Source organism: Zonotrichia leucophrys, unplaced genomic scaffold (genome assembly GCF_028769735.1).
Source record: "Zonotrichia leucophrys gambelii isolate GWCS_2022_RI unplaced genomic scaffold, RI_Zleu_2.0 Scaffold_250_76700, whole genome shotgun sequence".
Taxonomy (NCBI): Eukaryota; Metazoa; Chordata; class Aves; order Passeriformes; family Passerellidae; genus Zonotrichia; species Zonotrichia leucophrys.
Window position 1 is genome coordinate 4,165 of NW_026992455.1, and position 71,356 is coordinate 75,520.

Genomic DNA, 71,356 nt, shown 5'->3' on the forward strand with positions numbered 1-71,356 from the left:
GGGAACTGGTGAGAACTGGGAGGACTGGGATGAGGGGAGGCAATTGACTGGGTGAACTGGTTCGTACTGGGAGGGACTGGGAGGACTGGAGCACTGGGAGTGAACTGGGAATGAACTGGTTTGAACTGGGAAGGAACTGGAAGTGAACTGGGAGCACTGGGAGTGAACTGGAGTGAACTGGAATGAACTGGGAGCACTGGGAGGGAACTGGGATTGAACTGGATGAACTGGAGAACTGGGAGGGACTGGGATGAGTGGGAGGCAATTGACTGGTGAACTGGAGCACTGGATAAATGGGAGTGAACTGGTTGAACTGGGAGGAACTGGGAGCAAACTGGAGCGCTGGGAGGAACTGGGAATGAACTGGTTGAACTGGGAAGGAACTGGAAGTGAACTGGAGCACTGAGACATGGGCATATGGGATGGAGCCGGGGTGAACTGGAGCACTGGAGGGAACTGGGATTGAACTGGGATGAACTGGGATGGACTGGGATGAACTGGGATGAACTGGGAGACCACCAGTCCAAACTGGTCCGTACTGGTTTCTATTGATTCTAACTGGTCCAAACTGGTTTCTACTGGTCCATACCGGTCCATACTGGTCCGTACTGGTCCATACTGGTCCATACTGGTCCATACCGTTCCATACTGGTCCATACTGGTCCATACTGGTCCATACTGGTCCATACTGGTCCATACTGGTCCATACTGGTCCATACTGGTTTATACTGGTCCATATGGTCCATACCATTCCATACTGGTCCATAGGTCCATACTGGTTTATACTGGTCCATACTGGTCCGTACTGGTCCATACCGTTCCATACTGGTCCATACCGGTCCATACTGGTCCATACTGGTTTATACTGGTCCATACTGGTCCATACTGGTCCATACCCGTCCATACTGGTCCATACTGGTCCATACCGGTCCATACTGGCCCATACTAGTTTATACTGGTCCATACCGGTCCATATTGGTTTATACTGTCATACTGGCCCATACTAGTTTATATGTCCATACTGGTCCATAATGGTCCATACTGGTTTTACTGTCATACTGGTTTATACGGTCCTACGTCCATACTGGTCCATACTGGTCCATACTGGTCCATACTGGTCCTACTGGTTTACGGTCCATACTGGTCCGTACTGGTCCATATTGGTTTATACTGGTCTGTACTTGTCTATACTGGTCCATACTGGTCCATACTGGTCCCTACCGGCCCTAACGGGTTCCCATTGGTCGGCAGCGGCCGCGGGGGCGGACGAGAACCGCATTGTGGGCGGGGCCAGGTGCGAGAGGCGGCGCCACCCGTACCAGGCCCTGCTGCTGCAGCCGGGGGGCGCCATCCACTGCGGGGGCGTCCTGATTGGGCGGCACTGGGTGCTGACCGCCGCCCACTGCCACAGCGACAGGTGAGGCACACCTGGGCACACCTGGGCACACACCTGGGCACACCTGGGCACACCTGGGCACACCTATGGCACACCTGGGTATGGTAGAGACACACCTGGGCACACCTGGGCACACCTGGGTATGGTACACACACACCTGGGGGGCGCCATCCACTGCGGGGGCGTCCTGATTGGCCGGCACTGGGTGCTGACCGCCGCCCACTGCCACAGCGACAGGTGAGGCACACCTGGGCACACCTGGGCACACCTGGGCACAGCTGGGTATGAGTAACAGACACACCTGGGCACACCTGGGCACACCTGGGTACACCTGGGTATGGTACAGGCACACCTGGGATACACCTGGGTATGGTACAGACACACCTGGGCACACCTGGGTATAGCTGGGCACATCTGGGATACACCTGGGCACACCTATGGTACACCTGGGCACACCTGGGCACACCTGGGTATGGGTACAGACACACCTGGGCACACCTGGGCACACCTGGGATACACCTGGGCACCGTACAGACACACCTGGGCACACCTGGGCACACCTGGGATACACCTGGGCACACCTGGGTATGGTACAGACACACCTGGGGGGCGCCATCCACTGCGGGGGAGTCCTGATTGGCCGGCACTGGGTGCTGACCGCCGCCCACTGCCACAGCGACAGGTGAGGCACACCTGGGATACACCTGGGCACACCTGGGTATGGTACAGACACACCTGGGCACACACCTGGGCACACCTGGGCACACCTGGGTATGGTACAGACACACCTGGGTATGGTACAGACACACCTGGGCACACCTGGGGTACACCTGGGCACACCTGGGTATGGTACAGACACACCTGGGGGGCGCCATCCACTGCGGGGGCGTCCTGATTGGCCGAAACTGGGTGCTGACCGCCGCCCACTGCCACAGCGACAGGTGAGGCACACCTGGGATACACCTGGGCACACCTGGGTACACACCTGGGCACACCTGGGCACACCTGGGCACACCTGGGTATGGTACAGACACACCTGGGCACACCTGGGTATGGTACAGACACACCTGGGGGGCGCCATCCACTGCGGGGGCGTCCTGATTGGCCGGCACTGGGTGCTGACCGCCGCCCACTGCCACAGCGACAGGTGAGGCACACCTGGGATACACCTGGGCACACCTGGGTACACCTGGGCACACCTGGGCACACCTGGGTATGGTACAGACACACCTGGGCACACCTGGGCACACCTGGGCACACCTGGGTACAGCTGGGTATGGGTACAGACACACCTGGGCACACCTGGGTATGGTACAGACACACCTGGGCACACCTGGGCACACCTGGGCACACACCTGGGCACACCTGGGCACACCTGGGCACACCTGGGCACACCTGGGTATAGCTGGGTATGGGTACAGACACACCTGGGCACACCTGGGTATGGTACAGACACACCTGGGGGGCGCCATCCACTGCGGGGGCGTCCTGATTGGGCGAAACTGGGTGCTGACCGCCGCCCACTGCCACAGCGACAGGTGAGGCACACCTGGGTACACCTGGGCACACATGGGCACACACCTGGGTACACCTGGGCACACCTGGGTACAGCCCTGGCACACCTGGGCACACCTGGGCACACCTGGGCACACCTGGGTACAGCTGGGTATGGGTACAGACACACCTGGGCACACCTGGGTATGGTACAGACACACCTGGGCACACCTGGGCACACCTGGGCACACACCTGGGCACACCTGGGTACACCTGGGATACACCTGGGTATGGTACAGACACACCTGGGCACACCTGGGTATGGTACACACACACCTGGGGGGCGCCATCCACTGCGGGGGCGTCCTGATTGGCCGGCACTGGGTGCTGACCGCCGCCCACTGCCACAGCGACAGGTGAGGCACACCTGGGCACACCTGGGCACACACCTGGGCACACCTGGGATACACCTGGGTATGGTACAGACACACCTGGGCACACCTGGGTATGGTACAGACACACCTGGGGGGCGCCATCCACTGCGGGGGCGTCCTGATTGGCCGGCACTGGGTGCTGACCGCCGCCCACTGCCACAGCGACAGGTGAGGCACACCTGGGCACACACCTGGGCACACCTATGGTACACCTGGGCACACCTGGGATACACCTGGGTATGGTACAGACACACCTGGGCACACCTGGGCACACCTGGGTATGGTACAGACACACCTGGGCACAGCTGGGCACACCTGGGCACACCTGGGTACGGGTACAGACACACCTGGAGACAGGTACACACACACCTGGGCATGGGGAACACACCTGGGCACACTTGTGCCATTGTAAACCCCATTTACCTGTCCCAGGTGAGCTCACCTGGGCACACCTGTGCTCACCTGAGCTCACCTGTCCATTATAAACTCCATTTACCTGTCCCAGGTGAGCTCACCTGTCCCTCACCTGTCCCAGGTGTATTTACCTGTCCCAGGTGTATTTACCTGTCCCAGGTGCGCTCACCTGTGCTCACCTGTGCTCACCTGTCCCATTATAAACCCCATTTACCTGTCCCATTATAAACCCATTTACCTGTCCCAGGTGATCTCACCTGTGCTCACCTGTCCCAATACAAAATTCCCATTTACCTGTCCCTCACCTGTCCCAGGTGTATTTACCTGTGCTCACCTGTCCCAATACAAAATTCCCATTTACCTGTCCCTCACCTGTCCCTCACCTGTCCCAGGTGCATTTACCTGTCCCAGGTGTATTTACCTGTGCTCACCTGTCCCATTACAAACTCCCATTTACCTGTCCCTCACCTGTCCCAGGTGTATTTACCTGTCCCAGGTGAGCTCACCTGGGCACACCTGAGCTCACCTGTCCATTATAAGCCCCATTTACCTGTCCCAGGTGAGCTCACCTGTGCTCACCTGTCCCAATAGAAACTCCCATTTACCTGTCCCTCACCTGTCCCTCACCTGTCCCATTATAAACCCCATTTACCTGTCCCAGGTGTGCCCTTCTGTGCTCACCTGTGCTCACCTGAGCTCACCTGTCCCATTACAAACTCCCATTTACCTCTCCCAATAGAAACTCCCATTTACCTGTCCCTCACCTGTCCCTCACCTGTCCCAGGTGCGCTCACCTGTGCTCACCTGTGCTCACCTGTCCATTATAAACCCCATTTACCTGTCCCTCACCTGTCCCAGGTGTATTTACCTGTCCTCATCTGTCCCAATACAAAATTCCCATTTACCTGTCCCTCACCTGTCCCATTATAAACCCCATTTACCTGTCCCAGGTGTGCCCACCTGTGCTCACCTGTGCTCACCTGTCCCATTACAAACTCCCATTTACCTGTCCCTCACCTGTCCCAGGTGTATTTACCTGTCCCAGGTGTGCTCACCTGTGCTCACCTGTCCCTCACCTGTCCCATTACAAATTCCCATTTACCTGTCCCTCACCTGTCCCTCACCTGTCCCAGGTGTATTTACCTGTCCCAGGTGTATTTACCTGTCCCAGGTGCGCTCACCTGTGCTCACCTGTCCCAATACAAACTCCCATTTACCTGTCCCTCACCTGTCCCTCACCTGTCCCAATACAAAATTCCCATTTACCTGTCCCTCACCTGTCCCAGGTGCATTTACCTGTCCCAGGTGCGCTCACCTGTGCTCACCTGTGCTCACCTGTCCCATTACAAAATTCCCATTTACCTGTCCCTCACCTGTCCCAGGTGCATTTACCTGTCCCAGGTGCATTTACCTGTCCCAGGTGCGCTCACCTGTGCTCACCTGTCCCTCCCCAGCCCCCTGCGCGTGCTGCTGGGCGAGCACAGCCTGAAGGAGCGCGACGGGGCGGAGCAATGCCTCACCTGGGCGCGCGCCTTCGTGCACCCGCGCTACCTGCCCGGCCGCCATGACAGTGACGTCATGCTGCTGCGCCTCAGCGGCCCCGCCCAGCTGAGCCCGCGCGTGCGCCCGGTGCCGCTGCCGCGCAGGTGCCCCCAGGTAGGGGACAGGTGCGTGGTGAGCGGCTGGGGCAGCACCCGCAGCCCGCAAGGTGAGACACACCTGGGGGGGACACACCTGGGGGGACACACCTGGGGGGGGACACACCTGGGGGACACACCTGGGGGGACACACCTGGGGGGACACAGGTGGACACACCTGGGACACACCTGGGGACAGGTGAGGGGGGGACACACCTGGGGGGACACACCTGGGGACAGGTGAGGGGGGACACACCTGGGGGGGACACACCTGGGGACGGGGGGGAACACCTGGGGGGGACACACCTGGGGGGGGGGACACACCTGGGGGAACACACCTGGGGGCAGGTGAGGGGGGGACACAGCTGGGGGGGACACACCTGGGGGTGGGGGGGACACACCTGGGGTGGGACACACCTGGGGAACGGGGGGACACACCTGGGGGGACACACCTGGGGACAGGTGAGGGGATTGGGGACATACCTGGGGGACAGGTGAGGGTGTGGGGGGGACAGGTGCGTGGTGAGCGCTGGGGCGCACACCCGCAGCCCGCAAGGTGAGACACACCTGGGGACAGGTGAGGGGGGGACACACCTGGGGGGACACACCTGGGGGGGGCACACCTGGGGACAGGTGAGGGGGGACACAGCTGGGGGATAGGTGAGGGTAGGGGGAACAGGTGAGGGTGGGGACACACCTGGGGGACAGGTGGGACACACCTGGGGGGAACACACCTGGGGGGAACACACCTGGGGGAACACACCTGGGGGGACACACCTGGGGGACACACCTGGGGACACACCTGGGGGGGACACACCTGGGGGGGACAGGTGAGGGGGAGACACACCTGGGGGAGAGGTGGGACACACTGGGGGGACACACCTGGGGGGGCACACTGGGGGACGGGGGGACACACCTGGGGGGACACACCTGGTGGGACACACCTGGGGACAGGTGAGGGGGGACACACCTGGGGGAGAGGTGGGACACACCTGGGGGGGACACACCTGGGGGACACACCTGGGGACAGGTGAGGGGGGACACACCTGGGGGACACACCTGGGGGCAGGTGAGACACACCTGGGGGGGACACACCTGGGGGGGACACACCTGGGACAGGTGAGGGGAGACACACCTGGGGGAGAGGTGGGACACACCTGGGGGCAGGTGGGGGGGGACACACCTGGGGGGACACACCTGGGGGAGACAGGTGAGACACACCTGGGGGCAGGTGGGACACACCTGGAGGGATGGGTGGGACACACCTGGGGGGACACACCTGGGGACAGGTGAGGGGGGGACACACCTGGGGGAGAGGTGGGACACACCTGGGGGGACACACCTGGGGGGGACACACCTGGGGGAGAGGGGAGGGGGTGGGGGGACAGGTGAGGGGTGGGGACACACCTGGTGGGGACACACCTGGGGGGGACACACCTGGGGACAGGTGAGGGTAGGGGGAACAGGTGAGGGGTGGGGACACACCTGGGGGGGGACAGGTGAGGGCTGGGTGGGGACACACCGGGGGGGGGGGGGGATGCTCACCTTTCCCATCCATTCCTCACCTGTCCTTCACACCTGTCCCACCTGTTCTACCTTCCCTCATCCATCTCTCACCTGTCCCTTACCTGTCTCCCATCCCTCACCTGTCCCATCCAACCCTCACCTGTCTCACACCTGTGTCTCACCTGTCCCTCACCTGTCTCACACCTGTGTCTCACCTGTCCCTCACCTGTCTCTCACCTGTCCCTCACCTGTGCCAGGTGCGTTCCCGGACGTGCTGCAGTGCGGGGAGGTGTTCACCTGGTCCAACGCCGCCTGCGCTCACCTGTACCCAGGTGCCATCACTCCCAACATGCTTTGCGCCGGCGGCCGCGCCGGGGACAGCACCGACTCCTGCCAGGTGAGGGGGCAGGTGTGGGCGGGGCACAGCTGGGGGGGGGAGGGGTCACGTGTGGGGGGAGGCACACCTGAGCTACACCTGGGCACACCTGGGATACACCTGGGCACACCTGGGCACACCTGGGATACACCTGGGCACTCCTGGGCACACCTGGGATACACCTGGGCACACCTGAGATACACCTGGGCACACCTGGGATACACCTGGGCACACCTGGGATACACCTGGGAACACCTGGGTACACCTGGGCACACCTGGGGTACACCTGGGATACACCTGGGCACACCTGGGCACACCTGGGATACACCTGGGCACACCTGGGCACACCTGGGCACACCTGGGGTACACCTGGGGTACACCTGGGCACACCTGGGACACACCTGGGATACACCTGGGCACACCTGGGATACACCTGGGATACACCTGGGCACACCTGGGCACACCTGGGATACACCTGGGTACACCTGGGCACACCTGGGCACACCTGGGATACACCTGGGCACACCTGGGCACACCTGGCCACACCTGGGCACACCTGGGCACACCTGAATGCATCTGGACACACCTGGGATACACCTGGGATACATTTGGGCACACCTGGAATATACCTGGGATACACCTGGGCGCACCTGGGCACACCTGGGGTACACCTGGGATACACCTGAGCCACACCTGAGCCACACCTGGGCACACCTGGGCACACCTGAGTACACCTGAGGGGGTGGGGGAGGGGTCAGGTGTGTGGGGAGGGACTCACCTGTGTGGGGGGGAAAGGGTGGGAACACCTGGAGGGACTCACCTGTATGGCGGAATGGAGGTGGGAACACCTGGGGGACTCACCTGTAGTGGGGGGACTCACCTGTCTGGGGGGAAAGGGAATGGGACACACCTGGGAACACCTGGGGGGACTCACCTGTATGGCGGAATGGAGGTGGAACACCTGGGGGACTCACCTGTAGTGGGGGACTCACCTGTGTGGGGGAATGGAAGTGGGACACACCTGGGGAACACCTGGAGGGACTCACCTGTATGGGGAGGGAGGGGTTGGACTCACCTGAATGGGAGGGAATGGGAGTGGGAAATACCTGGGGGGACTCAACTGTGCCACCAATCTCACCTGTCCCACCCATCTCACCTGTCCCACCCATCTCTCACCTGTGTCCCACCTGTCCCACCTGTCCCACCCGTGTCCCACCTGTCCCATCTCTCTCACCTGTCCCACCCGTGTCCCACCTGTCCCACCAATCTCACCTGTCTCACCTGTCCCATCTGTCTCACTTATCTCTCACCTGTCCCACCTGTCCCACCTGTCCCTCCCTGTCCCACCTGTCCCACCTGTCCCACCTGTCCCCCACTTGTCCCACCCGTGTCCCACCCATGTCCCACCTGTGTCCACCTGTCCCACCTGTCCCACCTGTCCCACCCATCTCACCTGTCCCACCTGTCCCACCTGTCCCATCTCTCTCACCTATCTCCCACCTGTCCCACCTGTCCCACCTGTCCCACCTGTCCCACCTGTCCCACCCATCTCACCTGTCCCACCTGTCCCCCCGCCCCTCCCTGTCCTCACCTGTCCCACCTATCTCACCTGTCCCACTGTGCTCACCTGTGTCCCACTCTCTCACCCATCTCTCACCTGTCCACCTGTCCCACCTGTCCCACCCATGTCCCACCTGTCCTGCCTGTCCCACCGTGTCTCACCTGTCCCACCCTCTCCACCTATGTCCCACCTGTCCCACCTCTGTCCCGCCCATGTCCCACCTGTCCCACCTGTCTCACCTGTCCCACCTGTCCCACCTGTCCCACCCATCTCACCTGTCCAACCTGTCCCACCTGTCCTCCCTGTCCCACCTGTCCCACCTGTCCCCCACTTGTCCCACCCGTGTCCCACCCGTGTCCCACCATGTCCCACCTGTGTCCCACCTGTCTCCACCTGTCCCACCTGTCCCACCTGTCTCACCTGTCCTGCCTGTCCCACCCATCTCACCTGTCCCACCTGTCCCACCTGTCCCACCTCTCTCACCTATCTCTCACCTGTCCCACCTGTCCCACCAATCTCACCTGTCCCACCATGTCCCACCTGTCCCGCCATCCACCTGTCTCTCACCCATCTCGCCTGTCCCACCTGTCCCACCTGTCCCACCTGTCCACCCATCTCACCTGTCCCACCCATTCACCTGTCCCACCCATCTCACCTGTCCCACCTGTCTCTCACCTGTCTCACCTGTCCCACCTGTCCTACCTGTCTCACCTGTCCCTCCTGTCCCACCTGTCCCACCCATCTCACCTGTCCCCCATCTCACCTGTCCCACCTGTCCCACCTGTGCTCACCTGTCCCACCATCTCCCTGTCCCACCTGTCCACTCATCTACCTGTCTCACCAATCTCACCTGTCCCACCATGTCCCACCTGTCCACCTGTCTCACCTGTCCCACCAATCTCACTGTCCCACCCATCTCTCACCGTGTCCCACCATGTCCCACTTTCCCACCATGTCCCACCTGTCCTGCCTGTCCACCTGTCCCACTGTCTCCCCATCTCTCACCTGTCTCACCAATCTCACCTGTCCCCCATGTCCCACCTGTCCTGCCTGTCCCACCGTGTCTCACCTGTCCCACCTCTCTCACCTATGTCCCACCTGTCCCACCTGTCTCACCTGTCCCACCTGTCCTGCCTGTCCCACCCATCTCACCTGTCCCACCTGTCCCATCTATCTCACCTGTCCCACCCATCTCTCACCTGTCCCACCTGTCCCACCTCTCTCACCTGTCCCACCTGTGTCCCACCTGTCCCACCTCTCTCACCCATCTCTCACCTGTCCCACCTGTCCCACCTGTCTCACCTGTCCCACCTGTCCCACCTTGTCCCACCTGTGTCCCACTGTGTCCCACCCATGTCCCTGTCCCACCTGTGTCTCACCTGTCCCACCCATGTCCCACCTGTCCCACCTGTCCCATCTCCCACCTGTCCCACCTGTGTCCCCCCGTGTCCCACCTATGTCCCACCTCTGTCCCACCCATGTCCCACCTGTCCTACCTGTCCCAACCATCTCACCTGTCCCACCAATCTCACCTGTCCAACCTGTCCCACCCCTGTCCCACCTGTGTCCCACCTGTGTCCCACCTGTCCCACCCGTGTCCCACCTGTCTCTCACCCATGTCCCACCTGTCCCATCTCTCACCTGTCCCCGTGTCCCCCCACCGCAGGGTGACTCCGGGGGCCCGCTGGTGTGTGACGGGTACCTGCAGGGCGTGGTCTCCTGGGGGCTGCAGGTGTGCGGCCAGCAGGGCAAGCCAGGTGTGTACAGCCGGGTGTGCGCCTTCACCGCCTGGATCCGCCGCACCATCCGCGCCAACGGCGGCGACTGACGCACCTGGGCACACCTGGGGGGCACCTGGGGGGCACCTGGGCACACCTGGGGGGCACCTGGGGGCACCTGGGGGGCACCTGGGGGCACCTGGGCGCACCTGGGGGCACCTGGGCGCACCTGGGGGCACCTGGGGGCACCTGGGGGCACCTGGGCACACCTGGGGGCACCTGGGCACACCTGGGGGCACCTGGGGGCACCTGGGGGCACCTGGGGGACACCTGAGGGCACCTGGGCACACCTGGGGGCACCTGGGGACACCTGAGGGCGCCTGGGGGCATCTGGGGGGACCTGGGGGCACCTGGGCACACCTGGAGCTCACCTGTAACACCTGAGTGCCTCCTTTTAACACCCGTGTGGTTTTTTGAGTTCACCTGTAACACCTGGGGGGTACCTGGGTGGCACCTGGGGGACACCTGGATGCACCTGGGAGTACCTGGGGCACCTGGGGGCACCTGGGGACACTGAGGCACCTGGGGGACCTGGGCGCACCTGGGGCTCACCTGTAACACCTGAGTGCCTCCTTTTAACACCCGTGTGGTTTTTGAGTTCACCTGTAACACCTGAGGGGCACCTGGGTACACCTGGGGGCACCTGGGCACACCTGGGGGGCACCTGGGTACACCTGGGGGCACCTGGGCACACACCTGGGCACACCTGGGTGCATCTGGGGGACACCTGAGGGGACCTGGGCGCACCTGGGCACGCCTGGGGCTCACCTGTAACACCTGAGTGCCTCCTTTTGACACCTGTGTGGTTTCTTGAGTTCACCTGTAACACCTGGGGGGTCACCTGAAGCACCCTGGGCACACTGGGGCACCTGGGGCACCTGAGGGCACCCGGGGCACCTGGGGGGCACCTGGCACACCTGGGCGCACCTGGGCACACCTGGGCGCACCTGGGCACACCTGGGGGACCTGGCACACCTGGGCACGCCTGGGCTCACCTGTAACACCTGAGTGCCTCCTTTTGACACCTGTGTGGTTTTTTGAGTTCACCTGTAACACCTGGGGGGCACCTGGAGCACCTGGGCACACCTGGGGGCACCTGGGGGGACCTGGGCACACTGGGGGCACCTGGGGGACCTGGGCACACCTGGGCACACCTGGGGGCACCTGTAACACCTGAGTGCCTCCTTTTAACACCTGTGTGGTTTTTTGAGTTCACCTGTAACACCTGAGGGGTCACCTGGAGCACCTGGGGGGCACCTGAGGGCACCTGGGCACACCTGGGGGCACCTGGGGGACCTGGCACACCTGGGCACACCTGGGTGGCACCTGGGCACACCTGGGCACACCTGGGCACGCCTGGGGCTCACCTGTAACACCTGAGTGCCTCCTTTCGACACCTGTGTGGTTTTTTGAGTTCACCTGTAACACCTGAGGGGCACCTGGGCACACCTGGGGGCACTGGGCACACCTGGGGGACACCTGGGCACACCTGGGGGCGCCTGGTACACTGGGGGCACCTGGGTGCACGTGGGCACCTGGGTGCACGTGGGCACCTGGGGCACGTGGGCGCACCTGAGGGCTCCTTGGCCTCACTGTAACACCTGAGTGCCTCCTTTTGACACCTGTGTGGTTTTTTGAGTTCACCTGAAACACCTGGGGGCACCTGGGGGGCACCTGGCACACCTGGGCACACCTGGGGGGGCTCCTTGTGATACCTGGGAGGGGCCTGCATGTCCAAATCCCCCCAAGCCCCGCCCACACGAGGAAAAGTGAGGGGAAAAAAGGCAGAAAACGGGAATTCTGAGGGGAAAATGGCGGGAAACGTGAGGGCAGAAATGGGAATTATGAGGGGAAAATGGAGGGAAACGTGAGGGGAAATGGGAATTATGAGGAGAAAATGGAGGGAAATGTGAGGGCAGAAATGGGAATTATGAGAAGAAAATGGAGGGAAATGTGAGGGGGAAATGGGAATTATGAGGAGAAAATGGAGGGAAATGTGAGAAAATGGAGGAAAATGTGAGGGGGAAATGGGAATTATGAGGAGAAAATGGAGGAAAATGTGAGGGGGAAATGGGAATTATGAGGAGGAAATGGAGGGAAATGTGAGAAAATGGAGGAAAATGTGAGGGGGAAATGGGAATTATGAGGAGGAAATGGAGGGAAATGTGAGAAAATGGAGGAAAATGTGAGGGGGAAATGGGAATTATGAGGAGGAAATGGAGGGAAATGTGAGGGGGAAATGGGAATTATGAGGAGAAAATGGAGGGAAATGTGAGAAAATGGAGGAAAATGTGAGGGGAAAAGTGAGGAAAACATGAGGGGAAAATAGAGAGAAACATGAGGGGGAAAATGGAGGGAAATGTGAGGGGAAAATGGAGGGAAATGGGAAGGGAAAAGTGAGGGGAACATGAGGGGAAATGTGAGGAAAATGTGAGGGGAAAATGGAGGAAACCATGAGGGGAAAATGGAGGAAACCATGAGGGGAAAATGGAGGGAAACGTGAGGGGAAAATGGAGGGAAACGTGAGGGGAAAATGGAGGGAAACGTGAGGGGAAAATGGAGGGAAATGTGAGGGGAAAATGGAGGACAACATGAGGGGAAAATGGAGGGAAACGTGAGGGGAAAATGGAGGGAAACGTGAGGGGAAAATGGAGGGAAAGGTGAGGGGAAAATGGAGGGAACCATGAGGGGAAAATGGAGGGAAACGTGACGGGAAAATGGAGGAAACCATGAGGGGAAATGTGAGGAAAATGTGAGGGGAAAATGGAGGGAAAAGTGAGGGGAAAATGGAGGGAAATGTGAGGGGAAAATGGAAGGAAATGTGAAAGGGAAATTGGAAGGAAACGTGAGGGGAAAATGGAGGGAAACCCGAGGGGGAAAGGTGGAAAACATGAAGGCAAAAGTGTTGGAAATTGTGAGGGGGGAAAAACAAGGGAAATATGAGGGGGGAAAAAGGGAAACGTGAGGGGGGGAAATTTGAGGGGAAAATAGCGGGAAATTTGAGGATAAAAAGGGTAGGAAATATGAGGGGAAAAGGTGGAAAATCGTAGGGGAAAAGGGCGGAAAATTTGAAGACAAAAAAGGGATGAAACCTGAGGGAAAAATGTTCCCAGTTTGTTCCCAGTTTGTTCCCAGTTGGTTCCCAGTGCTCCCAGTTTGGCTCTGGGCCCCCCCCAGTGCCACCAATGACCTCATCCCCCTCCCCAGCCAATCAGACAACGTGAAGGGGGCGGAGCCAGAGGCGCTCTGAGCTCTGATTGGTCTTTATTGCAAAGGGAGGGGTCAGCGGTCACTCAGGCTGTCCGTGGTCATTCAGGGTCACAGGAGGGGTCAGTGGTCACTCTGTGATGTCATTGGTCATTCAGGGTCACATGAGGGGTGAGCGGTCACTCCGTGGTGTCCGTGGTCACTCAGGGTCACAGGAGGGGTCAGTGGTCACTCAGGGGGTTCAGTGGTCACTCGGGGTCACAGGAGGGGTCAGTGGTCACTCAGGGGGGTTCAGTGGTCACTCGGGGTCACAGGAGGGGTCAGTGGTCACTCAGGCTGTCCGTGGTCACTCAGGGTCACAGGAGAGGTCAGTGGTCACTCAGGGGGGTTCAGTGGTCACTCGGGGTCACAGGAGGGGTCAGTGGTCACTCAGGGGGGTTCAGTGGTCACTTGGGGTCACAGGAGGGGTCAGTGGTCACTCAGGGGGGTTCAGTGGTCACTTGGGGTCACAGGAGGGGTCAGTGGTCACTCAGGGGGTTCAGTGGTCACTCGGGGTCACAGGAGGGGTCAGTGGTCATTCATTGGTCTCCGTGGTCACTCGAGGTCGCATGAGGGGTCAGTGGTCGCTCTGTGGTGTCAGTGGTCACTCCATGGTGTCAGTGGTCATTCAGGGGTTTCAGTGGTCACTCCATGGTGTTTGGGGTCACAGGAGGGGTCAGTGGTCACTCCATGGTGTCTGAGGTCACTCAGGGTCACATGAGGGGTCCGTGGTCACTTGGGCTATCAGCAGTCATTCTGTGGTGTCTGTGGTCACTCGGGGTCACAGGAGGGGTCAGCGGTCACTCCATGGTCACTCGGGGTCACACGAGGGGTCAGCGGTCAGTCCGTGGTCACTCGGGGTCACACTCGGGGTCAGTGGTCACTCAGGCTGTCCGTGGTCACTCAGGGTCACACTCGGGGTCAGCGGTCACTCCGTGGTCACTCGGGGTCACACGAGGGCTCAGTAGTCACTCAGGCTGTCCATGGTCACTCGGGGTCACACGAGGGGTCAGTGGTCACTCCGTGGTCACTCAGAGGGTCAGTGGTCACTCAGGCTGTCCATGGTCACTCGGGGTCACACTCGGGGTCAGCGGTCAGTCCGTGGTGTCAATAGTCACTCAGAGGGGTCAGTGGTCACTCCGTGGTCACTCGGGGTCACACTCGGGGTCAGCGGTCAGTCCATGGTCACTCAGGGTCACAGGAGAGGTCAGCGGTCACTCAGGCTGTCCGTGGTCACTCAGGGTCACACTCGGGGTCAGCGGTCACTCCGTGGTCACTCGGGGTCACACTCGGGGTCAGCGGTCAGTCCGTGGTCACTCGGGGTCACACAAGGGGTCAGTGGTCACTCTGTGGTCACTCAGGGTCACAGGAGGGGTCAGTGGTCACTCAGAGGGGTCAGTGGTCACTCCGTGGTCACTCGGGGTCACACTCGGGGTCACCGGTCAGTCCATGGTCACTCAGGGTCACAGGAGAGGTCAGTGGTCACTCCGTGGTGTCAACGGTCACTCAGGGGGTTCAGTGGTCACTCAGGCTGTCCGTGGTCACTCAGGGTCACATGAGGGGTCAGTGGTCACTCAGAGGGTTCAGTGATCACTCAGGCTGTCCATGGTCACTCGGGGTCACACTCGGGGTCAGTGGTCACTCCGTGGTCACTCAGGGTCACACGAGGGGTCAGCGGTCAGTCTGTGGTCACTCGGGGTCACACTCGGGGTCAGCGGTCAGTCCGTGGTCACTCGGGGTCACACGAGGGGTCAGCGGTCACTCCGTGGTCACTCAGGGTCACACGAGGGGTCAGCGGTCACTCAGAGGGGTCAGTGGTCACTCCATGGTGTCTGTGGTCACTCGGGGTCACACTCGGGGTCAGCGGTCAGTCCGTGGTCACTCGGGGTCACACTCGGGGTCAGCGGTCACTCGGGGTCACTCGGGGTCACACGAGGGGTCAGAGGTCACTCAGGCTGTCCGTGGTCACTCAGGGTCACACGAGGGGTCACCGGTCAGTCCGTGGTCACTCGGGGTCACACGAGGGGTCAGTGGTCACTCCGTGGTGTCCGTGGTCACTCAGGGTCACACGAGGGGTCAGTGGTCACTCAGAGGGTTCAGTGGTCATTCCATGCTGTCTGTGGTCACTCAGGAGGTTCAGTGGTCACTCAGGCTGTCCATGGTCACTCAGGGTCACACGAGGGGTCACCGGTCAGTCCATGGTCACTCAGGGTCACACTAGGGGTCAGTGGTCACTCCGTGGTCACTCGGGGTCACACGAGGGGTCAGTGGTCACTCAGAGGGTTCAGTGGTCATTCCATACTGTCTGTGGTCACTCAGGGGGTTCAGTGGTCACTCAGGCTGTCCGTGGTCACTCGGGGTCACACTCGGGGTCAGTGGTCACTCCGTGGTCACTCGGGGTCACACGAGGGGTCAGTGGTCACTCGTGGTCACTCGGGGTCACACGAGGGGTCAGTGGTCACTCAGAGGGTTCAGTGGTCACTCAGGCTGTCCGTGGTCACTCGGGGTCACACTCGGGGTCAGCGGTCACTCTGTGGTCACTCAGGGTCACACTCGGGGTCAGTGGTCACTCAGGCTGTCCGTGGTCACTCAGGGTCACACGAGGAGTCACTGGTCAGTCTGTGGTCACTGGTCACACTCGGGGTCAGCGGTCACTCAGGCTGTCCGTGGTCACTCGGGGTCACACGAGGGGTCAGTGGTCACTCAGAGGGTTCAGTGGTCACTCAGGCTGTCCGTGGTCACTCAGGGTCACACTCGGGGTCAGTGGTCACTCAGGGTCACACTCGGGGTCAGCGGTCAGTCTGTGGTCACTCGGGGTCACACTCGGGGTCAGTGGTCACTCTGTGGTAACTCAGGGTCACACGAGGGGTCAGCGGTCACTCAGAGAGTTCAGTGGTCATTCCATGCTGTCCGTGGTCACTCGGGGTCACACTCGGGGTCAGCGGTCACTCCACTCGGTGGTCACTCAGGGTCACACGCGGGGTCAGCGGTCACTCGGGGTCACTCGGGGTCACACTCGGGGTCAGAGGTCAGCCCGGTGACCTCTCGGATCCAGGCCAGGGCGGGCTGGACGCGGGCGTAGACCCCCGGCCGGCCGGGCTGACCACAGGGGTGACCCCCCCAGGACACCACGGCCTGGAGGCGGCCCCGGCACAGCAGCGGCCCCCCGGAGTCACCCTGGGAAAAATGGGGAAAATTGGGAAAAATGGGGAAATGGGAAAAATGGGATTGGGGACATTGGGGGCATTGGGAAAAAATGGGGGAAATTGGGAAAAATGGGAAAATGGGATTGGGGACATTGGGGACACTCAGGGGTGACCCCCCCAGGACACCACGGCCTGGAGGCGGCCCCGGCACAGCAGCGGCCCCCCGGAGTCACCCTGGGAAAAATGGGGGAAAAAATGGGAAAATTGGGAAAAATGGGGAAATGGGAAAATGGGAAATTGGGAAAAATGGGAAAAAAATGGGGAAATTGGGAAAAATGGGGAAAAACAGGGAAAATGGAATTGGGGACATTGGGAAAAAATGGGGGAAAATTGGGAAAAATGGGAAAATGGGATTGGGGACATTGGGGACACTCAGGGGTGACCCCCCCAGGACACCACGGCCTGGAGGCGGCCCCGGCACAGCAGCGGCCCCCCGGAGTCACCCTGGGAAAAATGGGGAAAATGGGAAATTGGGAAAAATGGGAAAATGGGGAAATTGGAATTGGGGACATTGGGGACATTGGGGACATTGGGAAAAAATGGGAAAAATGGGGAAATTGGGAAATTGGGGAAAATGGAAGTGCAGACATTGGGAAAAAATGGGGGAAAAATGGGAGAAAATGGGATTGGGGATATTGGGAAAAAATGGGGGAAAATGGGAAAAAATGGGATTTGGGACATTGGGAAAAAATGGGGAAAAATATGGGGGGAAAATTGGGAAAAAATGTGGGAAATTGGGGAAAAATGGGAAAATGGGATTGGGGACATTGGGGACATTGGGAAAAAAATTGGGGGAAAATTGGGAAAAAAATGGGGGAAAATGGAAATTGGGAAAATTGGGAAATTGGGGAAAATGGGAAAAATGGGAAAATTGGGATTGGGGACATTGGGAAAAAATGGGGGGAAAAAATGGGGGGAAAAATTGGGAAAAAATGGGGAAAAAATGGGGAAAATGGGGAAAAATTGGGGAAAATGGGAAAATGGGAAAATGGGGAAAATGGGAAATTGGGGAAAATGGGGAAAATGGGAAAAATGGGGAAAATGGGATTGGGGACATTGGGGACACAGGGGTGACCCCCCAGGACACCACGGCCTGGAGGCGGCCCGGCACAGCAGCGGCCCCCGGAGTCACCCTGGGGAAAAATGGGGGGAAAAAATGGGAAAATTGGGAAAATGGGGAAAATTGGGGAAAATGGGAAAAATGGGAAAAAATGGGAAAATGGGATTGGGGACATTGGGGACATTGGGGAATTGGGAAAATGGGAAAAATGGGGAAAATGGGAAAAAATGGGGTTAAATTGGGGACATTGGGAAAAAATGGGGGAAAATGGGAAAATATGGGAAATTGGGGAAAATTGGGAAAAATGGGAAAAATGGGAAAATTGGGGAAATGGGGAAAATTGGGGAAATGGGAAATAATGGATTGGGAAATTGGGAAAGAATGGGGAAAATTGGGAAAATTGGGATTGGGGACATTGGGGGCATTGGGAAAATTGGGGAAAAATGGGAAAATTGGGATGGGAATTGGGAAAAATGGGGAAAATTGGGAAAATGGGAAAATGGATTGGGGAATTGGAAAAATGGGGAAAATGGGAAAATTGGGGAAATTGGGAAAAATTGGGGGAAATTGGGGAAATTGGGAAAAATGGGGAAAATGGGGAAAATGGGAAAATGGGGAAATTGGGGAAAATGGGAAATTGGGAAAATGGGAAAAATGGGGAAATGGGGAAATTGGGAAAAATGGGAAATTGGGGAAATTGGGAAAAATGGGGAAATTGGGAAAAATGGGAAATGGGAAAAATGGGAAAATTGGGAAAATGGGGAAATTAGGAAAAATGGGAAAATTTGGATTGGGGACATTGGGAAAATGGGAAAATTGGGAAAAATTGGGGAAATGGGAAAATGGGGAAAATGGGGAAAATGGGAAAAATGGGATTGGGGACATTGGGGACATTGGGAAAAATTGGGAAAAATGGGGGAAAATTGGGAAAATGGGGAAATTGGGAAATGGGGAAATGGGAAAAATGGGGAAATTGGGGAAAAATGGGGAAAATGGGATTGGGGGCATGGGGAAAAATTGGGGAAAAATGGGGGGAAATTGGGAAAGGAAAATGGAAAAATGGGGAAAAATGGGGAAAATGGGAAAATTGGGGAAAATGGGAAAAATGGAATTGGGGACATTGGGGACATTGGGAAAAAATGGGGGAAAATTGGGAAAAATGGGGGAAATTGGGAAAATTGGGAAAAAATGGGAAAATGGGATTGGGGACATTGGGAAAAAATGGGGGAAAATGGGGAAAATTGGGAAAAATGGGGAAAAAGGGGAAATTGGGAAAAATGGGGAAAAATGGGAAAAATGGGAAAATGGGAAAATTGGGAAAAATGGGAAAATGGGAAAATGGGAAAATTGGGAATTGAGGACATTGGGGCATTGGGGACATTGGGAAAATGGGGAAAATTGGGAAAAAATGGTGGGGAAATTGGATGGGACAATGGAATTGGGGACATTGGGGCACATGGTGAACACAGGTGACAATTGACACAGTGACACAAGTACACAAGTGACAATGTGAACACAGGTGGGAAACAGATGACAAAGTGACACAGGTGACAATAGGTGACACAGGGTGACATGGTGACACAGGTGACACACAGGTGCAGGTGACACAAGGTGAACAATGTGACACAGGTGACACACAGGTGACACACAGGTGACACACAGGTGACAATGTGACACACAGGTGACACAGGTGACACACAGGTGACACACAGGTGACACACAGGTGACACACACAGTGACCACAGGTGACACACACACAGGTGACAATGTGACACACAGGTGACAAGTGACAGTACACACAGGTGACACACAGGTGACACACACAGTGACACAGAGATGACACACGGGTGACACACAGGTGACAATGTGACACACGGTGCAGACAGGTGACACACAGGTGACACACAGGTGACAATTGACACAGGTGACACGTGACACACAGGTGACACACACACGTGACACACAGGTGACACACACAGCACAGGTGACACACAGGGTGACACAAGTGACACAGGTGACAATGTGATACACACAGTGACACACAGGTGACACAGGTGACACACAGGTGACAATGTGACACACACAGGTGACACAGGTGACACAGGTGACACACAGGTGACACAGTGACACAGAGGTGACACACAGGTGACACACAGGTGACACACACAGGTGACACAGGTGACACACAGGTGACAATATGACACAGGTGACACACACACGGGTGACACACACAGATGACACACACAGGTGACAATGTGACACAGGTGACACACACAGGTGACACACAGGTGACAATATGACACAGGTGACACAGGTGACACACAGGTGGCACACAGGTGACACACAGGTGACAATGTGACACAGGTGACACGGGTGACACACAGGTGACACACAGGTGACACAGGTGACAATGTGACACACACAGGTGACACAGGTGACACACACAGGTGACACAGGTGACACACAGGTGACACAGGTGACACACACAGGTGACACACACACAGGTGACAAGTGACACACCAGGGTACACTGTGACATACACAGGTGCACACATGGACCGTAGCACAGGTGCCCCACAGGTGACATGGCACGGTGACACACAGTGACACACACAGGTGACACACAGGTGACACAGAGGTGACACACAGGTGACAATGTGACACACAGGTGACACACAGGTGACACACACAGGTGACACACACAGGTGACACACACAGGTGACACACAGGTGACAATGTGACACACACACGAGTGACACACACAGTGACACACAGGTGACACACACACAGGTGACACACACAGGTGATACACAGGTGACACATGGGTGACACACAGGTGACACACAGATGACAATATGACACAGGTGACACAGGTGACACACGGGTGACACACAGGTGACACACAGGTGACAATGTGACACACAGGTCACACGCACAGGTGACAATGTGACACACACAGGTGACACACAGGTGACACACCTGGCAGGAGTCCCTGCCGCCCTCGGGCACGCCTGCGCACAGCATGTCCGGTGTCACCTGCGCCCCGTAGGCGTCACTGCAGGCGCTGTCCCCGAGCACGGTGACATTGAGGCACTGGGGGACATCCGGGTACGACTCTGGGGACACATGGGGACAATGACACACCTGGGACACACCTGGGACACACCTGGGACACACCTGGGGACACACCTGGGGACACCTGAGATACATCTGGGGACACACCTGGGACACACCTGGGGACACGTGGGGACACCTGGGACAGGTGATGTCCCCGAGCACGGTGACATTGAGGCACTGGGGGACATCCGGGTACGACTCTGGGGACACAGACACACCTGGGACAGGTGAGACACACCTGGGACACACCTGGGGACACACCTGGGGACACCTGAGATACATCTGGGGTCACACCTGGGGACAGGTGGCATCATCTGGGGACACCTGGGGACACCTGAGATACCTGGGACACACCTGGACACACCTGGGACACACCTGGGACACACCTGAGATACCTGGGGACACCTGGGACAGGTGAGACACACCTGGGGACACACCTGGGACACACCTGGGGACACACCTGGGATACCTGGGGACACCTGCGACACACCTGGGGACACCTGAGATACACCTGGGGACACCTGGGGACACCTGGGGACACACCTGAGATACCTGGGGACACCTGGGACAGGTGATGTCCCCAAGCACAGTGACGCTGAGGCACTGGGGCACGTCCGGGTACGACTCTGGGGACACATGGGGACAATGACACACCTGGGACACACCTGGGACACACCTGGGGACACCTGGGACACACCTGGGACACCTGGGATACCTGGGGACACCTGGGACACACCTGGGGACACACCTGGGGACACCTGGGACACCTGGGGACACCTGGGGACACCTGAATACTGGGGACACCTGGATACATCTGGGGACACACCTGGGATATACCTGGGACACCTGGGGACACCTGGGCACACCGGTGATTCCCCGAGACGGTGACACTGGACGCACTGCAGGGGACATCCTGGGACACGACTCTGGGGACACCTGGGGCACAATGGACACACCCGGGACACACCTGAGACACACCTGGGGACACACCTGGGGACACACCTGGAGGAACACCTGGGGACACACCTGGGACACCTGGGACACACCTGAGACAGGTGAGGGTCACCTGGGACACACCTGGGACAGGTGAGACACACCCGGGACACACCTGGGACACCTGGGGACACCCGAGATGGACACACCTGGGACACACCTGGGAGAATACCTGGGACACACCTGGGGACAACCTGGGACAGCTGAGACACACCTGGGACACACCTGGGACACACCTGGGACAGGTGATGTCCCGAGCACGGTGACATTGAGGCACTGGGCACGTCCGGGTACGACTCTGGGACACAAACACACCTGGGACACTGGGACACACCTGGGGACACACCTGGGGATACTGGGGACACCTGGACACACCTGGACAACCTGGGACACACTGGGACACCTGGGACACACCTGGGGACAGTTGGACACACTGGACAGGTGAATACCTGGGGACACACCTGGGACACACCTGGGACACACCTGGGACAACCTGGGAACACCTGGGACACCTGAGATACTGGGACACACCTGGGAAACCTGAGTCTGGGACCACCTGGGACACCTGGGGACACCTGGGGACAGCTGGCACAGGTGGCACTGGGACAGGGACATGCCTGGGACCCTCCCAGTCCCTCCAACCCTCAAACCAGTATAAACCAGTCCAAACCAGTCCAAACCAGTCCAAACCAATCCAAACCAGTCCAAACCAGTCCCTCCCAGTCCAAACCAGTTTAAACCAATCCCTCCCAGTCCAAACCAGTCCAAACCAGTCCAAACCAATCCCTCCCAATCCCTCCCAGTCCAAACCAGTCCAAACCAATCCAAACCAATCCCTCCCACTCCAAACCAGTCCAAACCAGTCCAAACCAGTTTAAACCAGTCCAAACCAGTCCAAACCAGTCCAAACCAGTCCAAACCAGTCCAAACCAGTCCCTCCCAGTCCAAACCAGTCCCTCCCAGTCCAAACCAGTTTAAACCAGCGCGCACCTTCGGGGCTGCTGGTGCTGCCCCAGCCCATGACGGTGCAGGCGGAGCCGGGGGTGGGCGTGGCCTGGCCCAGGGGGAGGGGCCTCACGCGGGGCCCGCAGCTGAAGGGCGGCTCCACCCTCAGCAGCATCAGGTCGTGGGATCGGCCCGAATCCTCGGAAACTTCCCGCAAAAAATTCCCAAAAAATTCCTCGGCGCTCCCGGGATTCCCGGAAACACCCCCGGGGTTCCCGGAAAAATTCCCGGTTTTCCCGGAAGCGCGGGAATTGGCGGGGTTTGCCGCGGCCTTGCCGAAGTCCGGGTGCACCACGAGCTCCACGGCGGCGGCGAATTGGACGTGGCCGCTGGGCTGGGCCAGGCTGTGCTCGCCGGCGCGCACCTGCAGGTGGCTGGGGGCGGTCCCAGTGCAAACCAGTTCAGACCAGTAACCCCCAGTTCATCCCAGTTTGACCAGTAAGCTCAGAAACCCCATAAATCCCAGTTATTCCCAGTTATTCCCAGTTATTCCCCTCACCTGAGCTCACCTGCGCGCACCTGCAGGTGGCTGGGGGCGATCCCAGTGCAAACCAGTTCAGACCAGTAACCCCCAGTTCATCCCAGTCCATCCCAGTTTGACCAGTAAACTCAGAAATCCCATAAATCCCAGTTATTCCCAGTTATTCCCAGTTATTCCCCTCACCTGTGCTCACCTGTGCTCGCCGGCGCGCACCTGCAGGTGGCTGGGAGCCATCCCAGTGCAAACCAGTTCAGACCAGTTCAGACCAGTTCAAACCAGTAACCCCCAGTTCATCCCAGTCCATCCCAGTTTGACCAGTAACCACATAGATCCCATAAATCCCAGTTATTCCCAGATATTCCCAGTTATTCCCAGTTATTCCCCTCACCTGTGCTCACCTGAGCTCACCTGCAGGTGGCTGGGAGGGATCCCAGTGCAAACCAGTTCAAACCAGTAAGCCCCAGTTCATCCCAGTAACCCCCAGTCCATCCCAGTTTGAGCAGTAAACTCAGAAATCCCATAAATCCCAGTTATTCCCAGATATTCCCAGTTATTCCCAGTTATTCTCCACACCTGAGCTCACCTGTGCTCACCTGCGCGCACCTGCAGGTGGCTGGGGGCGGTCCCAGTGCAAACCAGTTCAAACCAGTAACCCCCAGTTCATCCCAGTCCATCCCAGTTTGACCAGTAACCACATAGATCCCATAAATCCCAGTTATTCCCAGTTATTCCCAGTTATTCCCCACACCTGAGCTCACCTGTGCTCACCTGGATGTGGCTGGGAGCGATCCCAGTGCAAACCAGTTCAAACCAGTAACCCCCAGTTCATCCCAGTTTGACCAGTAACCACATAAATCCCATAAATCCCAGTTATTCCCAGTTATTCCCCTCACCTGAGCTCACCTGTGCGCACCTGCGCGCACCTGCAGGTGGCTGGGGGCGATCCCAGTGCAAACCAGTTCAGACCAGTTCAAACCAGTAACCCCCAGTTCATCCCAGTTTAACCAGTAACCCCCAGTTTAACCGGTAACCAGATAAATCCCAGTTATTCCCAGTTATTCCCAGTTATTCCCCTCACCTGAGCTCACCTGTGCTCACCTGCAGGTGGCTGGGAGCGATCCCAGTGCAAACCAGTTCAGACCAGTTCAGACCAGTTCAAACCAGTAACCAGATAAATCCCATAAATCCCAGTTATTCCAAATTATTCCCAGTTATTCCCCACACCTGTGCTCACCTGAGCGCACCTGCAGGTGGCTGGGAGGGATCCCAGTTCAAACCAGTTCAGACCAGTTCAGACCAGTAACCCCCAGTTCATCCCAGTCCATCCCAGTTTGAGCAGTAAGCTCAGAAATCCCATAAATCCCAGTTATTCCCAGTTATTCCCAGTTATTCCCAGTTATTCCCCACACCTGAGCTCACCTGAGCGCACCTGCAGGTGGCTGGGGGCGATCCCAGTGCAAACCAGTTCAGACCAGTTCAGACCAGTAACCCCCAGTTCATCCCAGTTTGACCAGTAAACTCAGAAATCCCATAAATCCCAGTTATTCCCAGTTATTCCCCTCACCTGTGCTCGCCGGCGCGCACCTGCAGGTGGCTGGGGGCGATCCCAGTGCAAACCAGTTCAGACCAGTTCAAACCAGTAACCCCCAGTTCATCCCAGTCCATCCCAGTTTGAGCAGTAACCACATAGATCCCAGTTATTCCCAGTTGTTATTCCCAGTTATTCCCAGTTATTCCCAGTTATTCCCCTCACCTGTGCTCACCTGCGCGCACCTGCAGGTGGCTGGGAGCGATCCCAGTGCAAACCAGTTCAAACCAGTTCAAACCAGTAACCCCCAGTTCATCCCAGTCCATCCCAGTTTGAGCAGTAACCACATAAATCCCATAAATCCCAGTTATTCCCAGTTATTCCCAGTTATTCCCAGTTGTTCCCCTCACCTGAGCTCACCTGTGCTCACCTGGATGTGGCTGGGAGGGATCCCAGTGCAAACCAGTTCAGACCAGTTCAAACCAGTAACCCCCAGTCCATCCCAGTCCATCCCAGTTTGAGCAGTAACCACATAAATCCCAGTTATTCCCAGTTATTCCCCTCACCTGAGCTCACCTGTGCTCGCCGGCGCGCACCTGCAGGTGGCTGGGGGCGGTCCCAGTGCAAACCAGTTCAAACCAGTAACCCCCAGTTCATCCCAGTCCATCCCAGTTTGAGCAGTAACCCCCAGTTTAACCGGTAACCAGATAAATCCCAGTTATTCCCAGTTATTCCCAGTTATTCCCAGTTATTCCCCACACCTGTGCTCACCTGCGCGCACCTGCAGGTGGCTGGGGGCGATCCCAGTGCAAACCAGTTCAGACCAGTTCACACCAGTAACCCCCAGTTCATCCCAGTAACCCCCAGTTCATCCCAGTCCATCCCAGTTTGACCAGTAACCAGATAAATCCCATAAATCCCAGTTATTCCCAGTTATTCCCAGTTATTCCCAGTTATTCCCAATTATTCCCAGTTATTCCCCACACCTGAGCTCACCTGAGCGCACCTGCAGGTGGCTGGGGGCGATCCAGTGCAAACCAGTTCAAACCAGTTCAGACCAGTTCAAACCAGTTCAGACCAGTAACCCCCAGTTCATCCCAGTCCATCCCAGTTTGAGCAGTAACCACATAAATCCCATAAATCCCAGTTATTCCAAATTATTCCCAGTTATTCCCCACACCTGAGCTCACCTGAGCGCACCTGCAGGTGGCTGGAAGGGCAGGAGAGCAATCCCAGTTCAAACCAGTAACCCCCAGTCCATCCCAGTTTGACCAGTAACCCCCAGTTTAACCGGTAACCAGATAAATCCCATAAATCCCAGTTATTCCCCTCACCTGAGCTCACCTGAGCGCACCTGCAGGTGGCTGGGAGGGATCCCAGTGCAAACCAGTTCAAACCAGTTCAAACCAGTTCAAACCAGTCCATCCCAGTGCTCCCAGTTTGTTCCCAGTTCTCCCTCAATCCCCTCCCAGTCCCTCCCAGTATAAACCAGCAATCCCAAATCCCCTCCCAGTCCCTCCCAGTCCCTCCCAGTACAAACCAGTATATCCCAGTCCGTACCTGGCCTGGCAGTGGGCGGCGCTCAGCACCCACCGGGGGCTCAGCAGGGCCCTCCCAGTCCCTCCCAGTCCATCCCAGTCCATCCCAGTACACCCCAGTCCATCCCAGTCCCTCCCAGTATAAACCAGTCCATCCCAGTGCGTACCTGGCCTGGCACCCACCGGGGGCTCAGCAGGGCCCCCCCAGTATACCCCAGCATAAACCAGTATATCCCAATCCTCTCCCAGTCCCTCCCAATCCTCTCCCAGTATAACCCAGTACATCCCAGTATATCCCAGTCCCTCCCAGTATATCCCAGTATCACCAGTCCATACCTGGCCTGGCAGTGGGCGGCGCTCAGCACCCACCGGGGGCTCAGCAGGGCCCTCCCAGTCCCTCCCAGTATAAACCAGTATATCCCAATCCCCTCCCAGTCCCTCCCAGTCCCCTCCCAGTATATCCCAGTATAAACCAGTACAAACCAGTATAACCAGTCCGTACCTGGCCTGGCAGTGGGCGGCGCTCAGCACCCACTGGGGGCTCAGCAGGGCCCTCCCAGTCCCTCCCAATCCCCTCCAGTCCCTCCCAGTACAAACCAGTATAAACCAGTATATCCCAGTACAAACCAGTATAAACCAGTATATCCCAGTACAAACCAGTATATCCCAGTATAACCAGTCCGTACCTGGCCTGGCAGTGGGCGGCGCTCAGCACCCACCGGGGGCTCAGCAGGGCCCCCCCAGTCCCTCCCAGTATAAACCAGTATATCCCAGTATATCCCAGTCTGCACCTGGCCTGGCAGTGGGCCGCACTCAGCACCCACCGGGGGCTCAGCAGGGCCCTCCCAGTATAAACCAGTACAAACCAGTAACCCCAGTGCGTACCTGGCCTGGCAGTGGGCGGCGCTCAGCACCCACCGGGGGCTCAGCAGGGCCCTCCCAGTCCCTCCCAGTCCCCTCCCAGTATATCCCAGTACAAACCAGTACAAACCAGTATATCCCAGTTCACACATGGCCTGGCAGTGGGCCGCGCTCAGCACCCACCGGGGGCTCAGCAGGGCCCTCCCAGTACAAACCAGTATAAACCAGTATAAACCAGTATATCCCAGTACAAACCAGTATAACCAGTCCGTACCTGGCCTGGCAGTGGGCCGCACTCAGCACCCACCGGGGGCTCAGCAGGGCCCTCCCAGTATAAACCAGTATAAACCAGTATGTCCCAATCCCCTCCCAGTCCCTCCCAGTATATCCCAGTCCATCCCAGTGTATCCCAATCCCCTCCCAGTATATCCCAGTCCATCCCAGTGCGTACCTGGCCTGGCAGTGGGCCGCGCTCAGCACCCACCGGGGGCTCAGCAGGGCCCTCCCAGTATAAACCAGTATAAACCAGTATAACCAGTATATCCATACCTGGCCTGGCAGTGGGCCGCACTCAGCACCCACCGGGGGCTCAGCAGGGCCCTCCCAGTATAAACCAGTATAAACCAGTATAACCAGTCCGTACCTGGCCTGGCAGTGGGCCGCGCTCAGCACCCACCGGGGGCTCAGCAGGGCCCCCCCGCACACGAACTGGTCGAACTGGAAAAGCCGCACGAGCCCCGCGTGCTCCTGGGGGGGGCACTCGGAGCCCCCCAAAATCCGACCGGGGTGGGGGTGGCCTGGAGAGGGGGGTCAGAATTCCCGAAATTCCCGAAAATTCCCGAAATTCCCCCCAAAAATTGGGAATTTTCCCGAAATTCCCAAAAATTTCACTCAAAAAATTCCAGAAAAATTCCACCAAAATCCCCCCCCCCCCCCAAAATATTCCCCAAAATTCTCCGAAAATCCCGGAGAATTCCACCCCTGAATTCCACAAAAAGTTCCCGAAATTCCACCCAAAAATACCAAAATTTCCACCCAAAAATCCCTCAAAATTTCCTTGAAAATTCCCCAACATTTTCTCCCAAAATTCCACCAAAAATTCCAGAAAAATTCCCCCAAAAATTCCCAAAATTCCACCCGAAAATCCCGGAGAATTCCACCCCCGAATTCCACAAAAATTCCCAAAACTCCACCCAAAAATTCCAAAATTTCACCCAAAAATTCCTCAAAATTTCCCCAAATTTCCTTGAAAATTCCCCAACATTTTCTCCCAAAATTCCACCAAAAATTCCAGAAAAATTCCACCAAAATTCCCCCCCCCAAATATTCCCAAAATTCCACCCGAAAATCCAGGAGAATTCCACCCCAGAAAGTTCCAGAAATTTCCACCCAAAAATTCATGAAAAAACGAAAAATCAAAAAAAAAAAAAAATTCCACCCCTAAAAAATTCCGCAAAATTCCACCCAAAAATTCCACAAAATTCCCCACATTTCCATTGAAAATTCCCCAATATTTTCTCCCAAAATTCCACCAAAAATTTCCCCAAATTTCATCCGAAAATTCCAGGAAAAATTCCACCAAAATTTCCCCCAAATATTCCCAAAATTCCACCCGAAAATCCCGGAGAATTCCACCCCCGAATTCCACAAAAAGTTCCCGAAATTCCACCCAAAAATTCCAAAATTTCACCCAAAAATTCCGCAAAATTTCCCCGCATTTCCCAAAATTTCCTTGAAAATCCCCCAACATTTTCTCCCAAAATTCCACCAAAAATTTCCCCAAATTTCATCCAAAAATTCCAGAAAAATTCCCCCAAATTTCCAAAAAATTCACCCCCAAAAAATCCCCAAATGTACCAAAACCCCACCCAATAACTTCAAAAAAAAATCGTCCCAAAAATCCTGAATTCCAACCCAAAAAGTCGCAAAAGTCCCACCCAAAAATGCCCCAAATTTTCCAGAATTCCTCTCAAAAATTTCAGAAATTTCCCCCACATTTTTCAAAAAATTCCCCAAAAATCCCCCCCCAAAAAATCCCAAATTCCACCCAAAATATCCCCAAAATTCACCCCAAAAATCCCAAATTTCACCCCAAAATTATTCCCAAATTTTCCTTAAACACCCCCCCAAATTTCACCCAAATTTCCCCCAAATTCCTCAAAATTTCCCCCAAAATCTCCCAAATTTTCCTTCAAATCCCCCAATTTTGCCCCAAATCCTTCCAACTTCCCCAAACCTTCCCGAATCCCCCAAATTTTATTTAAAAATCCCCCAAATTTCCACCAAAAATCCCCCAAATTTTCCATTAAACCCCCCCCAAAATTCCCCCAATCTTCCCCAAATTTTCCATTAAATTTTATTTTAAAATCCCCCAAATTTTCCATTAAACCCCCCAAAATGCCCCCAAATCCCCCAAATTTTATCTTCAAATCCCCCAAATTTCTCCCAAAATCCCCAAAATTTTCCCCCAAATTTTCCATTCACCCCCCCAAACTTTCCTCTAAAATCCCCCAAATTTCCTCAAAATTTCCTCCAAATTTTTCCTGAATTTTCCCCCTAAAAAATCCCTCAAACTTTCCTTAAAACCTCTCGAAATTTCCCTAAAATCCCCCAAATTTTCCTCCAAATTTTTCCCCTAAACCACCCAAATTTTCCTTAAAACCTCTCCAAATTTCCCTAAAATCCATCAAATTTTCCTCCAAATTTTTCCCAAATTTTCTCCCTAAAAAATCCCTCAAACTTTCCTGAAAACCTCTCGAAATTTCCCTAAAATCCCCCAAATTTTCCTCCAAAATTTTTCCCAAATTTTCCCCCTCAAACTTTCCTTAAAACCTCTCGAAATTTCCCTAAAATCCCCAAATTTTTCCCAAATTTTCCCCTAAACCACCCAAATTTTCCTTCCAACCTCTCCCAATTTCCCCTAAAATCCCCCAAATTTTCCTCCAAAATTTTTCCCAAATTTTCCCCCTAAAACTTTCCTTAAAACCTCTCGAAATTTCCCTAAAATCCATCAAATTTTCCTCCAAATTTTTCCCTAAACCACCCAAATTTTACTTTAAATGGCTCCAAATTTCCCTAAAATCCCCCCCAAAAACCCCAAATTTTTTCCAAAACTCCCCCGAAATTCCCCAAAATCCGGAATTTCCCCCCGAATTTTTCCAAAACTCCCCAAAATTGGGAATTTTCCCCCCAAACGCGGGGTCCCCTCACCGGGGGGCAGCAGGAGGAGGATGAGGATGATGAGGCCGAAGGGTTCCATGGCGCTGATGGGTGGGGGGGATCCGCGTGACGCCGCTTCATTAAGGGAGGCCTCGTTAATGATTAATTAATGAGCGGCCCCTCCCCCCCCCCCCGCGGGCCAGGTGGGGCCTTCCCACCCCTCCCCCACCCCGGGAAAAGCCGAATTTTGGGGGGATTTTGGGGGGGATCCTCTCAAATTGTGCCCAAAAAATCCCCAAAATTTCCCCTCAAATTCCCTCCAATTCCCCCCAAATTTCCCTAAAATTTCCTCCAAAAATTCCCTTGAAATCTCCCCAAAATTCCTACAAAATTCCCTCAAATTCCCCCAAAAATTCGCTTTAAATTACTCCAAAAACTCCCCAAAATTCCCCCCAAAATTCCCTCAGAATCTCCCCAAAATCCCTTCAAATTCCCCAAAATTCCCTCCCAAAATTCCCTATAAATCTCCTCAAATTCCCCCCTAAATTCTTTCAAAATCCCCTCAAATTCCCCCCAAAATTCGCTTGAAATTACTCCAAAAACTCCCCAAAATTCCCCCAAAATCCCCTCAGAATCTCCCCAAATCACCACAAATTCCCCTAAAATTCCCTCCCAAAATTCCCTATAAATCTCCTCAAAATCCCCTCAAATCCCCCCCAAAATTCGCTTTAAATTACTCCAAAAACTCCCCAAAATTCCCTCAAATTCCCCCCAAATTTCCCTAAAATTTCCTCCAAAAATTCCCTTGAAATCTCCCCAAAATTCCCTCAAAATCCCCCCAAATTCCCCCCAAAATTCGCTTTAAATTACTCCAAAAACTCCCCAAAATTCCCTCAAATTCCCCCCAAATTTCCTCCAAAAATTCCCTTGAAATCTCCCCAAAATCCCCTCAAATTCCCCCCAAAATTTGCTCCAAATTACTCCAAAAACTCCCCAAAATTCCCTCAGAATCTCCCCAAAATCCCTTCAAATTCCCCTAAAATTCCCTCCCAAAATTCCTATAAATCTCCTCAAATTCCCCCCTAAATTCCCTCAAATTCCCCCAAAATTCCTTCAAAATTCCCTCAAATTCCCCCCAAATTTCCCTAAAATTTCCCCAAAAATTCCCTTGAAATCTCCCCAAAATTCCTCCAAAATCCCTCAAATTCCCCCAAAATTCGCTCTAAATTACTCCAAAAACTCCCCAAAATTCCCCCCAAAATTCCCTCAATCTTCCCAAAATCCCTTCAAATTCCCCTAAAATTCCCTCCCAAAATTCCCTATAAATCTCCTCAAATTCCCCCCAAATTCTTTCAAAATCCCCTCAAATCCCCCCCAAAATTCGCTTTAAATTACTCCAAAAACTCCCCAAAATTCCCTGAAAATCCCCCCAAATTTCCCTCTAAATTCCTTCAAAATCCCCCCAAAATTCGCTCAAATTACTTCAAAAACTCCCAAAATCCCTCAAATTCCCAAATTCCCTAAATTTCCTCCAAAAATTCCTTGAAATCTCCACAAAATCCCCTCAAATTCCTCCCAAAATCCTCTCAAATTCCTCCCCAAAATTCGCTTTAAATTACTCCAAAAACTCCCCAAAATTCCCCCCAAAATTCCCTCAGAATCTCCCCAAAATCCCCTCAAATTCCCCCAAAATTGCTCCATAATTACTCAAAATCCCCAAAATCCCTCAAATTCCCCCCAAATTTCCTCCAAAATTCCCTTGAAATCTCCCCTAAATCCCCTCAAATTTCCCCAAAATTCCTCTCAAAATCCCCAAATTCCCCCAAAATTCCTTTAAATTCTCCAAAAATCTCCCCAAAATTCCTCCCAAAATTCCCTCCAAAATCTCCCAAAATCCCCTCAAATCCCCCCAAAATTCCATAATTACTCCAAAAACTCCCAAAATCCCTCAAATTCCCCCAAATTCTTTCAAAATTCCCTCAAATTCCCCCAAATTTTCCAAATTCTCAAAATCTCCCAAAATTCCACAAATTCCCAAATCCCCAAAATTCCTTGAATCTCCCAAAATTCCACAAATTCCCCAAAATTCTGCCCAAAATTCCCTCGGAATTTTCTCAAAATCGCCTCAAATTCCCCCCAAAATTTGCTCGAAATTCCTCCAAAATCCCCCCAAAATTTCCCCAAATTCCCTCCAATAAATTCTCCCAAAATTCCAATAAATTCTCCCCAAAATTCCAATAAATTCCCCCCAAAATTCCTTGGAATCTCCCCAAAATTCCAAAAATTCACCCAAAATTCCAATCAAATTCACCCAAATTCTTGGAATCTCCCAAAATCCAATAAATTCCCCAAAATCCAATAAATTCTCCCCAAATCCAATAAATTCACCCAAAATTCAATAATTCCCAAATCCATAAATTCCCCAAAAAATCCCATAAATTCCCCCAAAATCCCATAAATTCCCCCAAATCCATGGAATTCCCCCAAAATCCCAATAAATTCCCCCAAAATTCCAATAAATTCTCCCCAAAATTCCAATAAATTCCCCCCAATATCCCAATAAATTCACCCCAAAATTCCAATAAATTCTCCCCAAAAATTCCAATAAATTCTCCCCAAAATCCCAATAAATTCCCCCAAAATTCCAATAAATTCTCCCCAAAATTCCTTCGGAATCTCCCCAAAATCCCAATAAATTCCCCCCAAAATTCCAATAAATTCCCCCAAAATTCCTTCAGAATCTCCAAAATTCCAATAAATTCCCCCCAAAATTCCTTCAGAATCTCCCCAAAATTCCAATAAATTCTCCCCAAAATCCATTGGAATTTCCCCAAAATCCAATAAATTCCCCCCAAAATTCCAATAAATTCCCCCCAAAATTCCAATAAATTCTCCCCAAAATCCCAATAAATTCCCCCCAAAATCCCAATAAATTCCCCCCAAAATTCCAATAAATTCACCCCAAAATCCCAATAAATTCACCCCAAAATCCCAATAAATTCTCCCCAAAATCCCAATAAATTCCCCCCAAAATTCCTTTGGAATCTCCCCAAAATTCCAATAAATTCTCCCCAAAATTCCAATAAATTCACCCCAAAATTCCAATAAATTCTCCCCAAAATCCCAATAAATTCTCCCCAAAATCCCAATAAATTCCCCCAAAATCCCAATAAATTCCCCGCAAAATTCCAATAAATTCTCCCCAAAATTCCTTCGGAATCTCCCCAAAATCCCCAATTTTGGAGCAGAAGAAAGCACGCGGAGCCCGGAGTCCCCTGGCACAGCTTTAATGTCCCCTGGGTGTCCCCTCAGATGCCACCCCAGATGCCACCTCAGGTGCCCTCCATGGTCTCCTGGATCCACCCCAGGTTCTTCCTCAGGTGCCACCCCAGGAACCCTCGGAGATGCCACCTCAGATTCTCCCCCAGGTGCCACCCCAGGAACCCTGGAGATGCCACCATCTGGTTCTTCCTCAGGTGCCACCTCAGAACCCTCTGAGATGCCACCTCAGGTTCTTCCTCAGGTGCCACCCCAGGAACCCTCGGAGATGCCACCTCAGATGCCGCTCCAGGTGCCACCCCAGGAACCCTGGGAGATGCCACCCCAGGTGCCACCCCAGGAACCCTGGGAGATGCCACCCCAGATGCCACCCCAGGTTCTCCCTCAGGTGCCACCCCAGGAACCCTCTGAGATGCCCCCTCAGGTTCTCCCCCAGGTGCCACCCCAGGAACCCTGGGAGATGCCACCTCAGGTTGTGCCCCAGGTGCCACCTCAGATCTGGAGTGCCACCCCAGAGCCTTGAGATGCCACCCCAGGTGCCACCCAGGATCCCTGAGATGCCACCCAGGTTCCCCCAGGTGCCACCCAGGAACCCTCTGAGATGCCACCTCAGGTTCTCCCCAGGTGCCACCCCAGGAACCCTCTGAGATGCCACCCCAGGAACCCTGGGAGATGACTCAGGTGATCCTAGTGCCACCTCAGGAATCTCGAGATGCCACCTCAGATGCCACCCCAGGAACCCTGGGAGATGCCACCCCAGGAACCCTCTGAGATGCCACCTCAGGTTCTCCCCAGGTGCCACCCCAGGAACCCTCTGAGATGCCACCCCAGGTGCCACCCCAGGAACCCTCGGAGATGCCACCTCAGGTTGTCCCTCAGGTGCCACCTCAGGAACCCTCTGAGATGCCACCTCAGGTTCTCCCCCAGGTGCCACCTCAGGAACCCTCTGAGATGCCACCTCAGGTTTTCCCTCAGGTTGTCCCTCAGGTGCCACCCCAGGAAGGCCGGGAGATGCCACCCCAGGTGCCACCCCAGGAAGCCTCTGAGATGGCACCTCAGGTTCTCCCTCAGGTGCCACCTCAGGAACCCTCGGAGATGCCACCCCAGGAACCCTCTGAGATGCCACCCCAGGTTCTCCCTTAGGTGCCACCCCAGGTGCCACCCCAGGTTGTCCCTCAGGTGCACCCCAGGTGCCACCCCAGGTTCTCCCTTAGGTGCCACCCCAGGAACCCTCTGCGATGCCACCCCAGATGCCACCTCAGGTGCCACCCCAGGTTCTCCCCCAGGTGCCACCCAGGAACCCTGGGAGATGCCACCCCAGGAACCCTGGGAGATGCCACCCCAGGAACCCTCTGAGATGCCACCTCAGATGCCACCCCAGGTGCCACCCCAGGGACCCTCTGAGATGCCACCTCAGGGACCCTCTGAGATGCCACCCAGGAACCTCTGAGATGCCACCTCAGGTTCTCCCCCAGGTTTCCCCAGGTGCCACCCCAGGTTCTCCCAGGTGCCACCCCAGGTTCTCCCCCAGGTGCCACCCCAGGAAGCCCGGAGATGCCCTCAGGTGTCCTCCATGGTGTCCTGGATCCAGCGGGCGTAGCGGCACACCTTGGTGTAGACCCCCGGGCGCCGTGGTTGCCCGCAGCGCTCCATGCCCCACGAGACGATGCCCTGCAAGGTGCCCTCGCACACCAGGGGCCCGCCGGAGTCACCCTGGGGGGACAACGGGGCCGGGTCACCACCAGGAGACCACGCTCGGAGGGACCTGGATGGACCCCGTTGGGTTTGGTGACCCCTTGGTGGATCTCGTTGGGTTTGGTGGGACCTTGGGTTGGCCAAACCCTTGGTGGACCTCATTGGGTTTGGTGGGACCTCGGATTGGCCAAACCCTTGGTGGATCTCATTGGGTTGGTCAAACTCTTGGTGGACCTCATGGGTTGGGTGGGACCTTGAGTTGGCCAAACCCTTGGTGGATCTCATTGGGTTTGGGTGAACTTGTTGGGTTGGGTGGGACCTTGGTGGACCTCGTTGGGTTTGGTGACCCCTTGATGGATCTCATTGGGTTTGGTGGGACCTTGATGGATCTCATAGGGTTTGGTGACCCTTTGGATTGGTCAAACTCTTGGTGGACCCCATTGGGTTTGGTGGGGACCTTGGTGGACCTCGTTGGTTTTGGTGGGACCTTGGTTTGGCCAAACCCTTGGTAGATCCCATTGGGTTGGTCAAACCCTTGGCGGATCTCGTTGGGTTGGTGAACTTGTTGGGTTTGGTGACCCCGTGATGGACCTCACTGGGTTTGGTGACCTCTTGGTGGATCTCGTTGGGTTTGGTGGGACCTTGGGTTGGCCAAACCCTTGGTGGGACCCCATTGGGTTTGGTGACCCCTTGGTGGATCTCACTGGGTTTGGTGGGACCTTGATGGATCTCATTGGGTTTGGTGACCCCTTGCAAGGTGCCCTCGCACACCAGGGGCCCGCCGGAGTCACCCTGGGGGGACAACGGGGCCGGGTCACCACCAGGAGACCACGCTCGGAGGGACCTTGGTGGACCTTGCTAGGTTTGGTGACCCCTGGATGGACCTCGTTGGGTTTCGTGACCTCTTGGTGGATCTCACTGGGTTTGGTGACCTCATGATGGATCTCACTGGGTTTGGTGGGACCTTGGGTTGGCCAAACCCTTGGTGGGACCCCATTGGGTTTGGTGACCCCTTGATGGATCTCATTGGGTTTGGTGACCCCTTGATGGACCCGTTGGGTTTGGTGATCCCTTGGTGGACCTCATTGGGTTTGGTGGGACCTTGGTGGATCTCATTGGGTTGGGTGAACTTGGGTTGGCCAAACCCTTGGTGGATGCCATTGGGTTGGTCAAACTGTTGGTGGACCTCATTGGGTTTGGTGGGACCTCGGGTTGGCCAAACCCTTGGTGGATGCCATTGGGTTGGTCAAACCCTTGGTGAACCTCATTGGGTTGGGTGATCCCTTGATGGATCTCATTGGGTTTGGTGACCCCATGGGTTGGCCAAACCCTTGGTGGACCTCATTGGGTTGGATGACCCCTTGGTGGATCTCTTTGGGTTTGGTGGGACCTTGGATTGGCCAAACTCTTGGTGGACCTCGTTGGGTTTGGGTGAACTTGTTGGGTTGGGTGAGCCCTTGATGGATCTCATTGGGTTTGGTGGGACCTTGATGGACCTCATTGGGTTTGGTGACCTCTTGGTGGATCTCATTGGGTTTGGTGACCCCTTGGTGGATCTCATTGGGTTTGGTGACCTCTTGGTGGATCTCGTTGGGTTTGGTGACCCCTTGCAAGGTGCCCTCGCACACCAGGGGCCCGCCGGAGTCACCCTGGGGGGACAACGGGGCCGGGTCACCACCAGGAGACCACGCTCGGAGGGACCTTGGTGGACCCCGTTGGGTTTGGTGACCCCATGATGGATCTCACTGGGTTTGGTGACCTCTTGATGGATCTCATTGGGTTTGGTGACCCCTTGATGGATCTCATTGGGTTTGGTGACCTCTTGGTGGACCTCGTTGGGTTTGGTGGGACCTTGGGTTGGCCAAACCCTTGGTGGGACCCCGTTGGGTTTGGTGACCCCTTGATGGACCTCATTGGGTTGGGTGATCCCTTGATGGATCTCATTGGGTTTGGTGACCCCATGGATTGGTCAAACTCTTGGTGGACCTCATTGGGTTTGGTGGGACCTTGGGTTGTCCAAACCCTTGGTGGATGCCATTGGGTTGGTCAAACCCTTGGTGGACCTCATTGGGTTGGGTGAACTTGTTGGGTTGGGTGGGATCTTGGTGGACCTCATTGGGTTTGGTGGGACCTTGGGTTGGCCAAACCCTTGGTGGACCCCATTGGGTTTGGTGACCCCATGATGGATCTCACTGGGTTTGGTGACCCTTTGGATTGGTCAAACTCTTGGTGGATCTCATTGGGTTTGGTGATCCCTTGGTGGACCTCATTGGGTTTGGTGGGACCTTGGGTTGGCCAAACCCTTGGTAGATGCCCTTGGGTTGGTCAAACCCTTGGTGAACCTCGTTGGGTTGGGTGAACTTGTTGGGTTGGGTGAGCCCTTGATGGATCTCATTGGGTTTGGTGGGACCTTGATGGATCTCATTGGGTTTGGTGACCCCTTGATGGATCTCATTGGGTTTGGTGACCTCTTGGTGGACCTCGTTGGGTTGGGTGAGCCTTTTATGGACCCCATTGGGTTGGGTGACCCCATGATGGATCTCATAGGGTTTGGTGACCCTTTGAATTGGCCAAACCCTTGGTGGATCTCATTGGGTTTGGTGGGACCTTGGTGGATCTCACTGGGTTCGGTCACTCCACAGATTGGTCAAACCCTTGGTGGATCCCATTGGGTTGGTCAAACTCTTGGTGGACCTCATTGGGTTGGGTGAGCCTTTTATGGACCTCGTTGGGTTTGGTGACCCCTTGATGGATCTCACTGGGTTTGGTGACCCCGTGATGGATCTCACTGGGTTTGGTGACCCCGTGATGGATCTCACTGGGTTTGGTGACCTCATAGAGGATCTCACTGGGTTTGGTGACCCCGTGATGGATCTCATTGGGTTTGGTGGGGACATTTGGTGGGACCTCATTGGGTTGAGTGACCTCGTTGGGTTGGGTGAGCCCAAACCCAGGTTCTCCTGCACCTCTGACCCCTCCCAGGCACCCCCAGGTGTCCCCAGGTGTGTCCAAGGTGTCTCAGCTGTCCCCAGGTGTGTCCCCAGATATCCCCAGGTGTCCCCAGGTGTCCCAGGTGTCCCCAGGTGTCCCCAGGTGTATTTCAATGTCCCCAGATGTCCCCAGGTGTGTCCCCAGGTGTCCCCAGGTGTGTTTTAGGTGTCCCCAGGTGTGTCCCCAGGGTTACCTGGCACGAGTCCTGTCCCCCCCGCAGCTGTCCCCAGGTGTGTCCCCAGGTGTATTTCAATGTCCCCAGGTGTCCCCAGATGTGTTTTAGGTGTCCCCAGCTGTCCCCAGCTGTCCCCAGGTGTCCCCAGGTGTGTTTTAGGTGTCCCCAGGTGTCCCCAGCTGTCCCCATCTGTCCCCAGGTGTCCCCAGGTGTCCCCAGGGTTACCTGGCACGAGTCCTGCCCCCCCCGCAGGTGTCCCCAGGTGTGTTTCAATGTCCCCAGGTGTCCCCAGGTGTATCAGAGATGTCCCCAGGTGTCCCCAGGTGTGTCCCCAGGTGTATTTCAATGTCCCCAGGTGTCCCCAGGTGTCCCCAGGGTTACCTGGCACGAGTCCTGCCCGCCCCGCAGGTGTCCCCAGGTGTGTCCCAGCTGTCCCCAGGTGTCCCCAGGGTTACCTGGCACAAGTCCTGCCCGCCCTGCAGGTGTCCCCATCTGTCCCCACCTGTCCCCAGGTGTCCCCAGCTGTCCCCAGGTGTGTTTTAGGTGTCCCCAGGTGTCCCCAGGTGTCCCCAGGTGTCCCCAGGTGTCCCCGGTTACCTGGCACGAGTCCTGCCCGCCCTGCACGTGTCCGGCACAGATCATGTTGTCGGTGATGGAGCCGGGGTAGAAACGGCGACAGTCGGCCGGAGAGAACAGCGTGACATTGACACACTGCAGAACTTCCGGGTACGTCACTGAGGGACACAGAGTGACCACTGAGTGACCACTGAGTGACCACTGAGTGACCAATGAGTGACCACCATGGGGATCATCACAGTGACCATCACTGAGTGACCATCATGGGAATCATCACAGTGACCATCACTGAGAACAGCGTGACATTGACACACTGCAGAACTTCCGGGTACGTCACTGAGGGACACAGAGTGACCGCTGAGTGACCACTGAGTGACCACTGAGTGACCACTGAGTGACCATCAAACAGTGACCACCAGGGGAATCACTGCAGTGACCGTCATGGGGATCATCACAGTGACCATCACAGAGAACAGCGTGACATTGACACACTGCAGCACTTCCGGGTACGTCACTGCGGACAGAGTGACCACTGAGTGACCACAGTGACCACTGAGTGACCATCACACTGACCATCACACTGACCATCATGGAGATCACCTCAGTGACCATCCTGAGAACAGCGTGACATTGACGCACTGGAGAACTTCCGGGTACGTCACTGAGGGACACAGAGTGACCACTGAGTGACCAATGAGTGACCACTGAGTGACCATCACAGTGACCATCACAGTGACCATCATGGGATCACCAGGGAATCACTGCAGTGACCATCACAGAGAACAGCGTGACATTGACACACTGGAGAACTTCCGGGTACGTCACTGTGGACAGAGTGACCACTGAGTGACCACTGAGTGACCACTGAGTGACCGCTGAGTGACCACTGATCAGCCTGATCACACTGATCACTGAGTGACCAATGAGTGACCATCACTGAGTGACCATCATGGGATCATCACTAGAACAGCGTGACATTGACACACTGCAGAACTTCCGGGTAGGTCACTGCGGACAGAGTGACCACTGAGTGACCACTGAGTGACCATCACTGAGTGACCATCACTGAGTGACCATCACAGTGACCATCATAATGATCATCATGGGAATCATCACAGTGACCATCACAGAGAACAGCGTGACATTGACACACTGGAGAACCTCGGGGTACGTCACTGAGGGACACAGAGTGACCACTGAGTGACCACTGAGTGACCATGACTGAGTGACCCTGAGTGACCATCACAGTGACCATCACAGTGACCATCATGGGGATCACCAGGGGAATCACTGCAGTGACCATCACAGTGACCATCACTGAGAACAGCGTGACATTGACACACTGCAGCACTTCCGGGTACGTCACTGCGGACAGAGTGACCACTGAGTGACCACTGAGTGACCACTGAGTGACCATCACTGAGTGACCATCACTGAGAACAGCGTGACATTGACACACTGGAGAACCTCGGGTAGGTCACTGAGGGACACAGAGTGACCAATGAGTGACCATCACTGAGTGACATCACACATGGGGATCATCACAGTGACCATCACAGTGACCATCACTGAGAACAGCGTGACATTGACGCACTGGAGAACTTCGGTAGTCACTGCGGACAGAGTGACCGGTGAGTGACCAGGGAGTGACCATCACTGAGTGACCATCACACTGACCATCACAGTGACCATCATAGTGACCATCACAGTGACCATCACTGAGAACAGCGTGACATTGACGCACTGGAGAACTTCCGGGTACATCACTGCGGACAGAGTGACCACTGAGTGACCACTGAGTGACCATCACAGTGACCACTGAGTGACCATCACAGTGACCACCAGGGGAATCACTGCAGTGACCATCACAGTGACCATCACAGAGAACAGCGTGACATTGACACACTGGAGAACTTCCGGGTACGTCACTGCGGACAGAGTGACCGCTGAGTGACCACTGAGTGACCACTGAGTGACCATCAAACAGTGACCACCAGGGAATCACTGCAGTGACCATCACAGTGACCATCACTGAGTGACCATCACAGTGACCACCAGGGGAATCACTGCAGTGACCATCACAGTGACCATCACGGGAATCATCACAGTGACCATCACTGAGAACAGGTGACATTGACACACTGGAGAACTTCGGGTACGTCACTGCGGACAGAGTGACCACTGAGTGACCACTGAGTGACCACTGAGTGACCACTGAGTGACCATCACTGAGTGACCATCACTGAGTGACCCTGAGTGACCACTGAGTGACCATCACTGAGTGACCCTGAGTGACCCTGAGTGACCACTGAGTGACCATCACTGAGTGACCTTGATTGACCACTGAGTGACCACTGAGTGACCACTGAGTGACCATCACTGAGTGACCACTGAGTGACCACCAGAGGTCCAAAGCGACCACCAGAGTGACCACGAGGGTGACCACCAGAGTGACCAGTAGAGGACCCAGGTGACCACGAGATGACCACAAGAACACCCAAATGACCACAAGATGACCACCAGGAGCCCAAACCCCCTCCAGATGCCACCTGAACCATGTCCCATCTCCATGAGGTGACCACGAGGAGATCCAAATGACCACGAGGTGACCACAAGGTGCCCATGAGATGACCACAAGGAGCCCCAAATGACCACAAGGTGCCCCAAACCCCCTCCAGATGCCACCTGGGCCGTGTCCCATCTCCACAAGGTGACCACAAGGAGATCCAAATGACCTCGAGATGCCCACCAGGAGCCCCAAACCACCCCCAGATGCCACCTGAACCATGTCCCAATCCCACCAGGAGCCCCAAACCCCCTGCTGATGCCACCTGGGCTGTGTCCCATCTCCATGAGATGACCATGAGGAGCCCCAAACCCCCCCTAGATGCCACCTGAACCATGTCCCATCTCCACCAGATGACCACAAAGAGATCCAAATGACCACAAGATGACCACCAGGAACCCCAAACCCCCTCCAGATGCCACCTGAACCATGTCCCATCTCCATGAGATGACCATGAGAAGACCCAAGTGACCACAAGATGACCACAAGGTGCCTATGAGGAACCCCAAACCCCCTCCAGATGCCACCTGAACCATGTCCCATCTCCACCAGGAGCCCCAAAGCCCCCCCAGATGCCACCTGGGCCGTGTCCCATCTCCATGAGATGACCACAAGGAGATCCAAATGACCACCAGGAGCCCCAAACCCCCCAGATACCACCTGGTACCCCCAGAACCATGTCCCATCTCCACAAGGTGACCACAAGGAGATCCAAATGACCTCGAGATGCCCACCAGGAACCCCAAACCCCCCCTAGATGCCACCTGAACCCTGTCCCATCCCCACCAGGAGCCCCAAACCCCCCCCAGATGCCCCCATGTCCATGCCCAGGTACCTTCAGGCGAGGTGGTGGCCCCCCATCCCGAGGTGACGCAGGTGGTCCCGGGCCGGGGCAGGCACGAGGCCACCGGGATGGGCCGGACGCGCTCGGAGATGGCGGCCGGGGAGAGCAGCTTGAGGAGCATGATGTCGTTGTCCTTGGTGGACGGGTCGTAGCCCGGGTGGGCCACCATGCGCGCCACCATGCGGCGCTGCTCGCCCGCCTCGCGCGCGTACAGGCGGTGCTTGCCCAGGGACACCGTGGTCACCCTGCGGGGACACCACGGGGGAGGGACACCTGAGGAACATCTGAGGAACATCTGAGGAACATGGGGAATACATGGAGGGGACGGGATGGGTGAGGAACATCTGAGGAACATCTGGGGAACATCTGGGGAACATCTCAGGGACACAGGGAATACATGGAGGAGATGGGATGGGTGAGGAACACCTGAGGAACATCTGAGGAACATCTCAGGAACTTCTCAGGAACATCTCAGGGACATAGGGAATACATGGAGGGGATGGGATGGGTGAGGAACACCTGAGGAACATCTCAGGGACATCTCAAGGACATTGAGGAAAACCTCAGGAACATGGGGAATACATGGAGGGGACAGGATGGGTGAGGAACATCTCAGGGACATCTGAGGAACATCTGGGGAACATCTCAGGGACACGGGGAATACATGGAGGGGATGGATGGGTGAGGAACATCTGAGGAACATCTCAGGGACATTGAGGAACATCTGAGGAACATCTCAGGGACATGGGGAATACGTGGAGGGGACAGGATGGGTGAGGAACATCTCAGGGACATCTCAAGAACATCTCAGGGACATTGAGGAAGGCCTGAGGAACATCCAAGGAACATCTGAGGGACATTGAGGAACATCTGAGGAATACGTAGAAGGGACAGGATGGGTGAGGAACATCTGAGGAACATCTGAGGAACATCTCAGAAAACATCTCAGGAACATCTCAGGAACATGGGGAATGCATGGAGGGGACGGGATGGGTGAGGAACACCTGAGGAACATCTGAGGAACATCTGAGGAACATCTGAGGAACATCTCCAGGTGTCCCTTACCCAGGTGTGGTACAATGCGCCGCCGTCACCACCCATCTCGGTGCCACCAGGACTCCCCCGCAGTAGAGCTTGTACATGTCCAGCACGGCCACCTGCCAGGGCTGGGAATGGGGGACACAGGCGTGGCCGCCCACGATGCGATTGTCACCTGTCACCTGGGACACTGTGGGGACATCAATGAGACACCTGTCAGTGTCACCTGTGTCACCTGCCAGGGCTGGGAATGGGGGACACAGGCGTGGCCACCCACGATGCGATTGTCACCTGTGACACCTGTCACCTGTGTCACTGTGGGGACATCAATGAGAGACATGGACACCTGTCAGTGTCACCTGTCAGTGTCACCTGTGTCACCTGCCAGGGCTGGGAATGGGGGACACAGGCGTGGCCACCCACGATGCGATTGTCACCTGTGACACCTGTCACCTGTGCCACTGTGGGGACATCAATGAGAGCCCTGTCAGTGTCACCTGTCAGTGTCACCTGTCAGTGTCACCTGTCAGTGTCACCTGTGTCACCTGCCAGGGCTGGGAATGGGGGACACAGGCGTGGCCACCGACAATGCGATTGTCACACTGTCACCTGTGACACCTGTGAGACTGTGGGGACATGGACACTGTGAGCATCATCTGTCAGTGTCACCTGTCAGTGTCACCTGTCAGTGTCACCTGTGTCACCTGCCAGGGCTGCGAGTGCGGGACACAGGCGTGGCCACCCACGATGCGATTGTCACCTGTCACCTGTGTCACCTGTGACACTGTGGGGACATGGAACAGACACCTGTCAGTGTCACCTGTCAGTGTCACCTGTGTCACCTGTGACACTGTGGGGACAATGGACACCTGTCAGTGTCACCTGTGTCACTGTGTCACCTGTCAGTGTCACCTGTGTCACCTGCCAGGGCTGCGAGTGCGGGACACAGGCGTGGCCACCCACAATGTGATTGTGACACTGTGGGGACATGGACACCTGTCAGTGTCACCTGTGTCACCTGTCAGTGTCACCTGTGTCACCTGCCAGGGCTGGGAATGGGGGACACAGGCGTGGCCACCGACAATGCGATTGTCACCTGTCACCTGGGACACCTGTGACACTGTGGGGACATGGAACAGAGACATGGACACCTGTCAGTGTCACCTGTGTCACCTGTCAGTGTCACCTGTGTCACCTGTGTCACCTGCCAGGGCTGCGAGTGCGGGACACAGGCGTGGCCACCCACGATGTGATTGTCACCTGTCACCTGTGTCACCTGTGTCACTGTGGGGACATGGAACAGACACCTGTCAGTGTCACCTGTGTCACTGTGTCACCTGTGTCACCTGTGTCACTGTGGGGACAATGGACACCTGTAGTTCATCTGCAGTGTCACCTGTGACACCTGTGACACTGTGGGGACAATGGACACCTGTGAGCATCATCTGTCAGTGTCACCTGTCACTGTCACCTGTGTCACTGTGGGGACATCAATGAGAGACCTGTCAGTGTCACCTGTGTCACCTGTCAGTGTCACCTGTCAGTGTCACCTGTGCCACTGTGGGGACATCATGAGACATCCGTCAGTGTCACCCTGCCACCTGTCACCTGTGACACTGGTCACTGTAGGACAGGACACCTGTCAGTGTCACCTGTCAGTGTCACCTGGTCACCTGCCAGGGCTGTGAGTGGGGACATCAGAGTGGCCACCACGATGCGATTGTCACCTGTGCACACCTGTCACCTGTGCATGTGGGGACATGGACACTGGAGCATCATCTGTCAGTGTCACCTGTGTCACCTGGCCATGTGGGGAATGGAACAGAGACATGGACACTGTCAGTGTCACCTGTGTCACTGTGGGGACACGGAACTGACACCAGTGAATGTCACCTGTCAGTGTCACCTGTCACCTGTGTGCCACCCCTCACCTGTCCCCATTGTCACCTGTCCCACACCTGTCCATTGACACCTGTCCCTCACCTGTCCATTGTCACCTGTCCATCTGTCACATTGTCCCTCACCTGTCCCCATTGTCCCCTTTGTACCCAGTCACCTGTCCATTGTCACCTGTCCATTGTCACCTGTCCCCACTGTCACTTGTCCCATTGTCACCTGTCCCTCACCTGTCCATTGTCACCTGTCCATTGTCACTTGTCCCATTGTCCCACACTGTCCCATTGTCCCAATGTCCCCATGTCACTATGTCCCAATGTCCCTAATCCCCACATGTCCCCATTTTTCCCAATGTCCCCAATCCCCCCCAATTCCCCCAATGTCCCCATGTCCCAATGTCCCCCAATGTCCCCCAATTCCCCCAATGTCCCAATCCCCCCAATGTCCCACTTCTCAGTGTCCCCATTGTCCCCATTGTCCCCAATTCCCCCCATGTTCCCCATGTCCCCAATGTCCCCAGTGTCCCCAATGTCCCAAATCCCCCCCAATGTCCCCCCCAATGTCCCCAATGTCCCCATTGTCCCCCAATGTCCCCCAATGTCCCCCTGTCCCCATGTCCCCAATGTCCCCAATGTCCCCAATTCCCCCAATGTCCCAGTGTCCCCAATGTCCCCCCATGTCCCAATGTCCCCCATGTCCCCCCAATGTCCCCAATCCCCCCCACTGTCCCCAATGTCCCCAATCCCCCCATGTCCCCATTGTCCCCAATGTCCCCTCAGTGTCCCCAATGTCCCCAATCCCCCCAATGTCCCCACTGTCCCCAATCCCCCAATGTCCCCCAATTCCCCCCATGTCCCCCAATTGTCCCCAAGTGTCCCCAATATCCCCAATATCCCCCAATGTCCCCAATGTCCCCCAATGTCCCCAATGTCCCCAATGCCCCCATTGTCCCCAATCCCCCCAGTGTCCCCACATGTCCCCAATGTCCCCCAATCCCCCCATTGTCCCCAATGTCCCCCAATCCCCCACTGTCCCCATGTCCCCACTGTCCCCAATGTCCCAACCCCCAATGTCCCCATGTCTCCATTGTCCCCATGTCCCCAATGTCCCCACTGTCCCCAATGTCCCCAATCCCCCCCATTCCCCCCAATGTCCCCCCATTGTCACCCAATATCCCATTGTCCCATTGTCCCATTTGTCCCCCCAATGTTCTCATTGTCCCCATGTCCCCAATCCCCCCCATTGTCCCCCCTGTCCCCCTCACCTGTCACCACCAGCAGCACCAGCAGGGGGCGCCACGTCATCGCCGCTGGAGGGGGCGGAGCCAAAAATTTGGGGTCAATTCCGGGAATTTTGGGGATTTTTCCGCCATTTTCGGGGATTTTCAGGGATTTTGGGAAAATGTTTTGGTGTTTTGGGAAATTTCGGGGGGTTTGGGATCACTTTGGGGGGGATTTGGGGTCTTTTTTGGGGTCAATTTTCAGGAGTTTTGGGTCATTTTTGGGGCGGTTTGGGATCATTTTTGGGGAATTTGGGGCGATTTTTGGGGAGTTTGGGGGAGATTTGGGGTGATTTTGGGGGATTTGGATGATTTTTGGGGTCATAAATTTGTATAATATTTATATATTTATGTATTTATATATTTTATATTTTTATATATTTAAATAATTATATAGAAAAATATAAATATATATTAATATAAACCTATAAATATATATTTAAATATATTTAATATATTTAAATATCTTTAATATATTTTTATATAATATATATATAATGTATTTAATATATTATTTAAATTTCTATATATTTAAATAATTAATTTAATTTAGGGATTTTGGGATCATTTTAGGGTATTTTGGGGACATTTGGGGGGAATTTTTGGTCATTTTGGGATCATTTTGGGTATTTTGGGGTCATTTCGAATAATTTTAAGGCGTTTTGGGGTAATTTGGGGTCATTTTAGGCATTTTCGTGTAATTTTTTTGTAATTTGGGGGTAATTTTGGATATTTTGGGGTCATTTAGGGGATTTTGAGGCATTTTTTGGGATTTTTGGGACAATTTTAGGGCATTTTTGGCCATTTTGGGATCATTTCAGGTTTTCCCCTCCCCCCCCCCCGGGGCCCTTTCGCAACGGTGACGTCATCGGGCCCAACCCGTTGGCGCTCATTAACGAGGGCGTTAATTGGCCTTAATTAGCGGCCCTAATTAGCGGGCGCCGCCCCGCCCCGCCCCCAGCCCGGCCCGGGGCTCGGTGACCTCCGGAGACCCCGCGGGGGCCGATGGGAAAGGGGCGGGGCCTCGGCAAGGGGCGGGGCTTAGAAAAGGGGCGGGGCCCAGTTTGGGTTCCCAGTTTGGGGCTGGAGTTCCCAGTTTGGGATTGGGTTCCCAGTTTGGGTTCCCAGTTTGAGGTTCAGGTCCCAGTTTGGGGTCCCAGTTTGGGGCTGGAGTTCCCAGTTTGGGGTCCCAGTTTGGGATTGGGTTCCCAGTTTGGGTTCCCAGTTTGGGGTCCCAGTTTGGGTTCCAGTTTAGGTCCCAGTTTGGGGTCCCTGTTTGAGGCTGGAGTTCCAGTTTGGGTCTCACTTTGGGTTGGATTCCCAGTTTGGGCTCCCAGTTTGAGGTTCAGTTCCCAGTTTGAGTTCCCAGTTTAGGTCCCAGTTTGGGTTCCCAGTTTGGGATTGGGTTCCCAGTTTGGTTTTTGGGTTCCCAGTTTGGGGTTCAGTTCCCAGTTTGGGTTCCCAGTTCAGGTCCCAGTTTGGGGCTGGAGTTCCCAGTTTGGGTTCCCAGTTTGGGATTGCAGTCCCAGTTTGGGGCTGGAGTTCCCAGTTTGGTTTTTGGGTTCCCAGTTTGGGGCTGGGTTCCCAGTTTGGGTTCCCAGTTCGGGGTTGGGTTCCCAGTTTGGGTTCCCAGTTTGAGGTTCAGTTCCCAGTTTGAGTTCCCAGTTCAGGTCCCAGTTCAGGGTTGGGTTCCCAGTTTGGGTTCCCAGTTTGGAGTTGGGTTCCCAGTTTGAGTTCCCAGTTTGGAGTTTGAGTTCCCAGTTTAGGTCCCAGTTTGGGTTCCCAGTTTGGGTTCCCAGTTTGGGCTCCACTTTGGGGTTCCCAGTTCGGGGTTGGGTTCCCAGTTTGGGTTCCCAGTTTGAGGTTCAGTTCCCAGTTTGAGTTCCCAGTTCAGGTCCCAGTTTGGGGCTGGAGTTCCCAGTTTGGTTTTTGGGTTCCCAGTTTGGGGCTCAGGTCCCAGTTTGGGTTCCCAGTTTGGGTTCCCAGTTTGGTTTTTGGGTTCCCAGTTTGGGGTTGGGGTCCCAGTTTGGGTTCCCAGTTTGGGGTTCAGGTCCCAGTTTGGGATCCCAGTTTGGGGCTGGAGTTCCCAGTTTGGGGTCCCAGTTTGGGTTCCCAGTTTGGATTTGGGTTCTCAGTTTGAGTTCCCAGTTTGGTTTTTGGGTTCCCAGTTTGGGGTTCAGATCCCAGTTTGGGTTCCCAGTTTGGGTTCCCAGTTTGAGATTGCGGTCCCAGTTTGGGGTCCCAGTTTGGGGTTGGAGTTCCCAGTTTGGGTTCCCAGTTTGGGGTTCAGGTCCCAGTTTGGAGTCCCAGTTCAACTCTGGAGTTCCCAGTTTGGGTTCCCAGTTTGGAGTTGGGTTCCCAGTTTGGGTTCCCAGTTTGGGATCCCAGTTTGGGGTTCAGTTCCCAGTTTGAGTTCCCAGTTTGGGTCCAGGCCCCGCCCACCGGAAATTGGCCCCGCCCCTTTCCCGTGGGAACCGGAACCAGGGAGGGACTGGGACAAACTGGGACAAACTGGGATGAACTGGGATGAACTGGGAGAGGGAGAAACCGGGGACTGGGAAAAACTGGGAATAACTGGGACGAACTGGGATGAACTGGGATGAACTGGGAAGGGGGGAACTGGGGACTGGGACAAACTGGGACCAACTGGGATGAACTGGTACAAACTGGGAAAGGGGGAAATTGGGGACTGGGATGAACTGGGAATAACTGGGATGAACTGGGATGAACTGGGATGAACTGGGAGAGGGAGAAAGTGGGGACTGGGAAAAACTGGGATGAACTGGGATGAACTGGAACAAACTGGGAGAGGAGGACGCTGGACTGGGTCAAACTGGGACAAACTGGGAGAGGAGGGACTGGGTCAAACTGGGACTGGGTGACACCGGGAACTGGGGCAAACTGGGATTGGGTCAAACTGGGAACTGGGGCAAACTGGGATCGGGTCAAACTGGACCAAACTGGGCCAAACTGGGACTGGGTCAAACTGGGACAGGGTGACACCGGGGAACTGGGACAAACTGGGGCCATACTGGGAAATGGGACTGGGTCAAACTGGGCCAAACTGGGATGGGGTAACACCGAGGAACTGGGGCCAAACCAGGCCAAACTGGGCCAAACTGGGATGGGATCAAACTGGGAACTGGGGCCAAACTGGGACAGGGTGACACTGGGCCAAACTGGGCCAAACTGGGATGGGGTGACACCAGGACTGGGACAAACTGGGACCCCGTGACTGGGTCAAACTGGGCCAGACTGGGATGGGGTGACACCAGGGAACTGGGACAAACCGGGGAAATGGGACTGGGTCAAACTGGGCCAGACTGGGATGGGGTGACACCAGGGAACTGGGACAAACTGGGGCCATACTGGGAAATGGGACTGGGCCAAACTGGGACAGGGTGACTCGGGGAACTGGGGCCAAACTGGGACAGGGTCAAACTGGGATGGGGTCAAACTGGGACAAACTGGGATGGGGTCAAACTGGGAACTGGGGCCAAACTGGGACAGGGTGACACCGGGGAACTGGGCCATACTGGGAAATGGGACTGGGCCAAACTGGGACAGGGTGACTGAGGGAACTGGGGTCAAACTGGGACAAACTGGGACAAACTGGGACAGGGTCAAACTGGGAAATGGGGCCAAACTGGGACAAGGTGACACTAGGGAACTGGGACAAACTGGGAGAAGGTCAAACTGGGATGGGATCAAACTGGGCCAAACTGGGACAGGGTGACACCAGAGAACTGGGCCAAACTGGGACCATACTGGGAAATGGGACTGGGCCAAACTGGGACAGGGTGAGTCGGGGAACTGGGGCCAAACTGGGACAGGGTGACTCGGGGAACTGGGGCCAAACTGGGACAGGGTCAAACTGGGACAAACTGGGATGGGGTCAAACTGGGAACTGGGACAAACTGGGATGGGGTGACACCGGGAACTGGGCCATACTGGGGCCCTGGGACTGGGATGGGGTGACACCGGGGAACTGGGGCCAAACTGGGGCCAAACTGGGAAATGGGACTGGGCCAAACTGGGACAGGGAGACTGGGTCAAACTGGGATAAACTGGGATGGGGTGACACCGGGGAACTGGGCCAAACTGGGGCCATACTGGGAAATGGGACTGGGTCAAACTGGGCCAAACTGGGACAGGGTGACACCGGGGAACTGGGACAAACTGGGACAGGGTCAAACTGGGCCAAACTGGGACAAACTGGGACAGGGTGACACCGGGGAACTGGGGCCAAACTGGGACAGGGAGACTGGGCCAAACTGGGCCAGGGTGACACCGGGGAACTGGGCCAAACTGGGACAGGGTCAAACAGGGAAATGGGGCCAAACTGGGACAGGGAGACTGGGACAAACTGGGGCCATACTGGGAAATGGGACTGGGCCAAACTGGGCCAAACTGGGACAGGGTGACACCGGGGAACTGGGGCCAAACTGGGAAATGGGACTGGGCCAAACTGGGACAGGGAGACTGGGCCAAACTGGGCCAAACTGGGACAGGGTGACACCGGGTAACTGGGGCCATACTGGGAAATGGGACTGGGCCAAACTGGTCTGTACTGGTCACCCCCCTCCCCCACCCCCACCCCCTCCCCCCGCCCCTCCCCCCCCTTCCCCCCCCCCCAAACCTTCGCTCCGCCCCTCGGGGGGGCCGGGTGGGGGTGGGGCCGCCCCGCTCCCTTCCTGCGCTGTCGCCTCCGTTGTCCCCTCGCTGTCCCCTCGCTGTCCCCGCGCTGTCCCCTCGCCGCCGCCGCCGCCGTCCCCGCGCGCGCGCTGTCCCCAAAGGGGGACACGCCCCTCCCCCCCCCCCCCCCCCGCTCCCTGCCACGCCCCTCCCCAAAATTTTTTAATTTGGGGCGTGGGGGGGGACGCGGATTAAGCCGGGCGGGGCCGCGAGGGGGGGGGGGAGGGGAGGGGAGGGAGGGGTGGAGGGGGTGGGGGAGGGGAGGGAAAAGGGAAAAGGGGGGGGAGGGGCTGAGGGTGAGAAAGGGGGAGATTTTGGGGGGGGGGGGTCTTGGTTGGTTGCGGGGGGGGGGGGTTTGGGGGGATTTTGGGGGGTCCTGATTGGCCGAGAGGGGATTTTGGGGGTTTCTGATTGATTGGGAAGGGATTTTGGGGGTCCTGATTGGGGGGGATTTTGGGGAAGGGAGGAATTTTGGGAAGGATTTTGGGGAATTCTGGGGTGTTTCTGATTGGTTGGGAGGGGAATTTGGGGGTCCTGATTGGCTGAGAGGGGATTTTGGGGGTCGTGGTTGGCTGAGAGGGGATTTTGGGGTCCTGACTGGGGGGGGATTTTGGGAGTTTCTGATTGGTTGGGAGGGGAATTTGGGGGTCCTGATTGGCTGAGAGGGGATTTTGGGGGTTTCTGATGGATTGGGAAGGGATTTTTGGATGGTCCTGATTGGCTGAGAGGGGATTTTGGGGGGATTTTGGGGGTTTCTGATTGATTGGGAAGGGATTTTTGGGGGTTCCTGATTGGCTGAGAGGGGATTTTGGGAGGATTTTGGGGGTCCTGATTGGCTGAGAGGGGATTTTGGGAGGATTTTGGGGGTTTCTGATTGATTGGGAAGGGATTTTTGGATGGTCTTGATTGGCCGAGAGGAGATTTTGGGGGTCCTGATTGGCTGAGAGGGGATTTTGGGGGTCCTGATTGGCCGAGAGGAGATTGTGGGGGTCCTGATTGGGGGGGGATTTTGGGGAATTCTGGGGGGTTTCTGATTGGTTGGGAGGGCAATTTGGGGTTTCTGATTGGCTGAGAGGGGATTTTGGGGGTCCTGATTGGCTGAGAGGAGATTTTGGGGGGATTTTGGGGGTCCTGATTGGCTGAGAGGGGATTTTGGGGGTTTCTGATTGATTGGGAAGGGATTTTTGGGGGTCCTGATTGACTGAGAGGGGATTTTGGGAGGATTTTGGGGGTTTCTGATTGATTGGGAAGTGATTTTTGGATGGTCTTGATTGGTCGAGAGGAGATTTTGGGGGTCCTGATTGGCTGAGAGGGGATTTTGGGGGTCCTGATTGGGGGGGGGATTTTGGGAATTCTGGGGGATTTCTGATTGGTTGGGAGGGCAATTTGGGGGTTTCTGATTGGCTGAGAGGGGATTTTGGGGGGTCCTGGTTGTTTGGGGGGGTTTGGAAGGGATTTTTAGGGGATTTTGGGGGGGTCTTGATTGGCTGAGAGGGGATTTTGGGTGGATTTTGTGGGTTCCTGATCGATTGTGGGGGATTTTGGGGGGGTCCTGATTGGCTGAGAGGGGATTTTGGAGGATTTTTGGGGGGGTCCTGGTTGTTTGGGGGATTTTGTGGGAGGGGGAAATTTTGGGAGGGATTTTTGGGGGGATTTAAGGGGTTCTGATTGGTTGGGGGAGGGGGGAATTTTGGGGGGGGGGGCGGATTTTGAAAGGATTTCAAAATGATATTTTTAAAAAAAATCCCTTCTCCAATTTCCTTCATTTCCCCACCTTTTCCCTTCACATTTTTTTCACCTTTCCCTCCATTTCCACCTCACATTTCCCACCTTTTTCCCCCATAAATTTCTCTCCATTTTTCCCTTCATATTTCCTTTTCTCCTCACATTTCCCCACCCACTTTCATCTCACATTTTTTGCTTTTTCCCCCCTCACATTTCCCTTTCTTTTCCCCTCACATTTCCCACCTCATTCTCCTCACATTTCTGGCTTTTTTCCACCTCATATTTTTCACCGTTTCCCCCTCATGTTTTTGGCTATTTTTCCCCTCACATTTCCCTCCATTTTCCCCTCACGTTTTGCACCATTTCCCCCTCACATTTCCCTCCATTTTTCCCTCAAATTTTCCGCCATTTTCCCCTCACTTTCACCATTTTCCCCTCAAATTTCTCTCAATTTTCTTCATATTTCCTTTTCTCCTCACATTTTCCACCATTTCCCCCTCACATTTCCTGCTTTTTTTCCCCCCTCACATTTCCCTCCATTTTCCCCTCACATTTGCCGCCATTTTCCCCCTCACATTTCCCGCCTTTTTCCCCCTCACTTTCTCCACCATTTTCCCCTCAAATTTCTCTCAATTTTCTTCATATTTCCTTTTCTCACATTTTTCACCATTTCCCTCAAATTTTCCACCATTTCCCCCTCAAATTTTCCCCTCACATTTCCCTCCATTTTCCCCTCAGAGTTTCCACCATTTTCCCCCCTCACATTTCCCACCTTTTTCCCCCTCACTTTCTCCACCATTTTCCCCTCAAATTTCTCTCAATTTTCTTCATATTTCCTTTTCTCCTCACATTCTTCACCATTTCCCCCTCACATTTTCCCCCATTTTCTCCCTCACATTTTCCACCATTTCCCCCTCACATTTCCCTGAATTTTCCCCTCACATTTCCCCCATTTCCCCCTCATATTTCCCCCCATTTCCCCCTCACCTTTCCCTTCTTTTTACCCCTCACTTTTCTCGCCCTTTCCCCCTCACATTCCCTGCTCTTTTCCCTTCATTTTTCCACCCTTTTCCCCTCATGCTTTCCTTCACCTTTCCCCTCACATTTCCTTCCATTTTTCCCTCACATTTTCTGCTTTTTTTACCCCTCACATTTCCCTTTCTTTACCCCTCACATTTCCCACCTCATTCTCCTCACATTTCTGACTTTTTTCCACCTCATATTTTTCACCGTTTCCCCCTCATGTTTTTGGCTATTTTTCCCCTCACATTTCCCTCCATTTCCCCCTCACATTTCCCGCCATTTTCCCTCACTTTCTCCACCATTTTCCCCTCAAATTTCTCTCAATTTTCTTCATATTTCCTTTACCCCTCACATTCTTCACCATTTCCCCCTCAAATTTTCCGCCATTTTCCCCTCACATTTCCCTCCATTTCCCCCTCACATTTCCCCTCATATTTCCCACCATTTTCCCCTCACATTTCTTGCCATTTCCCCCTCAAATTTCCTGCTTTTTTTACCCCTCACATTTCCCTCCATTTCCCCCTCACATTTCCCTCCATTTTCCCCTAAGATTTTCCGCCATTTTCCCCCCTCACATTTCCCGCCTTTTCCCCCCTCACTTTTTCCACCATTTTCCCCACAAATTTCTCTCCATTTTTCACTTCATATTTCCTTTTCTCCTCACATTTTTCACCATTTCCCCCTCACGTTCTCCACCATTTTCGCCTCAAATTTCTCTCCATTTCCCCCTCACATTTCCTGCTTTTTTTCCCCCTCACATTTCCCTTTCTTTACCCCTCACATTTTCCCCTCACATTTCCCTCCATTTTCTCCTCACATTTCCCTCCATTTTTCCCTCAGATTTTCCGCCATTTTCCCCCCTCACATTTCCCGCCTTTTTCCCCCTCACTTTCTCCACCATTTTCCCCTCAAATTTCTCTCAATTTTCTTCATATTTCCTTTTCTCCTCACATTCTTCACCATTTCCCCCTCACATTTTCCACCATTTTCCCCTCACATTTCCCTCCATTTTCCCCTCCCATTTCCCACTCACATTTTTCACAATTTCCCCCTCATATTTCCCACCATTTCCCCCTCACCTTTCCCTTCTTTTTACCCCTCACTTTTCTCACCCTTTCCCCCTCACATTCCCTGCTCTTTTCCCTTCATTTTCCCACCCTTTTCCCCTCATGCTTTCCCTCACCTTTCCCCTCACATTTCCTTCCATTTTTCCCTCACATTTCCTGCTTTTTTTCCCCCTCACATTTCCCTTTCTTTACCCCTCACATTTCCCTCCATTTCCCCCTCACATTTCCCTCCATTTTCCCCTCACATTTTCCGCCATTTTCCCCTCACTTTCACCATTTTCCCCTCAAATTTCTCTCAATTTTCTTCATATTTCCTTTTCTCCTCACATTTTCCACCATTTCCCCCTCAAATTTTCCGCCATTTCCCCCTCACATTTCCCTCCATTTTCCCCTCACATTTTCCGCCATTTTCCCCTCACATTTCCCCTCATATTTCCCACCATTTTCCCCTCACATTTCTTGCCATTTCCCCCTCAAATTTCTCTCCATTTCCCCCTCACATTTCCTGCTTTTTTCCCCCCTCACATTTCCCTTTCTTTACCCCTCACATTTTCCACCATTTCCCCCTCACATTTCCCTCCATTTTCTCCTCACATTTCCCTCCATTTCCCCCACTTCTCCACATTTTCCCTCATTCGCATTTTCCCTCAATTCCTTTCCGCCATTTCTCCCCATTCCCTCACATTTCCCTCATTTTTCATCCCCCTCACTTCCTTTCCTCATCCCCATTTTCCCACTCCTAAATTTCCTCCTCAATTTTCCTTCATATTTCCCATTTTCTCCTCACATTTCTCAGCCATTTTCCCCTCAGATTTTCCGCCATTTTCCCCTCAATTCTTCCCTCCATTTCCCCCAATTTCCCCCTCATATTTCCCACCATTTTCCCTCACATTTTTGCCATTTCCCCCTCAAATTTCCTCTCCAATTTCCCCCTCAAATTTCCTGTTTATTTTCCTCCCCTCACATTTCCCTCTTTTCCCCCTCACATTTCCCGCCATTTTCCCCTCAATTTTCCCCATTTTCTCCCCCATTCACATTTTCCCCTCATCTTTTTCTCCACATTTTCCCCTCAAATTTCTCTCATTTTTCTTCATATTTCCTTTTCCCCCTCAATTTCCATTTTCCCCCTCAATTTTCTTCCATTTCCCCCTCACATTTCCTGCTTTTTCCCCTCAAATTTTCGCCATTTCCTTCCAGATCTCCTCACATTTTTCACCATTTTCCCTCATTTTTTCTGTCGTTTTCCCCTCACATTTCCCGCCATTTTCCCTTCACATTTCCCTTTTTCCCCCTCAGATTTTCTGCAATTTCCCCCTCACATTTCCTTCCTGTTTTCCCCCTCACATTTCCTGCTTTTTCCCCTCAAATTTTACGCCATTTTCCTTCCAGATCTCCTCACATTTTTCACCATTTTCCCTCATTTTTTCTGTCATTTTCCCCTCACATCTCTTGCTTTTTCCCCTCACATTTCCCTTTCCCTAGATTTCCATTTCCCCCTCAATTTCTCACCATTTCCCCCTCACATTTCCTGCTTTTTCCCCTCAAATTTTCCTCCATTTTCCTTCCAGATCTCCTCACATTTTTCACCATTTTCCCCTCATTTTTCTGCATTTTCCCCACATTTCTTGCTTTTCCCCCCTCACATTTCCTCCATTTTCCCTCAATTTCTCATTTCCCTCCATTTCTGCTTTTCCCTCAAATTTTCCCCCATTTCTCCTTCAATCTCCCACAATTTTCACCAATTTCCTATTTTTCTGCTTTCCCCACATTCCCACCCCACATTTATCTCGAATCCCTTAACCATTCAGTCCTTATTCCCCTCAATTTCGCCCGCCATTTTTTAAATTTCACCCAAAAACCCTAAAATTCTCATAAAAACCCACCCCAACCCACAATCGGAACTAGCCTGGAACCAATCAATTTTTTGGAATTGGGGAGGGGGTCTCGGCCGCCTATTAAATTCAAAGGTTACAGAACCCAAAATCCTCATAAAAAACGCCCAAATGCTGGGTGGGAGGGTAGGATTGCAGGAACCCATTTCTTTGGGGAAAAATTGTGGGAGTTGGTTGGGTGGGGCCCATGGTGCGAGGAGATTCCAGGTTGGAGAGAACCCCAAAAGTCATCCTTCTATAGGTCCCAGAGGTGGAGGCATCTCAGGAACTTCCAGGAACACCCCAAAATTTCATTTCTATGATTTTTGGGACATTCTGGTTGAGTGGAGGCATCTCAGGAACTTCCAGGAGAACCCCAAAATTTCATTCCCATTACTTATGGCATCTTCCAATTGAGTGGAGGCATCTCAGGAACTTCTGGGAGAACCCCAAAATTTCATTTCTATGATTTTTGGGACATTCTGGTTGGGTGGAAGCATCTCAGGAACTTCCAGGAGAACCCCAAAATTTCATTTCTATGATTTTTGGGACATTCTGGTTGGGTGGAGGCATCTCAAGAACTTCTAGGAACACCCCAAAATTTCATTCCCATTACTTATGGCATCTTCCAATTGAGTGGAGGCATCTCAGGAACTTCCAGGAGAACCCCAAAATTTCATTCTCGTGATTTTTGGGACATTCTGGTTGGGTGGAGGCATCTCAGGAACTTCCAGGAGAACCCCAAAATTTCATTTCTATGATTTTTGGGAGCTTCTGGTTGGGTGGAGGCATCTCAGGAACTTCCAGGAACACCCCAAAATTTCATTTCTATGATTTTTGGGAGCTTCTGGTTGAGTGGAGGCATCTCAGGAACTTCCAGGAGAAGCCCAAAATTTCATTCCCATTACTTATGGCATCTTCCAATTGAGTGGAGGCATCTCAGGAACTTCCAGGAGAACCCCAAAATTTCATTTCTATGATTTTTGGGAGCTTCTGGTTGACTGGAGGCATCTCAGGAACTTCTGGGAGCACCCCAACATCTTCCCATCACTCTTGGTCGACCTCCATGACTCTTGATTGGCTGGAGGTATCTCCAGGACTTCCAGGAACATCTCCAGGACCTTCACCAGGACCTGTCCATGATTTTTTGGGTCTTCCCAGTTGAGTGGAGGCATCTCCATGGCTTCAGGGAGCGCCTCAGCATCTTCTTCCCATGACTCTTGGTTGAGATCCAGGACTTATGGTTGACCACCATGACTCCTGGTTGACCTCCAGGACTTCTGGTTGACTACAACTCTTGGTTGATCATCATCCTTGGTAGACCATCATGACTCTTGGTTGACCTCCAGGACTCTTGGTTGACCACCATGATCCTTGGTTGACCATCATGATTTTAAGTTGACCACCATGACTCTTGGTTGACCACCACGACTCTTGGTTGACCACCAGGACTCTTGGTTGACCACCATGATTCTTGATTGACCACCACCACACTTGATTGACCACCATGATTCTTGATTGACCCGTATGGCTCTTGGTTGACCACCCAACTCCTGGTTGACCACCATGGTTGACCTCCAGGACTCTTGCTTGACCACAACCACACTTGGTGGACCACCATGATTCTCGATTGATCTTCACGACTCTTGGTTGACCACCACGACTCCTGGTGGACCACCACGACTCTTGGTTGACCACCCAACTCCTGGTTGACCACCATGATCCTTGGTTGACCTCCAGGACTCTTGCTTGACCACCACGACACTTGATTGACCACAACCACACTTGGTGGACCACCATGATTCTCGATTGATCTTCACGACTCTTGGTTGACCACCACGACTCTTGGTTGACCTCCAGGGCTCTTGATTGACCACCACGACTCTTGACTGACCCCATGGCTCTTGGTTTAACTCCACAACTCTTGACTGACCACCACCACACCTGGTTGACCTCCAGGACTCTTGATTGACCACAACCACACTTGATGGACCACCATGATTCTCGACTGATCTTCACGACTCTTGATTGACCCGTATGGCTCTTGGTTGACCACCCAACTCCTGGTTGACCACCATGATCCTTGGTTGACCTCCAGGACTCTTGATTGACCACCACCACACTTGATGGACCACCATGATTCTCGATTGATCTTCACAACTCTTGGTTGACCACCACGACTCTTGGTTGACCTCCAGGATTCTTGATTGACCACCATGACTCTTGGTTGACCACCCAACTCCTGGTTGACCACCACGACTCTTGGTTGACCACCAGGACTCTTGATTGACCCGTATGGCTCTTGGTTGACCACCATGACTCTTGACTGACCACCACCACTCTTGGTTGACCACCAGGACTCTTGATTGACCCCAGGGCTCTTGGTTTAACTCCACAACTCTTGATTGACCACCACCACACTTGGTTGACCACCACGACTCTTGACTGACCACAACCACACTTGATGGACCACCATGATTCTTGACTGATCTTCACGACTCTTGGTTGACCACCAGGACTCTTGATTGACCCGTATGGCTCTTGGTTGACCCCCCAACTCTTGGTTGACCACCATGATTCCTGGTTGACCACCAGGACTCTAGGTTGACCACCATGATCCTTGGTTGACCACCACGACTCTTGACTGACCACAACCACACTTGGTGGACCACCATGATTCTCGATTGATCTTCACGACTCTTGGTTGACCACTACGACTCTTGGTTGACCTCCACAACTCTTGATTGACCACCACGACTCTTGATTGACCACAACCACACTTGATGGACCACCATGATTCTTGACTGATCTTCACGACTCTTGGTTGACCACCCAACTCCTGGTTGACCACCATGGTTGACCTCCAGGACTCTTGCTTGACCACAACCACACTTGGTGGACCACCACCACTCTTGGTTGACCACCACGACTCCTGGTGGACCACCCCAACCTTCTCCAAACCCCCCCACCGCCACACCCAATCACCTCCAACCACCTCCAGAACCTCTCCATCCTCCCGTATCTCCATCCCCACCCCCTCAGGACCCCCCTGGGACCCCTCCCCGCCCGAGGCTCAGTTGAGGAACCGCCGGCAGCGCCGCGCGCCGCAGTTGCAGGGCAGCTTGGCCGCCGGCTCCTCGATGGGGAACTTGTAGTCGTAGGTGAGCTCCTCGCCGCGCAGGATGCGGCGCAGCGCGAAGATGACGATGCGCTTGTGGCCCTCCACGTGGATGACGCGCGAGTAGCAGTTGGGCTCGCACGAGTGGTTGATGAAGCGCGCGGCGCTGCCGTGCATGGTGGCGTCCACCACCTCGGCCTCGTCGATGCGGAACATGTAGCAGCCGATGCCCTGCGGGGGGGGTGTGGTCAAGGTGGGGGCGTGGTCAAGGTTGGGGTGTGGTCAAGGGTTGGGGTGTGGTCAAGGTTGGGGTCACAATCAATGGATGGGGACCCATCAAGGGTTGGGATCATGGTCAAGGGTTGGGGATTCAATGGGTACAAGGGTGGGTTGGGGTTCATGGTCAATGGGTTGGGACGTGGTCAAGGGTTGGGGATCAATCGTTCAAGGGTTGGGTGGACATTGATCAAGGGTTGGGGTCAACAAATCCCAAAAGATTGGGGACATTTAAGGGTTGGGGTGGTGTGGGTCATCAAGTGGATCGGATTGTGGTCAAATGGGATGGGGACCCATCAAGGGTTGGAGGGTCATGGTCAAGGTTGGGGGTGTGGGTGGTGGTTCCAGGATGGGACATCAAGGGGTGGTGGGCGTGGTCAAGGGTTGGGGTGGTCAATGTGTCAATTGGTTGGTGACGGATCAAGGTGGTTGGGACATGGTCAATGGATGGGGACCCATCAAGGGTTGGGACATGGTCAAGGGTTGGGGACATCAAGGGTTGGGGTGTGGTCAAGGGTGGGGCGTGGTCAAGGTTGGGGTGGTCAAGAGTTGGGAAGCCATCAATGGTTGGGGTGTGGTCAAGGGTTGGGGTCATGGTCAATGGATGGAAACCCATCAAGGGTTGGGGTGTGGTCAAGGTTGGGGTGTGGTCAAGGGTTGGGGATGAACCAAGGGTTGGGGTCACAGTCAATGGATGGGGACCCATCAAGGGTTGGGGCGTGGTCAGGTGGGTTGTCAGGGTTGGGAAGGTGGATGGTCAAGGTTTGGGGGGTGTGGTCAAGGGGGGTCAGGGTTGGGTCACAGTCAATGGATGGGGACAATCAAGGGTTGGGGTCACAGTCAATGGATGGGGACCCACCAAGGGTTGGGGGTGTGGTCAAGGGGGATGTGGGGGGTGGTCAAGTTGGGGAAGTCTGAGGAACCCATCAAGTTGGGTGGTCAGTGGGGGTGGTCAATGTTGGGGTCATGGTCACAGGTTGGGGCAGTGTGGTCAAGGGTGGGGGTGGTCAAGGTGGGGGTGTGGTCAAGGTTGGGGTGTGGTCAAGGGTTGGGGTCACAATCAATGGATGGGGATCCACCAAGGGTTGGGGGTGTGGTCAAGAGTTGGGGTGTGGTCAAGAGTTGGGAAGCCATCAATGGTGGGTGGGGAAGTCATTCAGTGGTTGGGACCCATCAAGGGTTGGGTGGTCAAGGGTGGGGCGTGGTCAAGGTGGGGGTCAGGTCAGGTTGGGGTGTGGTCAAGGTTGGGGTACGGTCAAGGTGGGGCCGTCAAGGGTTGGGACATGGTCAATTGGGTGTGGTCAAAGGTTGGGTGAACAAGGTTGGGGGTGGTCAAGGGTTGGGGACATGGTCAAGGGTTGGGGCGTGGTCAAGGGTTGGGGCGTGGTCAAGGGTGGGGGCGTGGTCAAGGGTTGGGGCGTGGTCAAGGCTTGGGCACACCATCAAGGTATCCCTTCCCAATTTTGGACTTCATCGGGGGGCCCAATTTGTCGGCCGTTTCCCACTCATTTTTGGGGCCGTCCACAATTTTTGGCCCATCCAAAGTTTGGGTACTCGGTCAAGTTTGGGGCGTGGTCCGCGTTGTTTCAGTCCATTTTTTTAACCTCAGTTGACGCCCCATCAAAGTTGTCGTGCTCAGGTTGGGCGTTCCAAGTTTTCGTCATTTTTTTGGGGGGTCGTGCGCGTCTCCAATTTGGGGTGTATGATACCATCAATTTTGGGACATTTTCCATCAATTTTTTTGGGGTATTTCCATCATTTTTTGGGGTGTTCTCATTTTTGGTGGGGTTTCCAATCACGGTAGTTTGGGAGTTCACCTTATTTTTTGAGGTTGTTTCAGCCTCAATTTTTTGGGGGGTCCCGTCAATGTTTTGAGGGTTGTGTCAAGTTTTTGGGGGGTTGTCATTTTGTGGGGTTTCCATCATTTTGGGGGTCCCTCAATTGGGTTTTGTGGGTGTGATTCATCCTCAATTTGGTGAGGTAGTTCATGCTCATTGGTGTTGGGTATTACCAGGTTTGGGGGCGGTTTTCATCAATTGTTGGGGTGTGTCAAATTTTGGGGCCGTTCTCTCAATTTATTGGGTGTAGGTTTACATCATCATTTTTTTTGATGTCTTCTCCTCATTTTTTATGGCATTTTCATCATTTTTGGGGGTGGTTTTTTGCCGTTTTTGGGGTGTTTTCCCCCAAAAAAACTCTTGGGGCGCCCACCTTGCTGTCGTAGAACTTCTCCCGCTTGTCGGTGAGCACGGAGCGCACGACGATTCCGGAATATTCTATCACCATCTCGCCGGCCTCGATGTTCCTCTTGCAGAACAGGCCCCGCCCGTGGATGGCCGAGCTGGAATTTGGGGGGATCGAGGTCACCCCAAAATTTTAGGAACCCCAAAAATCCCAAAAATTTCCCCCAAAAAATTCACCCAGAAATGCAAAAAAAACCCAAAAATCCACCCCAGAAACCCCAAAATCCCCCCAAAATTCTCCCCTGTCTGGGGATGGTTGAGCTCAGGGGCTCAGGGTCACCCCAAATTTTGGGAAACCCCAAAAATCCCAAAAATTTCCCCAAAAATTAAAAAAAAACCCCATTAAAAATCACCAAATTTCAACCAAAAATCCACCCAAGGAATCCCAAAATCCCCCCAAAATTCTCCCCTGTCTGGGGATGGTTGAGCTCAGGGGGGGTCAGGGTCACCCCCAAATTTTGGGGAACCCCAAAAATCCCAAAAATTTCCCCAAAAATTAAAAAAAAAAACCCATAAAAAAATCACAAAATTTCAACCAAAAATCCACCCCAGGAACCCCAAAATCTCCCCAAAATTCTCCCCTGTCTGGGGATGGTTGAGCCCGGGAGGGTCAGGGTCACCCCAAATTTTGGGAACCCCCAAAAATCCCAAAAATTTCCCCAAAAATGAAAAAAAACCCCATAAAAAATCACCAAATTTCAACCAAAAATCCACCCAAGGAATCCCAAAATCCCCCCAAATCTTCCCCCAAATTCTCCCCTGTCTGGGGATGGTTGAGCTCGGGGGGCTCAGGGTCACCCCAAATTTTGCGAACCCCAAAAAGCCCAAAATTTCCCCCAAAAAAATTCACCCAGGAATGCAAAAAAACCAGTAAAAATTCACTGAACTTTCCCCAAAAATCCACCCCAGGAATCCCCAAAATCCCCCCAAAATTCTCCCCTGTCTGGGGATGGTTGAGCTCGGGGGGCTCAGGGTCACCCCAAATTTTGGGAACCCCAAAAATCCCAAAAATTTCCCCAAAAATGAAAAAAAAAATCCCATTAAAATGCACCGAATTTCAACCAAAAATCCACCCCAGGAACCCCAAAATCCCCCCAAAATTCTCCCCTGTCTGGGGATGGTTCAACTCAGGAGGGGTCAGGGTCACCCCAAATTTTGGGAACCCCAAAAATCCCAAAAATTTTCCCCAAAAAATTCACCCAGAAATGCAAAAAAACCCGTAAAAATTCACTGAATTTTCCCCAAAAATCCACCCCAGGAACCCCAAAATCTCCCCAAATTTCTCCCCTGTCTGGGGATGGTTGAGCTCGGGGGGCTCAGGGTCACCCCAAATTTTAGGAACCCCAAAAATCCCAAAAATTTTCCCCAAAAAATTCACCCAGGAATGCAAAAAACCCCACAAAAATCAACACAATAATCCCAAATTTCACTTAAAAAACCCCAAATATTCTGCTCAAAATCCACCCCAGGTGTGCCCAGGTGCCCCCCAGGTGTGCCCAGGTGTTCAAAGGTGCCCACAGGTGTACCCAGGTGTATCTGAAATGCACCCCAGCTGTACCCAGGTGTGCCCAGGTGTATCGAAGGTGTTTCCCATCAATCCCAGGTGTACCCCCAGGTGTGCCAAGATGTGTCCCAGGTGTGCCCAGGTGCCCCCAGGTGTGATCCCAATTGCCCCCAGGTGTGCCCAGTTGTATCCCAGGTGTTTCCCATCAATCCCAGGTGTGCCCAGGTGTGTCTGTACCATACCCAGGTGTGCCCAGGAGTGCCCAGCTGTGCCCAGGTGTGCCCAGGTGTAGTCCAGCTGTGCCCAGGTGTGCCCCAGGTGTGCCCAGGTGTGTCTGTACCATACCCAGGTGTGCCCAGCTGTGCCCAGGTGTGTCTGTACCATACCCAGCTATACCCAGGTGTGCCCAGGTGTGCCCCAGGTGTGCCCAGGTGTGTCTGTACCATACCCAGGTGTGCCCAGCTGTGCCCAGGTGTGTCTGTACCATACCCAGCTATACCCAGGTGTGCCCAGGTGTGTCTGTACCATACCCAGGTGCCCCCAGGTGTGCCCAGGTGTGCCCAGGTGTGCCCAGGTGTGTCTGTACCATACCCAGGTGCCCCCAGGTGTGCCCAGGTGTGCCCAGGTGTGCCCAGGTGTGTCTGTACCATACCCAGGTGTCCCCAGGTGTACCCCAGGTGTGCCGCCAGGTGTTTCCCATCAATCCAGGTGTGCCCAGGTGTGTCTGTACCATACCCAGGTGTGCCCAGGTGTGTGCCCAGGTGTGCCCATGTGTACCCCAGGTGTGCCCAGGTGTGTCTGTACCATACCCAGGTGTGCCCAGGTGTGTCTGTACCATACCCAGCTATACCCAGGTGTGCCCAGGTGTGCCCCAGGTGTACCCCAGCTGTGCCCAGGTGTGCCCAGGTGTGCCTGTACCATACCCAGGTGTGTCTGTACCATACCCAGCTATACCCAGGTGTGCCCAGGTGTGTCTGTACCATACCCAGGTGCCCCCAGGTGCCCCCAGGTGTGCCCAGGTGTGCCCAGGTGTGTCTGTACCATACCCAGGTGTGTCTGTACCATACCCAGGTGCTCCCAGGTGTACCCCAGGTGTACCCCAGCTGTGCCCAGGTGTGTCTGTACCCCTACCCAGGTGTGCCCAGGTGTGCCCGCACTCACCGGTACACTCCCACCGCCTCCTTGGCCGTTCTCTTGAGGTGCCGGAAGCGCATGGCCATGGGCAGCTCCAGGCTGGTGGCGCGGCTGGGGGGGCGTCAGGGGGTCCCCAAAAACGGGGGGGACCCCCCGAAACCCCCCCGAGAAATCCCCAAAATCCCAAAAACCCCCAAAATCCCAAAAGAGCCCTCAAAATCCCAAAAAACCCCCCAAAATCCTAAAGAAATCCCTCCCAAAACCCCCCTAAAACTCCCCAAATGAAACCCCCCAAAATCCCAAAACCACCCCCCAAAAAAACCCCAAACCCAATAAAATTCCCAAATGCCCCCTCCCCAAAATCCCAAAAAAAACCTGCTCAAATCTTCCTCCCAAATTTGGGACATCCCAAAACTCCAAGAAATGCCCCAAAAATCTCTCATGGGGACCCCCAAAAATGCCCCAGGACCCCAGAATTTTGGGGAACCCCAAAAATCTCTCAGGTAAGAATGGACACCAGGTCTACCCCCATTGAAATGTATTGGAGAGACACCAGGTCTACCCCCATAGGGTTCTATTGGGCAAACACCAGGTCTACCCCCATTGAAATGTATTGGAGAGACACCAGGTCTACCCCCATTGAAATGTATTGGAGGGACACCAGGTCTACCCCCATTGAAATGTATTGGAGAGACACCAGGTCTACCCCCATAGGGTTCTATTGGGCAGACACCAGGTCTACCCCCATTGAAGTCTACGGGGGGGACACCAGGTCTACCCCCATTGAAATGTATTGGAGAGACACCAGGTCTACCCCCATAGGGTTCTATTGGAAGGACACCAGGTCTACCCCCATAGAGATCTATGGGATGGACACCAGGTCTACCCCCATAGTGTTCTATTGGAGAGACACCAGGTCTACCCCCATTGAAGTCTATGGGGGGGACAACAGGTCTACCGCTATTGATTTCTACTGGGGAGACACCAGGTCTACCCCCATTGAAATGTATTGGAGAGACACCAGGTCTACCCCCATAGAGTTCTATTGGAGGGACACCAGGTCTACCCCCATTGAAATGTATTGGAGAGACACCAGGTCTACCCCCATTGAAATGTATTGGAGGGACACCAGGTCTACCCCCATAGGGTTCTATTGGGGGGACACCAGGTCTACCCCTATTGATTTCTATGGGATGGACACCAAGTCTACCCCCATAGAGTTCTATTGGAGGGACACCAGGTCTACCCCCATTGATTTCTATAGGAGAGACACCAGGTCTACCCCCATAACACCAGGTCTACCCGTATTGATTTCTATTGGGCAGACACCAGGTCTACCCGTATTGATATCTATTGGAGGGACACCAGGTCTACCCATAGAGTTCTATTGGGGAGACACCAGGTCTACCCCCATTGAAATGTGCTGGAGAGACACCAGGTCTACCCCCATTGAAATGTATTGGAGGGACACCAGGTCTACCCCCATAGGGTTCTATTGGGCAGACACCAGGTCTACCCCCATTGAAATGTATTGGAGGGACACCAGGTCTACCCCCATAGAATTCTATTGGAGGGACACCAGGTCTACCCCCATTGAAATGTATTGGAGGGACACCAGGTCTACCCCCATAGAAGTCTATGGAGGGACACCAGGTCTACCCCCATAGAAGTCAATAGGGGGGGACACCACGTCAACCCATAGACTCCAATGGGGGAACATAAAGAATTTTGGGGGGTCCCTGAATTTTGGGGGTGGATTTTTGGGGTCCAACCCCCCCACAATCTCCCCGGGGTGGGTGAGGCCTCACCGGGTGGGCTTGAGCTGCACCTCATCCTCCTCTTCCTCGCGGGGCGGGGGGCCCTGGGGGAGGGCGCGGTGCTGCGACGCCAGGAAGCTGAACATGTCGAAGGTGCACTTCCTGTGGGGGAGGGGAGGGGCTTAGAGGGGGCCACACCCACCCGGGGTGACCCCGCCCACACCCAGGGCTGACCCCGCCCCCACCCAGGGGTGACCATCCCAGTATGGCCCAGTCCTCTCCCAGTATGGCCCAGTGCTTTCCCAGTGGCTCCCAGTATGGCCCAGTGCTTCCTCAATGTCCTCCCAGTATGGCCCAGTGCCTCCAAGTGCCCTCCCAGTGCCTCCCAGTATGGCCCAGTCCCATCCCAGTATGGCCCAGTATAAACCAGTATCCCATTACCTGAGGTAGAGCTCGGCACGGGTGCAGTATCCCCCAGTATAACCCAGTATATCCCAGTATCCCCAGTATATCCCCGTTACCTGAGGTAGAGCTCGGCGCGGGCGCAGTCCCTCCCAGTATAACCCAGTATAACCCAGTATAACCCAGTATATCCCAGTATCCCCAGTATATCCCAGTACCTGAGGTAGAGCTCGGCGCAGGCGCAGTCCCTCCCAGTATCCCCCAGTATAACCCAGTATAAACCAGTATACCCCATTACCTGAGGTAGAGCTCGGCGCGGGCGCAGTATAACCCAGTATAAACCAGTATAACCCAGTACATCCCAGTATATCCCAGTATCCCCCAGTATCCCCCATTACCTGAGGTAGAGCTCGGCGCGGGCCCAGTACACCCCAGTATATCCCAGTACATCCCAGTATCCCCCAGTATCCCCCAGTATAACCCAGTATACCCCATTACCTGAGGTAGAGCTCGGCACGGGCGCAGTCCCTCCCAGTATATCCCAGTATAACCCAGTATCCCCAGTATCCCCCAGTACCTGAGGTAGAGCTCGGCGCGGGCGCAGTGTACCCCAGTATAACCCAGTACATCCCAGTACAAACCAGTATACCCCGTTACCTGAGGTAGAGCTCGGCGCGGGCGCAGTCCCTCCCAGTATATCCCAGTATCCCCAGTATCCCCAGTATCCCCATTACCTGAGATAGAGCTCGGTGCGGGCGCAGTCCCTCCCAATATAACCCAGTATAAACCAGTATAACCCAGTATATCCCCGTTACCTGAGGTAGAGCTCGGCGCGGGCGCAGTATCCCCCAGTACATCCCAGTATATCCCAGTATACCCCAGTACATCCCAGTACCTGAGGTAGAGCTCGGCGCGGGCGCAGTATAACCCAGTATAACCCAGTATAACCCAGTATAAACCAGTATAAACCAGCTCACCTGAGGTAGAGCTCGGCGCGGGCGCAGTGTACCCCAGTATAAACCAGTACAAACCAGTATCCCCAGTATCCCCAGTACCTGAGGTAGAGCTCGGCGCGGGCGCAGTATAACCCAGTATATCCCAGTATCCCCCAGTATATCCCAGTATATCCCATTACCTGAGGTAGAGCTCGGCGTGGGCGCAGTATAACCCAGTATATCCCAGTATATCCCAGTATAACCCAGTATCCCCATTACCTGAGGTAGAGCTCGGCGCGGGCGCAGTCCCTCCCAGTATATCCCAGTATATCCCAGTATAACCCAGTATAACCCATTACCTGAGGTAGAGCTCGGCGCGGGCGCAGTATAACCCAGTATAACCCAGTATAAACCAGTACAAACCAGTATCCCCATTACCTGAGGTAGAGCTCGGCGCGGGCGCAGTATAACCCAGTATAACCCAGTATAACCCAGTATAACCCAGTATATCCCAGTATCCCCGTTACCTAGGTAGAGCTCGGCGCGGGCTCAGTATAACCCAGTATAAAACCAGTATAAACCAGTACAAACCAGTATCCCCATTACCTGAGGTAGAGCTCGGCGCGGGCGCAGTATACCCCAGTATCCCCCAGTATATCCCAGTATATCCCATTACCTGAGGTAGAACTCGGCGTGGGCGCAGTATAACCCAGTATAACCCAGTATATCCCAGTATAAACCAGTATAACCCAGTATATCCCATTACCTGAGGTAGAGCTCGGCGCGGGCGCAGTATAACCCAGTATCCCCCAGTATATCCCAGTATAACCCAGTATAAACCAGCCCACCTGAGGTAGAGCTCGGCGCGGGCGCAGTATAACCCAGTACATCCCAGTATAACCCAGTATAACCCAGTATAAACCAGTATAACCCAGTATAACCCAGTATCCCCCATTACCTGAGGTAGAGCTCGGCGCGGGCGCAGTGTACCCCAGTATAACCCAGTACATCCCAGTATAACCCAGTATAAACCAGTATCCCCATTACCTGAGGTAGAGCTCGGCGCGGGCGCAGTACACCCCAGTACATCCCAGTATAAACCAGTATATCCCAGTACCCCCGTTACCTGAGGTAGAGCTCGGCGCGGGCGCAGTGTACCCCAGTATACCCCAGTATCCCCCAGTATATCCCAGTATAACCCAGTATATCCCATTACCTGAGGTAGAGCTCGGCACGGGTGCAGTATCCCCCAGTATATCCCAGTATATCCCAGTATCCCCCATTACCTGAGGTAGAGCTCGGCGCGGGCGCAGTATATCCCAGTATCCCCCAGTATAACCCAGTATAACCCAGTATAAACCAGTATATCCCAGTACATCCCAGTACACCCCATTACCTGAGGTAGAGCTCGGCGCGGGTGCAGTGTACCCCAGTATAACCCAGTATAACCCAGTATATTCCAGTATATCCCAGTATCCCCCAGTATCCCCAGTACCTGAGGTAGAGCTCGGTGCGGTCCCAGTACATCCCAGTATAAACCAGTATAACCCAGTATATCCCAGTATAAACCAGTATTCCCAGTATTCCCAGTACCTGAGGTAGAGCTCGGCATGGGCGCAGTGTACCCCAGTACATCCCAGTACATCCCAGTACACCCCAGTATCCCCCATTACCTGAGGTAGAGCTCGGCGGGCGCAGTGTACCCCAGTATATCCCAGTACAAACCAGTACAAACCAGTATATCCCAGTACCTGAGGTAGAGCGGGCGCAGTATAACCCAGTATCCCCCAGTATAACCCAGTATAACCCAGTACATCCCAGTACCTGAGGTGGAGCTCGGCGTGGGTGCAGTCCCTCCCAGTACAACCCAGTATCCCCCAGTATAACCCAGTACAAACCAGTATAACCCAGTATAACCCAGTATAACCCAGTATAAACCAGCTCACCTGAGGTAGAGCTCGGCGCGGGCGCAGTCCCTCCCAGTATAACCCAGTATATCCCAGTATAAACCAGTATATCCCATTACCTGAGGTAGAGCTCGGCGCGGGCGCAGTCCCTCCCAGTATAACCCAATATAACCCAGTATATCCCAGTATAACCCAGTATACCCCGTTACCTGAGGTAGAGCTCGGTGCGGGCGCAGTATATCCCAGTATCCCGCAGTACATCCCAGTATCCCCCAGTACATCCCAATATAACCCAGTATAACCCAGTATCCCCAGTATCCCCGTTACCTGAGGTAGAGCTCGGCACGGGCGCAGTCTCTCCCAGTATCCCCCCAGTATAAGCCAATACATCCCAGTATAACCCAGTATATCCCAGTATAACCCAGTATAACCCAGTATCCCCATTACCTGAGGTAGAGCTCGGCGCGGGCGCAGCCCGAGGGGTTCCGGGGGGGGGCGCTGTTGGGGGGCTCCCGTTTGGGGGGGTGGTACCGGAAGCGGTACCGGGAGCAGCTCCCGGCCCCCGGCAGCT

The 71,356-nt window shown here is 54.6% G+C and overlaps 4 protein-coding genes across 4 annotated transcripts in view; 1 reads left to right on the top strand and 3 right to left on the bottom strand.

Annotated features, from left to right (window-relative positions):
• The first annotated feature begins 1,031 nt into the window (after positions 1-1,031).
• On the top strand, positions 1,032-10,667 carry LOC135441345 (trypsin-like). The gene is made up of 5 exons (XM_064700891.1): positions 1,032-1,143; positions 1,252-1,417; positions 5,193-5,446; positions 7,139-7,278; positions 10,485-10,667. The coding sequence occupies exons 1-5, from the start codon at positions 1,032-1,034 to the stop codon at positions 10,644-10,646; spliced, it is 834 nt and encodes a 277-aa protein (XP_064556961.1). The 3' UTR covers positions 10,647-10,667.
• Positions 10,668-16,822: 6,155 nt separating this feature from the next.
• On the bottom strand, positions 16,823-30,889 carry LOC135441346 (trypsin-like). Its single transcript, XM_064700892.1, has 5 exons — positions 30,841-30,889; positions 28,274-28,427; positions 23,208-23,596; positions 21,087-21,223; positions 16,823-17,019 (listed from the first exon to the last, which is right to left on the bottom strand). Exons 1-5 carry the CDS (start codon positions 30,887-30,889, stop codon positions 16,843-16,845), a joined length of 906 nt encoding a protein of 301 aa, XP_064556962.1. The 3' UTR covers positions 16,823-16,842.
• A 4,718-nt stretch (positions 30,890-35,607) lies between these two features.
• On the bottom strand, positions 35,608-45,987 carry LOC135441347 (kallikrein-14-like). Its single transcript, XM_064700893.1, has 8 exons — positions 45,978-45,987; positions 45,127-45,237; positions 44,636-44,737; positions 44,180-44,268; positions 43,981-44,135; positions 42,907-43,160; positions 39,527-39,663; positions 35,608-35,781 (listed from the first exon to the last, which is right to left on the bottom strand). The coding sequence occupies exons 1-8, from the start codon at positions 45,985-45,987 to the stop codon at positions 35,629-35,631; spliced, it is 1,011 nt and encodes a 336-aa protein (XP_064556963.1). The 3' UTR covers positions 35,608-35,628.
• A 14,345-nt stretch (positions 45,988-60,332) lies between these two features.
• Positions 60,333-71,356, bottom strand: part of LOC135441348 (histone-lysine N-methyltransferase 2B-like) — a gene marked incomplete at its 5' end in the record, with an annotated part of 11,084 nt that continues 60 nt past the window's right edge. Inside the window, 5 exons of the mRNA XM_064700894.1 lie at positions 60,333-60,858; positions 63,115-63,244; positions 65,812-65,895; positions 67,593-67,703; positions 71,233-71,356. The exon at positions 71,233-71,356 is cut by the window's right edge and continues 60 nt beyond it. Coding sequence (XP_064556964.1) covers positions 60,583-60,858; positions 63,115-63,244; positions 65,812-65,895; positions 67,593-67,703; positions 71,233-71,356 — 725 coding nt within the window. The remainder of the gene's footprint in view (positions 60,859-63,114; positions 63,245-65,811; positions 65,896-67,592; positions 67,704-71,232) is intronic.

Coding starts and splice junctions, on each gene's coding strand:
- LOC135441345 (XM_064700891.1), top strand. CDS start 1,032: ATGGTCCATACTGGTTTTACTGTCATACTGGTTTATACGGTCCTACGT. Junction 5,447..7,138: donor CAGCACCCGCAGCCCGCAAG/GTGAGACACACC, acceptor CACCTGTGCCAG/GTGCGTTCCCGGACGTGCTG. Junction 7,279..10,484: donor ACAGCACCGACTCCTGCCAG/GTGAGGGGGCAG, acceptor CCCCCACCGCAG/GGTGACTCCGGGGGCCCGCT.
- LOC135441346 (XM_064700892.1), bottom strand. CDS start 30,889: ATGGAACCCTTCGGCCTCATCATCCTCATCCTCCTCCTGCTGCCCCCC. Junction 23,597..28,273: donor GCGGCCCACTGCCAGGCCAG/GTACGGACTGGT, acceptor GACCGCCCCCAG/CCACCTGCAGGTGCGCGCCG. Junction 21,224..23,207: donor CAGCACCAGCAGCCCCGAAG/GTGCGCGCTGGT, acceptor ATGTGTCCCCAG/AGTCGTACCCGGATGTCCCC.
- LOC135441347 (XM_064700893.1), bottom strand. Junction 44,738..45,126: donor GACACAGGTGACACTGACAG/GTGACACAGGTG, acceptor ATGTCCCCACAG/TGTCACAGGTGACACAGGTG. Junction 44,136..44,179: donor AGCCCTGGCAGGTGACACAG/GTGACACTGACA, acceptor ACAGTGTCCCAG/GTGACAGGTGACAATCGCAT.